At 30.6% G+C, this 72,089-nt stretch overlaps 5 protein-coding genes across 6 annotated transcripts; 3 read left to right on the top strand and 2 right to left on the bottom strand.

Annotated features, from left to right (window-relative positions):
- The first annotated feature begins 21,747 nt into the window (after nt 1–21,747).
- LOC111307345 (sulfate transporter 3.1-like) lies at nt 21,748–26,306 on the top strand. The gene is made up of 12 exons (XM_022905352.2): nt 21,748–22,157; nt 22,254–22,461; nt 22,805–22,976; nt 23,087–23,152; nt 23,571–23,684; nt 24,248–24,364; nt 24,618–24,744; nt 24,866–25,152; nt 25,235–25,425; nt 25,522–25,607; nt 25,806–25,882; nt 25,976–26,306. The coding sequence occupies exons 1-12, from the start codon at nt 21,839–21,841 to the stop codon at nt 26,162–26,164; spliced, it is 1,953 nt and encodes a 650-aa protein (XP_022761087.1). The 5' UTR covers nt 21,748–21,838; the 3' UTR covers nt 26,165–26,306.
- Nucleotides 26,307–26,901: 595 nt separating this feature from the next.
- LOC111307344 (uncharacterized) lies at nt 26,902–31,749 on the bottom strand. Its single transcript, XM_022905351.2, has 8 exons — nt 31,317–31,749; nt 30,169–30,262; nt 29,991–30,041; nt 29,726–29,899; nt 29,227–29,406; nt 28,955–29,074; nt 27,924–28,057; nt 26,902–27,215 (listed from the first exon to the last, which is right to left on the bottom strand). The coding sequence occupies exons 1-8, from the start codon at nt 31,472–31,474 to the stop codon at nt 27,137–27,139; spliced, it is 990 nt and encodes a 329-aa protein (XP_022761086.2). The 5' UTR covers nt 31,475–31,749; the 3' UTR covers nt 26,902–27,136.
- Nucleotides 31,750–49,133: 17,384 nt separating this feature from the next.
- On the top strand, nt 49,134–51,161 carry LOC111307343 (Leucine-rich repeat (LRR) family protein). The gene has a single exon (XM_022905350.2). It carries the CDS (start codon nt 49,612–49,614, stop codon nt 50,908–50,910), a length of 1,299 nt encoding a protein of 432 aa, XP_022761085.2. The 5' UTR covers nt 49,134–49,611; the 3' UTR covers nt 50,911–51,161.
- Nucleotides 51,162–52,230: 1,069 nt separating this feature from the next.
- On the top strand, nt 52,231–54,483 carry LOC111306658 (small ribosomal subunit protein eS1-like). The gene is made up of 7 exons (XM_022904444.2): nt 52,231–52,328; nt 52,433–52,480; nt 52,579–52,684; nt 53,237–53,377; nt 53,477–53,662; nt 53,821–54,021; nt 54,182–54,483. Exons 1-7 carry the CDS (start codon nt 52,318–52,320, stop codon nt 54,275–54,277), a joined length of 789 nt encoding a protein of 262 aa, XP_022760179.1. The 5' UTR covers nt 52,231–52,317; the 3' UTR covers nt 54,278–54,483.
- Nucleotides 54,484–54,895: 412 nt separating this feature from the next.
- Nucleotides 54,896–62,710, bottom strand: LOC111306657 (protein NETWORKED 1A-like). Of its 2 annotated transcripts, none has more exons than XM_022904441.2 (5): nt 62,556–62,710; nt 61,836–61,905; nt 61,425–61,702; nt 56,516–60,777; nt 54,896–56,278 (listed from the first exon to the last, which is right to left on the bottom strand). In XM_022904441.2, exons 3-5 carry the CDS (start codon nt 61,525–61,527, stop codon nt 55,133–55,135), a joined length of 5,511 nt encoding a protein of 1,836 aa, XP_022760176.2. In that variant the 5' UTR covers nt 61,528–61,702; nt 61,836–61,905; nt 62,556–62,710; the 3' UTR covers nt 54,896–55,132. The 2 variants fall into 2 exon arrangements, with proteins under 2 accessions (XP_022760176.2, XP_022760177.2); XM_022904442.2 differs by having other exon boundaries at nt 54,896–56,275.
- Between the last annotated feature and the right edge of the window lie 9,379 nt (nt 62,711–72,089).

The raw sequence follows: 72,089 nt of genomic DNA, 5'->3' as shown, positions 1-72,089 counted from the left end.
TTTGCTTCCAATTGATCTCCCATTTTCGTGATTCTGATTTCCACCAAGACAGACATTTTATTCTAAGACTTAGATAAAAAAATCTAGATTACTACCCTTATTGAATGAATATCACAAAAAGAATGACACACAAAGTATGAATACATGAATACGATGGCTACAGAATGTCATGAAATGCATATATGCCTATGACAATGAATTTTTATATGTACAAATGACTCAAATGAAAATTTTTATCAACCATGAATATGTATGTAAGGAATGTTATGTTACAGGGATAATGGGATATGAAATGTAACGTTTGTTCCATACGACCCTACCATTCATGAATTTATATGCATGAAATGCAATGACATATTTACATGAATGATGAGATGTATTCTTATGACTGATATAGCATACTTGTATGGAATGCATGAACCTACCAAGTGCATGTTATATTTTTACGTGGAATGCAATGCTTGTATTATAACAACCTAGCGAAACTGACACTACCTTTTATAATGTATATGAGATGGGATACATGTATTATTTTTTATGATGTATGAAATGCAAAAGATGAAACAAAATATAAAAAATTTTTAGAAGGAAAAACAAAATGACTAGGACATGAAAATTGATTTTTTGATTGAGCCAACAAACAAAAAATTTAAGAAAATCTTTAATTTTTCTGAAAACCTTTTTGTTTTTTGTTTTTTTTTTTGCTTGTTGGATAATGCTTAAAAAAATCACTTTGTTCTAAAATATTTTATGAAATTGTAAAATTTGATTACCAAATGAATGAACTACATGTAAAGAGAAAATTTATTTTTTTTTTAAAATGCTTTTCTTTTATCATCCATTTCTGGTTATTTCTATAAAAAGATCGACAAGGTTCTACCCTAGGCTAGCTTCATATGGCTCACGATATGTTGGGTTAAGGTTTATGCGTTTAACGGTTCCCAGACTATTCCTCACATTATCGTCCGTTATAGACTAGTAAGGTTCCCCGATCCTCACCCATTATAGGCTACTAACGGAAAGGGTTCAATATGAGTGAAAGTGTTTCGCTAACAAATGCGGAGGTTATCACCTCACGAGAGCGTAGCTATTTCACTTCCTCTTAAAAGGGAAAGAGCTCGGGTCTAGAGCTTATGCATGCGAGTAAATATGCAAAATGTGTGTGAATTAATGTATTAATCAAAACAACATGAATAAATCATAAACACAAAATCAAAATAAAGTAATAGCTAACAAGCAATTTATTTTATTTATTAACTTGTACGTATATATTTTTAAAAAATTAAAATAAAGAGAATTAAATTAAATATAAGATAAAACCAATTAAATTCAACAGCTATTAATAGCACATAACTAAAGTTTGGCCTGACTCTCAAAAGTCCCCAGTGGAGTCACCAAGCTATCGTAACGGTTTTGAGATCGTCGACGTAAATGAGTTTTAAAAATTGAAGTAAACGGGGGAGTGGCCACCAATCTTTGTTAGGGTGTGATTGATGACCCAAAAGTTTATTTTTTTTCAATAAATTTTGGTCTACTAAAATCAAGCTGGGTTCGGGAGTCAGTTATGCGTGGGGAAGGATTAGCACCCCCACAACGCCCATAAATTGGTACTATTTAATTACGCGCTATTTTCGGTGTTGGATAAAAATTGTTTTAATTTGAAATTTAACACTAATTCCCTTCATTTGAAAAAAAATAAAATTTTGCTAAAATATTTATTTAGGACTATTGAGAAAATCTTTAAGTTAAAAATTATCTTAAAATTCTCCATCATCTAGGCAGAATTTAAAATAACTCTTTTTGCTCAAGATTTAACACAATGATCCTTAAAATGAAATAATAATCTTTATAGAAAATAATTGTTAGTAACTCTCCAACATCAAGGCAGAGTACCAATAATTATTTCTTTTGAAATGTTATTTTTATTTTATTTTATAACATCACAAAAAAAAATTTTAAATGTATTATTTTTTTTATTATAAAATATTTTATCATCAAACAGTGAATTAAAAATTAAAGACAGAATAGTGTAAATAATTAACATATGTATGCCAATGAATGTTATGTAAAATGAAATGCTATTTAAAAGCTGGATTCTTAAGTATAATAAAATCACCTCGACTCTCCAACATCTAGGCAGAGCTTAGGTGCGATTGTTTATATTTAAGGTCCTGATTTACTATTATATTTTTTATTTATTAATCTTATTATTAATGTGAATTAAGAACTCGTATAAAAAAACTTAATGAAACGGAGTTTCCTAAATACCCCATCATTTAGGTAGCATTCGGGAACAAACTATTTCATGTGAGATTTTCACACATATCCTTAAAGTTTTGAAAATATTTTGAGTAAGGGCTTAAGTAGAGGTTTTGAAGGTTTGGTTTTAAGGTTTGGAGGGTTTTAAAGCTTGAATTTTAGGATATGGAAGGTTTAGGGTTTTGATTTTAGAGTTTGGAGATTTTAGAGTTTGGGTTTTGTGTTTTGGGGTTTTGATTTAAGAGTTTGGATTTTAGAAATTTTGGATTTTAGGGTTTAGATTTAAGAGTTTTTGATTTTTAGGGGTTTTAGATTTTAGGATTTTGGATTTTAAGATTTTGGATTTTAGAAATTTTGGATTTTAGGGTTTAGATTTAAGAGTTTTTGATTTTTAGGGGTTTTAGATTTTAGGATTTTGGATTTTAAGATTTTGGATTTTAGGATTTAGGATTTTGGGGTTTTAGAAACCTAGGATTTTGAAAATTAAAAATTAGTGTTTAAGGTTTCGTTTTTAAGAAAATACGAACATCTCTAAAAATCTTCAACATCTAGGCAGATTTTCGAAGCAAGTTTGATTTTAATGATTTTTGAAAATTAATTAAAAATTTTTATATATCTCTTTTTATGAAAATTTATTAATAATAATTTTTCAACATCTAGGCGAAATTATTTCTTTAAAAAAAATTTTTTATTCCTTCCAACATCTAGGCAGGAAAAATAATAATTATTGTTCTATTATTATTATTATTATTATTATTATTATTATTATTATTATTATTATTATTATTATTATTATTATCTTAAGCATTTTTAATATATATGTTTAATTATTATCCTATATTGTTTTCATTTTATTATTATTAAAAACAATTAAATATTTATTCTAATAAAATTAAACATATATCATGTATAAATATATAAAAAAATACTTAAAATAACAATATATAAATATATAAAAAAAAATTAGAAAATTCAAGAAAAAAATTTTTTTTACCTGAACCGGACCGGTCAATGATCCAGTCAATGGTGGTTCGGTTGAATCGAAAAAGGGTCGGTTCGACACGCGATTCGATTAAGCCGGTTGAGGAACGGTTCAGACCGGTTTGACCGATTCGCTGGCGGTTCGTCTGAACCGATTGGAGGTTGGCTGAGGCGAGTCGACGGGTTGGTTTGCGCGATCTCGGGTCTGGTTCAGTCCACGCGCGAATCCTTCTTACACTTGAAACGGCGTCGTTTTAGGCCTATGCTCAAAACGACGTCATTTTTGCTTTTATATTTTCTATAAAAGTCAGATGATTTTTTTAAGCTCACTTTTCTATTTTCACACAAAAAAAAAAATTTCAGAGTTCTAGGTTCTTTCCGGCCCCCGCTGGAATTCGGTCGCAAGACTGCCACGCCGGCCACCTCCTGGGTCACCACCGGCGGTCGTCGACGATGGTTGAAAACGCCAAAAACCTTTCAGAAGCTCCTTTCAACTTGATCTTTCCAGATCCGACGTCCGTTTTACCAGAAACAGCCCCGATCGACATAGATCGGGGCTTGAAGCTTGCGGTTTCCTTTCTTTCTTTTTTTTTTTTGAGAAACTGATTTCTTGTTTTTTGGTTTATTTTGTAGGGATGGTTTGGCGCTGATGGTTCCTCACCGTAGGCGAGGACTGTGTTGTTTTTTTTTTATTTTTTATTTTTAGCTTTGCGTAGATCTGTTTGGGTATTTTTTTGGTTGGTATGGGTTCTGTTTGAGGTTGTTAAAAGGAGAGTTTGGCTTGGTGTTTGAGCTCGAAACAAGAGGATGTTAAGGGTAGTATGTCTTGAGGTTTTTCAGAGGGGTTCTGAGAATTTTTCGTTTTCTTCAAAGGAGGGAGAATCGAGTGTTTTATATGGTTGAAACGGTGGTGACGTGTATTGATGGAATGAAAAGACTAGACAATGGGGTGTTATGATGACTGGGGTGGTGGCAGGCGTGGGTGGCCAGCGGTGCCATGCACGGCACCCGCTGGCACCAGCCCTTAATTTGTTTCTTTTTCTATTTGGCTTTTTTGTTTGTCTTTTGTCTTTTTTTCTCTTTTTTTTTAATTTTTTGATTTAAAACTTTAATATTTTTTTAATTAATTAATTAATTTTTTTAGATTATAAAAATATAGACCCTAACAAAATCCGGTGTCTACAGGTGGTGGTTTGGAGATTCTCTTTTCTATGGAAGAATTCAAGTTGTTATTTGGAATGGTGAGGGTCCAAAAGTGCCTGACCTTTTAGCTTCAAATTTTAAAAGAACTTGGGGAGGTTTGAAGGATTATCTGCTAGATTGCTTAATGGAATTTCATAAAAATTGATTTCAGAAGATTTAGCAAAAGCTGGAGTCGATGGTTAACAGTTCTTGTTTGGGAGTATGTTTCTGATCTTGCTTGGTTATGCCCAAACTTTGATTTTTTCTGTGTTTCCTTCTGGATGGTTGAAATCGCTGTTAGGGATTGGTTATGCCCAAGCTTTAATCTTTCTTTTTATTCATTAATAAAGTCCTGACTTAGCAAAGAAAAATCAATATTTTCATTAATTTTTATATAAATTAATTATAATAATTTTTTTTATATAAATTAATAATGATAAAAATGATGTGACATGTTACATGGCTTAAATACCTTAAGTTAGGAAATAAGATTAAAAATCATCCCATTTTAGGAATAAAGATTTTAAAATACTTTGATTTGAGAAAAAACTGAAAAATGCGGAGCTTATTTAAGACAGGTGAACTAGTTTAGGGGCTTTTTAGTATTTTAACCAAAAAAATCACCTGCTTGGAGGGAAATGTGGAAAGTTCTCAGTTAGTAGGAGTATTAATAGTGCTTTATTTTTCAAAAAAGGGAAAAATTTTAATAGTGCTTTGCAAGGTTTGTGGGGTCGAGATATTTATACAAATTTAAAAAATAAAATAAAAGCAACAGATGATAACATTAAATTTAAATATTATGATATTAAAATTGCAAATAATGTATAAAGTTTTTATAATGTGTTAGTCTTGAATTAATCTTTATGTTGAAATGATAAAAATATTAAATTAAATAAACTTGACTAAAATTTTGAAAAAATTTATTTAATACATATTTTTAAAATTTATTATTATTTTTATTAAATAAATAATATTTTTTTCAAAATGATATTTGATTTGAAAATTTTCTTGAAATTTGTTTTAAAAAATTGATCTTTAATGTTTATATCAAAAATATAAATTTCTAAGATTAATAATTTTTTGTAAAATATTTTTTGAAATTTAAATAAACTTTTTTTATGTTTTTGTATTTCTTAAACCAAAATTATCTTTAAAGATTATTTATTTAAGCTTAAATGAAAGCTCAATTATTGTGTTTAAAGTGAATTTTTTTATCTTAGACTTAATATAATTTTGTTAATATTGGTTTTAAGAAATGAATTAACTTGAGAAGGTTACTTTGTAAGAATAAAGTATTTTAATATTAAATTTGTTTTATTTTTATATATTGATTTACAAAGTTTTAATATTTCAATTTTATATGGATGGAAAGTTTTTTTAGTTTACTTTCTAATGAATCAAACAAAATCAAAATCCAAATTTTCTAATAAAAGTTTTAGAACTTTTACTAAAAACTATGTAGGTTGTCTAATAATTGTATAAGGGGTATTTTTGAAAATTTGCTATAATTTTTATACATTAAATTAGATATTGAATTTTATATGTATAAATAGTTATATAAGTTTAGTTTTTAAATTTTCAAACAGATTTTAATTTAAAGTTATATAACTCAAGTTACGATTAAATTAATAAATAAAGTGCAAAAGACAATTTATTTGAAAACAGTTGATGCATTATTCATACAATGTCTCTTAAACAAATTTTATAAAAATGGAATGGATATATCCATTCTGAAAATAGATCAATCCATTTTCCTGCAATGATCAAAATTTGAATAAAATTCAAGAATCAATCGATCCTTTAATGGATCTGGTCTATCCCTTTGTTGCTGACAACTTCTAACGGCTACTTTGAAAGGAAAAAAAACATACATTTTCATTTTCTAATCTTTTTCAATGGTTACAAACTTATTTTCTCTATAAATTGGACACTCTAACACATTTGTGAAGTAATTCAAGAGCATTCTAAATATTAGAGTTTTAATTCTTTCCCTTCTTGTATCCAAATTATATATTTTTTTCATTTATCATTTTTTGTACTTAATTAGGCAAACACCTAACTTTTGTGAGGTTATTTAGTTCACAAAAACACTTTATGTCATTTGAGATTGTGAGTTCAAGGGAAATGAAACCCTTGAATGTATTTGTGAGATTTTGGAAAAAACCATTACTCTTAACCTTAAATAGGCTATTTATAAGAATTAACATATAGTGGATTGTCCTTTGCTAAAATAGTTAAAGGAGAGGGCGTAGGTGTCTTTGGAGAAAGAATGAACCCTTGTAAATTCTTGTGTTTGATTTTTATTTCCCTGCTCATTTTAGTTTCATTGTTGTTCATTAATTGTTGTTTATTGCACCATATTTTCATTAAAAAGTATATTAATTTTAATTTTTTACTCAATGTAATAGAAATTTATTTTTGAGAAAAAATTTGGAAACAATCAAATTCGTTCCCTCTTAAATGGTTATCTATACTTGAGCTAATGTAATGAACAAAAATGTTTCAAATTTCAAATATTATAATTCATGTTTCATATGTAAAATTTTTTTTTTATTTTTTTTTGGAAATAAGGTAAAAGATTTAATAAGATTTCAATGTCAAAAAAAAATAAAATCTAGTCTACTAAATAACTAAAAGAAACATAGGATTATTTCATAAAAACGAAAAGCATAGGAGTACATGCCGAAGATACCTGTAATACCTTTAGAAAAACTAAAATAAGTTAAATTCACAATTTGTATTAGATATTGTAGTGATTTAACTTTCTCTAATTGTTTCTTCCATTATGGGCATAGAATGAAAATATTAACACAATAATTAACGTCAATGAATCCATTTGACCAATTGAAAAGAAAAAGAGAAAAAAAATTAAGTTAATAATAAATGAGGACTATATTAAAAGTGTAAATCCAAGTACACTTCTTACAAAAGGAGGCCAAGTTAAAAAACTTTGGAGGGGCCAAACCATAAATTTATTTCTTATTTTCGAATGAGAATGTAATTCTAACTATCTTTAAAACTTAGGAACCTAAATTTCAGCCAATTAAAAAAAATGATTGAAATTTGACAATTGATTACAACGTATATACTTTTTGGAGTTTTAATCGATTGCTTATAAAAAAATCTTCATATGATTTATAGCTATAAAATTTTCTTCTGCACATTTCAACGGGGTAAATCTAATTTTTATTATTAAATTTATTTCACTTGAAATAAATTTCATAATAATTCTTATGAAATCAAATGCATGTATCATAACTCTTCCTATAAATAAATATTGTTTTAACTTTTCATAATCAATCTTTATCTTTTACTTTTTTATTCAAAGTATTTATTGATTGAATATTGATTATATGATGACGTAAAAAACGTAGAACTTTGAATAAACAAAATTCTCAATTTCTTACATATTTATTGAATTAGTAAAAACGTCAGTAATATTGATTTTGAAAGATGAAAACAACTTCCACTTAAATTCTAGCAATATATATTAATTGAATGGTGGTAGGTATTTATTTTCCTTAAAAAAAATTGACACAGTTTATACGTCATTTCATTAGCAGGAGAAATGATATCCGATCTTTGTATTTCGCACTATAATTAAGATGTCGCATAGCCATAGATGTTCAGCAAAATAATGATATCAGCAGCCGCATTTGTAAAGGGGAGGGGTCTGACTTGAAAAAGAATGAAGCAATAATGCAGAGTATAGGAGAAGACAAGAAGATTAGGTAAGAGAAGAGGTAAGTGGATGGCCGGCCAGTTGACAATGATGAGAAAGAGAAATTTCATCACCATGTGAAAGCCTCCCATGTTTTATTGGTGCAATGTTCTTCATTTTTCTTATGGCTATTCTTTTTTCAGCTGAGATTAATTTCATGCACATGCTGTTCTTCTTGGACCATCTTTTCTGGCCTTTCTCCCCATCAATGTACTCTCTTTCTAGTTGTTTTCATCTGCAAAAAACACAGCCTTTTGTGGAGAGTGCAGGGAATGCTGTAATACATACTTCAATATACCTTTTTCTAAAGTGTCATTATATATGCGGAATTATGAAAGATTCTCCATGAATTCCTGGGGTGCTTTCTTTTGTTATTCCTTGTTAAAAGTGTAATTGGGCCAATTCAAATTAATATATTATCATGTTCGAATTTGGCTTGATTTGAAAATTAAATACTCAAATTCGATTGAATTTTATATTTTATATTTGAGCTTGACTTATAATTTAATGAAATTGTTTGAGTTCAAGCTCGAGCTTGACTTGATAGGTTCGATAAAATTATAAATATTGATATTAAATATTATATTTTTACCATTTACTTATATATTAAAAAATAAAATTTTGATTAAGCTTGTGAATTTTTTGAGCTAGATATTAAATTACTTTAATTTGATTAAACTTATTATTTGATTAACTTGATTTTCAACTCGGTTCGATAATAAATGAGTTGAGTTGAAGGGTTTTTTTGAATTGAGACCGAAGGAGGTAACAACTTTTGGCAAAGTATCCCAAGAAATAGTCATTAAAAAAAAAAGGTGACAAATGCAATGAAAGCAAATATCCATAAACATGGAGAGGTAAGAATAGAAAGAAAATTTCGTTTTGTCTATAGTACATATATTAGTGGCTGCTAACAGCACACACTCAATGGTGAGTGCCAAGTTATCCAAACAAAGATTGTTAGGAATTTATACAATACCTGTTATATGCTCGATTATTCTAAAAACTTGATCAAATAAGGAATTAGGAAAGAAATTCCATATTCGATATGACTACTTAAATAAAAGCGGACGACAATCTTAACACCATAGAATATGACAAAAGTTGGCTAGGTTCATTTTCAAGAATATACAGCAGGCATAATTTCAAGTACAAACTCTTCTATTTTGGGGTGTCAAGAGTCGAGAGATTCAACACCATTATCACTGTAAAGGCAAGAGCATCACCGGCATTTGGAGAAAAGGAGAACAAGTAGGTTTATGAGATGAAACAGAGTTTTGATTACTTGGAGTTCAATAATCAACTTTTATACATACAAATTAAAAAGCAATTTTTTTTCAAAAAAATAATTATCATTAATAAATTCACTCTTTCTCCATCCTTAATTTTTATTTGCCCGTTTCATTCTAATGAAAGTGAGATTTAATCCCACAAATATGACACCATCAAAAAGATTTTATGAAACAGTCAGTTTCCCTAGCTAGCACTTTAAATTTCTATGCGTCTTTTTTGATAATCAAGTTAAGAAAATATCTTTAATTTATGGGAGCTGGCCGTTAGACTAGCAATTCATGAACGATTGTACTTGAGAAACTATTGAATATTGGTTGATTCTTACCTTACCACTCTCTCTCTCTCTCTCTCTCTCTCTCTCTCTCTCTCTCTCTCTCTCTCTTTGTGTGTCTCTCTCTGTGTGTATATATATATATATATATATTACTCAAACTTGAGAATGAATATCGAGAATGAATATGTCAATTCTTTTTAAGTATTTTCATATATTTGAAGGGTCTCTCTCTCTTTGTGTGTCTCTCTCTGTGTGTATATATATATATATTACTCAAACTTGAGAATGAATATCGAGAATGAATATGTCAATTCTTTTTAAGTATTTTCATATATTTGAAGGGTGGTATTTTTATATTCATATCCATTGGATACAAATTGGACACGGTTATTTCAAGAAAATGAAAAATTGAAATGACATAGATTTGTCGTAATATATAGGTTTGGAAATCCGATTGCAGGACAAGAAATTAAAACATCAAGGAGTTGTCATCAATAATTTTTTATAAGTATGATTAATCATCTAAAAAATTTATTTTTTAATAAAATAAAAAATGAGTTTAAGGATTATCAAAAAGATAATTTTGGTTTTTAAAAACAATTGGGATTGAGAATACGATTACCTGCGAGGAAGGATGAGAACCCCACAGCGTCCTTTTTAAAAACAGTATCAATTAATTGCATATTATCTTTAAGTTCTAATAAAAATGGCCTTAGCTTTAATATTTAAAGACAATTCTTTAAATTTCATTTATTTTCACAAAATCTCATTTTTTTTCTTTTGTTTTGAAAGTGCAAATCATTTTTTTTTTGGATTAAAATGAAAACCTTTGGTATAAAAACATTTTCTAAACTCATTTATATTTAGGCAAAATTTTTTAAAAACATCCTTTACTTTGGGGTTTCCATAATAATTCATTAAAATGAAGATAATATTCTTTATAAAGACAATTATTGAGAATCCCTTTATATTTAGGTTAAGTCTCAAACATTACTTTTATTAGGAATATTACCTTATTTATTTCTAAAATATTTCTTTTTTTATTTTAAAACCATGAATGCAACAAAATAAATTATATGAATTATAAAGCAAAATGCAGGAAATATAAAACATAAATCATATGCATGCTAATCATAAAATACCAAATATAAATAAAATGACTTGATAATGTTAATATAAAAGTGATCATGCATATGTAATTATTAAACAAGTAAATTTCAAATGCACAGGAATGTGATTTGAGTTTGAAATTTTGGGTTGGAATTTAGGGTTTGGAAAAGGGTTTGAAATATTTTGGGGTTTAGGTTTGAAGTTTAAGACTAAATTAGGGTTTAAGGTTTGAGTAAGTTTATGGTTTCAATTTTAGGGTTAGGTTTTAGGTTGGGTTTTAGGTTTTAGTTTAAGTTTAGGGTTCAAGGTTTTGTTTAAGTTTTAGTTTTAGGGTTTGGATTTAGGGTTTAGTTTTGGTTTAATTTAAACTTAAGGGTTTGGTTTAGGGTTTACCATTTGGTTTAGTATTAGGGTTTGGTTTAGGTTTAAGGTTTGACCTAAGGTTTGGGGTTTGACCTAGGATGAGGGTTTGACCTAGGGTTTAGGGTTTGACCTAAGGTTTGAGGTTTAACTTAGGGTTTGGTTTATGGTTAGGTTTGGTGTTTCATTAGGGTTAGGGTTTGGTTTAGTGTTTAAAGTTTGATTTAGGGTTTAACCTAGAGTTTGGGTCTGATTAGGGTTTAAGGTTTGACCTATTTTGATTTGACTTAGGGTTTGGGACTTGACTTAAGGTTCAAGGTTTGACCTTAGGTTTGGGGTTTGATCTAAGGTTTAAGGTTTAAGGTTTATATTAGAGTTTTAGGTCTAACCTAGGGTTTAAAAAAAGAGCATCAATGGTAATTTAAACCTCTTCATAGATCTCTAATGTTTATGTAGACTTTTAAAGCAAATTTAATTATCATAATTCTCACTTTTTTCACACACAATTACACTTATTCTCAAGGATTAACATTATGCAAAACGTGAATGATATGTATGCACATAACTTGTATAAACTAATATGATTAACACCAAAACTAAATACTAATCATGGATGAAGTAAATAATGCTACATGCAACAAACTATGCAAATGACCTTAATGAACAAAAAGGCTTAAGCTTTGACACCAAATTTAGATTCAAGTTTCAAAAAACCAATTAATGGTATTTCAACCTCAAGGCTCATTTCCACTCTCATAATCTCATACATCCATCATTAAACCACCATTAAGAACATGATTTATATTAAAACACCATAGCCAAAACAAACACTACTAAAAACATTTTTTATTCTAGACTTCAAAGAAACATAAAGCAAGCAATGTAAGGCCACACATGAGAGGTCTTGGCCACACATGGGAAAGGCTTAGGCCAAAACCTTCATGGCCTCTAAATGTCACTTTTGGTAATTTTTACTAAAAAAATAAAATATAATTACATAAAATCTAAACATTCAATCATCATTTCAAGCACTTAGATTACTAATAAGAAAATGAAGAAAAAGCTATTCCAATCATCCACTATAAACTCACATCCAAGAATATGATATAAAAAAAGTATAAAGTTCTAATCATAAAGAAAAACAAAAAGATACATGAAATAAGAACAAGGAAACCGTAAAAAAAAAAAAAAAAAGGTGTAAGGGAAGGTGTTAATGGTGATTTTTGTTGGTTTTTCACTTGGGAAATTATTCCACCATCAAAACCTTACATCAAATGAAAGAAGCCATTATATTTTTAGCTTTCTCATGAAATAAGAAAAGGATCAAAGGAAGAGGGATCATGAAACCAAGCCATTCAAGTCCCTCCACCTTTTATTGTCTTACTAGAAAAAAACCCATAATGGTACCTCATTTCTTGCAAAACAAAAATTCTGAATATGGCTTATGTTTTTAATTCTTTTGAACACCAATTTGTGCTTTTAAAATCACTAAAAACTTCTTGAACATAAGTTATCTAGTGTAGCACTTGTGTGAAAAAATTTAGCCCTAAATTTTCATCCTAAGTGATTCAAAATTTGGCTTTAAAATTTTCATGAAACATTCTCTAAAACAACCTTAAAATAAAGCAAGTTGTAATCTCCAATTTCTCACTTTCTAGTCATGCATTGATATTAAAGATGTAAATGAATAGAGCTTTCGACGAATCATTCTTGAACATATTCAATTTTTGTTCATTTATACTCATTTGTTAAGCTTAACAAACGATCTTGAACAACATTTTTACATTCTTTTGTTAAATGAATCGAACATGAACAAAAGATTATTTGGTTTAATTATGTTTATGAACAAACTCATTTAAGTTTCATTTATTATTCGTTTATAATAATAACAAAATTATATTTTTATCTATCATAACATATCGATATGAAGGCTTGATTGCTAGATATAAAAATCAAAAGTCACCATTAATATTTTTGGCTAGGTGTGATTGGTTACCATCTTATCTTTTAGTCTACGATTAGGTTTGAGAGTACAATTATGCTTTGAAAAAGTTATAATACCCTCACAGCCCCCATCTGAAGACGGTACCAATTAATTTTGTGCTATCCTAAAATAGTCTTAATTAAACAATCTTTTGTTCTAGATTAAATTTAATTATTTAAACATTAAAAAATTTTGTATGATTTTTCCATCATTCTAGTAAAATCCCTAGAAATTTTTCTCATTTCAAGAGTATTCAAAGAATACATTATTTTCCTTAAAAGGGCTTCTTCATCGAATTAATGAAAACTTTTATAATTTCATTAAAAAAAATTTTCTTTTACATTTTAATCAATTTTTTATTTTTATTAATGCTTCTAAATTTTTTATCATTCTGGAATAATTTAGACAAAACAAAATTTTAAAAAGATTACTCGTTCATAATTTCCTTTAGAACCCCTTATTAATTAATAATTTTTCTTTTATTTCTATGATTTATTAAAATTTTATAAAAATGAAATTTAACTAATTAACATTTATTATTTTTTTCTCTTACTTGGGAATAAATGTAAATCGTTAGTGTTGAAACCTTTTCTCCAAATTTTCTACCAATTTGATAAAATTAGAATAGGTTTTCACATGCAAGAGCCTCTTACAAAAATCACTCTTTTGCAATTTCTTATAATTCCATGATTATAGCGATTTTCATTATTCCCAAGTTTAATTGTTGTTTTTATTCTTTGCTACTCTTTGATTTAATGACCTTTGAAATTAAATTTTATTTTTTTTATATTTTTGAATTTTTCATCATGTTGGCAAAAATTCAAAAAGAAAAAATACTTCTCTAAAAAACTACACTTTCATAATTTGTATAGATCTATCGTTGATTTTATTCTTTTTTATCCTTAAAAATCCTAAAATATTAGGATGTCAATTATTTGATTATCTATTTTTTATTTTTTATTATTTATATTTTAAAATAAATATTATTGAAATTTTTTTAAAATTCACCATCATTTTGATAGAATTTAAAAATTTTGTCTACTAGTCACACATTTGCAATCGTTTAAAATTTTATTATTTGAAATATATTTATTATATCATTTTATTTACTATTTTTATTAATCTTGCTCTTTCTTAAAATGTGTTAAATTTTATAATAAGATTATTATGCAAAAGATTTTAGTTTGACATTTTATTTAATAATTCTATTATTATTATTTCATTATTATTTAAATAAATATCCCATGCTCAAATAACTTCAGATTTTAACATGAATATATTAAATATAAAATATAAATATAAATAAAATAATAAATAAATTATAATAAAATAAAATAAATACCCAAAATGATCGATCAAACCAGTTAACAATTTAATCAATTGGTATAAGTGGTTCAAACGATTTTTTGACGGTCTAATTTGGTTAAGACTAGTTCAGATGCTAAAAGATAGTCGACAGTTAAACATTTCGTCAGTTCAGAAACGATCGATCGATTCAGTTGGATCGATCCAATGCTTGACCATAGCAGTCGACTGGGCCAAGCGCACAGATCCTAGATTTGAATCAGGTTCTCACGTAGACCCTCAAGTAAGTTTTTTTCTTATAAAACAAAAAGTTTTGTTTTTATTTCATTTATCTCTTAACCCTCTAAAAAAAAAAAATCTCCTCTTTCTCCCAAAAAAAAATGCCTCAAAAAAAAAAAAAAAACCTAGATTCTAGCCAAACATCGCTGCTGCTACTACACCTCACCACCGGCTACCACTACCCAACGTTGTTTAGTCTCCAAAACACACCTGAACACTTATTTTCTCATTCTCTTTCTATTTCTCCAATTTGTTTTTCCAAAACCTAGTTCAAACTCCCTAGATCTAAGCCTAAACTCCTAGCCTCAATTTCCAAAAACTCCTCTTCCACTTTTTCTAACGATGTTACTTGCAACTATGTCTCTCTTCTAGTCCTAGGTTTCTTTTTCACAAAAATCCAAGGCCTAAAACACCATATTACCTCTCAAACAAAAAACCTTTTGGCAATTTTTAAGGCTTTTTGGCATTGCTTCTCCCCAAACCAAGGGGATATGTTTGATTTTTTTGTTTGTTTGTTTGTAACTTGGATTTTTTTCAAAATTTTTTGGATTAGGTTAGATTCTTTTTTTTTTAGGGTTTATGTGGTTGGTGGTGGTTCTGATAGGTTTCAATAGGGTGGTTATGGTTCTGGTAAGTGCTAGTGCTGGTTAAGGTATGGCGACAATGAGGGGTGATTTGGGGTTGCTGGTTAGAGTTTGATGAGGTGAGCCTTGATGTTGGCCAAATGGTGGTCATGGGTGTAAGTTTGTCATTGGGTGGTGGGCTATGGAAATACTTGGTGGTTTTATTGTTTATGGTTAAAGCTACGACGATGGTTGTTTGGCAAAGTATTCTCATTCCAAAAAATTGGCCTCTTAAATTTTCCCTAAAAAATCCCCCCTGCTTATATCGTCTAAGAATGATCCTTTTTTAGGGATTCAAACCCTTATTTTGTGTTGCAAAATTGGCTAGGTAGCTCGAACAATAACAAGCATTCAATGCTTGTATTTTTGTCGAAAAAAGATGATTCATGCTAAAGAAAAAAAAATGGCTATTTGTTTTTTACTTTTTTATTATTTTTTTAATTTTATTAATAAAATAATAATAATAATAACAATATATATAATACTTGAAACTATGCAATACATATGATCAAAATGCTTGAATAAGTTTAAATTTCACACATCAAATTAATCTGGATAAAATTATGTATCTACATCATCATTTACCCTAATTCTATTATAAAGTTCATTTAGGTTCATTTGTGTTCGTTTATAATTCGTTTGTTTAAATTTATTTGGTTATAATTTATTTATTATTCATGAATATATTTATTTTTATATATTCTTGAATTTGTTCATTTAATGTTCACGAGCAAGTTCATTTAATTTAATAGAACTCAATACAAACCGAATGCGAACATTTTACCATTTAAACAAACTGAGCTCAAACAAATAAAATAATTTTCTTATTGAACACTAATCAAGCTTGAATGCCTCTAAAAATAAATAAATAAACTATAAAAATATGTTAGTTCATTCATATGCAGTTAGTTTCTAGCCCTAATTAATATTTAATAAATTTCTACTCGTGTAGTTTCATGCATAAACGTTTACATAAAACCTCGTAAAATTTGCACAAGAATTTTTGTAATGCAAGTAGGAAGTATTGAGAAACCAAAAGTTCATAACTTGAATTTTCCAAATTAATTCTTTAAAAATTCTCGAATTAATGTTTTAAACTCAAATCATCATATTCCATACATTTTATCATCAAAATAAAACAATTTCCCTTGAGATGTATTTTTTTTTATTTTCTTAAAATTTTTATACTCCTTAATTTTATTTGCAAGCACCTGTCTAATCCAATCAATTTAGTATTTAAAAAATCGATCCAAACCTTTAACTCTAAACGACAAATTTTATCTAAAACTTATCTGAACAAAATTAGATGTTTAAAAAATTCTTACAGCGGGCATACGAAACATGAACATAAATCTCTGTTCCAATCAGAGTAGAGAAATTGGTCGGTTGTTACCCCATTCTCTGTTCTCTACATGCACCTGGAAACAATTTGATGATTAAAGCAACAGATTCACTGCTCTTAATATATTGCAATTCCGCTGTCGATCAACCACCTCAAGCTTCATTTGGTTCTCTTTCATTTGAACTTCTCCATCAAAAAAACAAACATCATCAACAAAATATTCCCAAAAGGATATCATCTCTTTCCGGAGATTTTAAGTTTCAAATGGTTCATAATGTTAGAGCCCATTACGTGTCATCTTTTTATAATCAAATGGTCGAATGGCTGGAGATGCTGAAAAACAGTGCTTCCCACAAGTAAATGAAGGGTTATTCTCACATGGTCTGTCAGCCCAATTGTGGATATCAATTTGCTTTATCTGTTGACCCTCTTTCTATTATTGAAACCATTTCAACGTCATTTAGGTTTCAAAATAGTCTAGTTGAAATGCTCTGAGAATAACGGACTTCATTATCAAGTTTAGACCAAAGCATTAATTCTAATTAAACAGTTAAAAGAGGAAAATTCGACTGATATTTGGATTGAGGTATCATTATCACTATCATTTTTAGTATTTTCATTTATTAGTATAAAAATAAGATACTTTTCCTAAGAATTGTAGTGGAAGAAGAAAGATTAGAAGAAGAGAAAGAATAGAGCTGAAGACTTCAACTGAGGCAGCTTTACCTTATGTCATCTTTTAGACTCACCATTCACAGATCCATATTGCTCTAGGGGAATTTAATCATTACCAAGATATTATTTTCAACCCTGATTTATTGAAAAATTCAAGAAAGATGAGCTAAACTTCCTTTACGCAACCTAACTTAATTTCAATTGTTTTAAAAAATGTTGTGAGCTTCTTTCTTCAATTGTGTGCTGAAATGCTGGTTTTTATTTAAGAAATAAACCTACTTTTTTAGCATTACAAAGGGTGTCAAGTTCATGAATCTTTTTAATCATAACTATGTCATCTGCATCTTAATTTAACTCCCAAATAAGTTTGTAACAGGCCATTTTACATATAATTGAGGTAGTGATTTCTTTTTGGGCATCATCATTGTTGTTTTCAATAATCAAGATGTAGCAGTACATTAAAATCATCAATTTGCATTGAAGTACATAGCACACTCAACAATTTTTGAGTCTATTTATTTATTTATTTTGGGGGAAGGAGACAAGGGAGGGAGCATTCAAACTACTACATTAATATCAATTTGTTTAGGTAATTCACCTCTATTTGTTGCCATGATGTGTTGAAACAGAAATATCCAGATAATCACTCATTTAATTTGTAGACAAAATTCCCTTCATAAAATTTCCAGCAAGTATCAATATGCCCTTAATTTTAAATTAATTGGATTTTAGAAGGGTGAATCCTTATATCTCGAAAACAAATAATTGGCACTACCATAAATGTGACTTAAGTGAATCTAAATGCTAACCATAAAATTCCTTTTTTGCCATCATCTTTGCCCACATGAAACACACTATTGGGCTTAGCTTCCCTGCTAGCCTTTGACTTAGAGCTTTTCCTGCTAACCATATAACTCTTTTTTGCTTTATTATATAGTTAATTTACTATACTTAATTACTATATATTCACTGATTACCGTTAATCATTTTTGATGGAGGTAAAGTTTTAATTACTCTAAACCAAACCCACTAATATATAAATTTAGTCTCATTTTGAGCCAAACACGTAATCTCTATATATTCCAAGAATGCCTCATAAAATTGTCAACTTTTACAAGGAAATAATTCTTGATAAATTATTTGATTAAAACCTAATGGAGATATAGTATATAACTTTTCCAAATTCAAAGATAAAAATAAAATTCACAATTCTCTTTAATCTTGGCAAGAGCACTTAATTACATAATTAATGATAGAGATCAAGGATATCATAGCAGTATTCACATTCTCGTTTCCTCACTCCTTTTTCTCATTCTCTGTAGAGCTAGATCATAGCAAGTGCTAATTTGAGTTTGCACATGTTTACTTCAAAATTAGTTATGAAAATCTTGAATACATTAATTTTAATAATAAAATATATTCATAAAACAAACTTTAATTAAAAAACTCTTATCTAAATCTGATTTGACCGATATATTTGGACGAATAATTCAGTCTATTGACATGCCTAATTGAATGTTTATATCCTTGGATAATGCCAGCCACTTATGCTTGAAACCAAAACATCTTACCAAAAAAGGTTTTATAAATGATACATAATTCTTAATCTAAATTAGATGATACCAATGAAATAAATTGAAAAGTAATTTATAAAATGACAATTTAATCAATTCCCATACTGCTAATTAATGTATTTTACATGTTGAACTCATATTTCTTGCATTTCATAAATGGGAGTGTGCTCAATCTAAATTATCAACTTTAAAGTTAATAATTAATTAAGTGCGTATTGTTCTAAATTTAGATCTCTTTTCGTTACAATTGTTACTCTAAAGTGGATCTTGTGCTTTACGTTGTCAGCTATGACGAGGTAGTAACTAGGAGCATGTGATTTGAATGGTTAATAACAATGTTTTGTTACCATTAAAGTGAAAAAAATAGACACCACGAAGAAGAGGGTAGGCCCTGGTTTATGTCAGTTTTAGCCATTTTTTGCCGAAACGTGTGACAACTTTAACGTTGTCGGCCAACTTTTCCATTTTAAAGAAAAAAATGTCTGATTTAGACGGTAAGTCAACTGGAGCACTCATCATCTAAACGTCTCTCTTGCAGCTATGTGTATATGTACACTCGACAAATAAAAAATTTATTTTTTATTTATATAATTATTTTTAAAAAATAATATCTAATAATTTTAAATTTTAATATTTATAAAATTTTATATTTAAATTAAAATTTTTAAAATATATATATCTACACGATAATTCCCTTCGTATGTAATAATAATATGAATTAACCTAAATAGAAATCGTAAAATATCAATCAAACCAAGAAAATGCATGTACGTATGAAGAAAGTGCAAGAGTACCGGAACACAAGCTCACTTGTTATCATTTCAAAGTAAGAAAAAGATAAGTAATTATGAAATTACATGGGTTTGATTCAGTCTTATTAGACGCTAAAACGGTTTAAAGACTGAGAGTTTATTAGTTTTAAAATATTCATGTCAAATGATCTTTTTTTTTTGTATTTCCAAGATCTCAGTTTTTCCATGAAATAGCCAACTTATATCTTGGTGTTGACTGTTGCAAAAGCTAAGCAAAATTAAGTAGATTTATTGCTTGAATCTAAAGTTTATTTAACTTGATTAATACAATATTTTTAAGCCATGATATTCAATAATTTTGAGATTCATTTCTCAATAAAAGTTATTTCTTTTCTTATTCTCAAACTAAAAAAAATTATTTTGGCTGCACAGTGGCATAGCTTCAAGTCAATTTTAAAAAAACTACATTTATACATGTAGGAAGTACTAAAGATTTTGTAATTGTTTGCATTAATCTCACTAAAATGTAATAAAAATATAAAATGAAGCATCAAACAAATAAATTTTCATTCATTTTTATAATAATAAGGTTTCAAACAAGATGTTAAAAAATTTATATTAGGCTATAAACATAATCATATGTTAATAAGTATCAATGATTAGAATGTGAAATGAAAGGTATATATTTAAATATAAATGTTCTATATAAAAATAAAATCATACAATTTATAAATATTTATTTTTGTTTCTTATTTATTAAAAAATATTTTTTACTCTATATATCCATAGTAAAATATAAATAACAAAAAAAATAATCAAGTGAATCTCAATTTAAATTATAAAATTAAAGATGATTGCATCATAGATTTAATTATAAGATATAATATCTCACTGTAATATTTTTATTAAATATATATTTTTTAACATTTAAAACTATTGAATTGCAAACAAAAAATTTTCAATAATACAATGTAAAAAAGTATTCATGGTATGTATTTATATAATACAAATTAGTATATAAATATGACCCTACTAAAATTATTTTTTAGCTACGCTTTCGGCTTCGCAGCAGCAACCTGTAGCTCCCACTGACAAAGCTGGGGGCCATCTGGCCGTCCATTTTGAAACACCAGTATTAGTTTTAATTCAAAAAAGTGCTACTGCATGGGTCTCTTTGTCCCATTCCATTACCGAACCACTAGGTGTGGTAGGTGTTAGAAAATTTAAGAAAAGAGAAAAAAAGAAATACGATTTTTAGACGTGAGGAATATTATTTTAAAAGTAATTATATTTATAATATACAATAAAATTTTTAAAAAATTTAAATAAAAAATAATAAAATTGATCAAATAAAAATATTTATTTATAATAAATAAACAGTCATTAATTAAGTTAATTTAAAAAATTATGATATTTTATATAGTTATATTTTTTTGTTTAAATAAAGTTTATTTAAATAGTTTTTTTTAAATATGTTTATTTGGATCATTATAATTTTTTTGTTCAAATATATTTATTCGGATCATTATATTTTTTTATTCAAACATGTTTATTCAAAATTAATAATATTTTAAAATAAAAAAATAAAAAATTTAAAAATTAAATCTATTTATTAAATAAGCTCAAGTGCTCAAATGCTCAAGTATTTATTTTTAATTTTTAAAATTATTTAACCTACTAAAAAAAACACTTAACAAATTCAAATAATTTGATCTACTTTAATACTTAATTTAATTACTTAAATTACATAAATAATTTTTTATAAATTATATATAAATGATCTTTCAATAAATGACACCTGCAATATCCTATCAGAATCAACCACGCGTTGAAGCTGCCAAGATGGCAGTGAAGTTACCCTAAGCAAATCATAAAATGATTCAAGGGTTAGGAAGGCAAAATAAAAAGGTAAATGGTCAAGGGGGGTCAAGAATTTTCGCACCATGCCACGTGTCAGTCTACTTGTGGGTCCCTTAAAGCACTTACATATCCCTCCACCGCCTTATAAAAGGCTGCCCCTCATCAGCTTCATAACAAAAAACCAGAAACTCTAACTAGTCTTAATTATATTAATATCTCCAAAGCAAGCTCTAATTCGCAGCAATACCAACTTAGTTTAACGAAATGGGGACTACCGAAGATTATGAGTGCCCACGTCGGGTGCCGGTTCCTCCTTCGAAACCATTTCTCAAGTCTTTACAAACAAGTCTCAAGGAGACTTTCTTCCCTGATGACCCTTTTAAGCAGTTTAAGAATCAGCCAACTTCCTGGAAGTTTTTGCTTGGATTACAATACTTTGTACCAATCCTGGAATGGGCTCCTCGTTATACTTTCGACTTCTTCAAGGCTGATTTGATTGCTGGTATCACCATTGCCAGTCTTGCTGTTCCCCAAGGGATAAGCTATGCAAGTTTGGCTAGCATACCACCAATTATTGGACTTTGTAAGTTCATTTTTTTCTTCCTTTTTTTTTCTTTGTTAATGAATAACCATGTACTTTATCTAGTAGAAAATGTGAAACCATGAACTTGGAATGCAGATTCAAGCTTTGTTCCGCCGCTGATATATGCCATGTTGGGAAGCTCCAGAGATTTGGCAGTGGGGACTGTAGCTGTGGGGTCACTTCTAATATCTTCAATGCTTGGAAAGGAGGTTAGCCCTACTGAGAACCCCGAGCAATATGTTCGGTTAGTCTTCACTGCTACTTTCTTTGCTGGAGTGTTCCAAGCTTCCTTTGGCATCTTAAGGTAATTAATTAAATGAGTTTAATTACAAATATTTGTCTTGTTGCTTAAATTTTAATGGTCATTAATACTAATAATTGAGGCCTTAATCCAAAGATTAGTTGCAGACAAAGATCGATGAAAAAATTGAATAATAAGCTAAGGTTTTCCAAAACATACTCAATTCTAAACTTGAAGTTTAATTTAATTAGTTTTGCAGCCACCCTTAAAAGATGTAATGGAGCAGATCTAGAATCCAAATCCCTTTACTTATAACTTTATTTTTTTGTAAAAAAAAAAAACACTCAATTCCTTATTAATTGATGTTTAGATATGGAGCTAATTATATTAAAATTTGTTTGGTAAGGCTTGGGTTTATCGTGGATTTTCTGTCACATGCAACCATAGTGGGATTTATGGGTGGAGCAGCCACGATTGTGTGTTTACAGCAACTTAAAGGGATGCTTGGCTTAGTCCATTTCACTCATGAGACTGATGTTGTATCCGTTATGAGTTCAGTTTTCGGCCAAATTCACCAGGTTTCATTTCAACCATTTCCTGATGACATTTATTTTTAACATTAATTGTTCGTGCTCATGTAAATATATATTGAAATCGCACTTAAGATTTGTGGTGGTTGTACTTGCAGTGGAGATGGGAAAGTGCTGTCCTGGGCTGTTGTTTCCTTTTCTTCCTTCTCCTGACAAGATACTTTGTGAGTACATCATTACCCTCTTTTGCTTTCCATTCATTGACAAGTTAATTCATTCTTCTTTTATACGATTAAGAATAAAAACTTAATTATTTGCCTGGTGGTTGGTTTGAAAAAAAGCATACAAAATCAAACCTTCCACCAACACCGAGAAATACAATCATAAATGTTTCAAAAATGATGAGCTTTCTTCAACTGCAAGGCTATGGCATAAAATAAGCAATGAAATGTATATGTTGAATATTCATGTAGTGTCCTTTTTTTAGAATCCGAATTTTTTATCAATAGGCATAAAATATCAAGAATATATAGTATATATTTAACTATGATTGTGTCATTTTTATTAAGTTGTTGTTTTCCTTTTGGAATATTAAAAAAGTTTATTTATATAAAAACGTTGGATTATATCCATTCCATGTAGAGCAAGAGAAAGTCAGTCTTCTTCTGGATAAACGCCATGGCACCGCTCACATCTGTTATTTTGGGAAGCCTTCTCGTTTATCTGACGCATGCTGAAAAGCATGGGGTTCAAGTGGTCAGCCCCTCTCTCTCTTGTTTTTGGTTTCTCTCTCTTTAATATTACTAGATTAATATTCTTTTTGAGAGGAAGTGAACTAGATTAATATTTTTTTTTTAATTTTTGAATTTTCTTTTAATTCTCAACTTTTATTTACACGTTTTAATCTTTTCAAGTCCAAGAATCTGATCAACTTATGTATTGATTCCAAATATCTTATTTATGTTGGATTGGATTATTAAGGTTGTTCTCTAGTAATTTTCTAAAAGGTGCTTAGATGTCCACTTACATCTACAGTACTAGTTAAAAATATTTATGCTTTTGTACCGAAATTAAAAAAAAAAAAAAAAAAAACTCATTTTAATTAGCAAGCTTTTTAATGCATGGTATGGCGACAAGCTAATTGATCTCTCTTGTCATCATCACATCAATACTGAAAAGAGTTTTTCAACTATCTTGTGTGATGCAAAATTTAAAATATCTTGTGTCGGAAAACTATATATTGAGAAAGGAAAATTCTGATAAGACGAGGTTTTATGATAAGCAACATATATGGAATTTTTTATTGGTTTTCTCTCCAGATTGGGCACTTGAAGAAAGGGTTGAATCCCCTATCTACATCAGAGCTGGTGTTTGGGTCCCCCCATTTGATGGCAGCTGTAAAAACAGGAATCATCATTGGCGTGATTGGCCTTGCTGTGAGATTTCCCATCCCAATTCCTACTTTTCTTTTCTTTTTTTTATTTGAGGGTGCAAAAATTAAATTCTAATCACTTTAAGTTAAATTCACAAAATATAATTATTTTTTATTTAAATATTGTGATCTTATACATTGATAACAATTAATTTTGGTAATAATTAAGGGTTACAAAAAGATGATAAATGGTAGGTTAAAAATATTACTTAATTTGCTCCGTAATGTAGAGGCTGATTGTGATAAATATTATACAGGAAGGAATTGCAGTAGGAAGAACTTTTGCCATGTTCAAGAACTATCACATTGATGGGAACAAAGAAATGATAGCCTTTGGGATGATGAACATTGCTGGCTCTTGCACTTCTTGTTACTTGACCGCAGGTACTGGTTCATGCCCTGTTTGAGCTTAGGTTGGGCTAAGCGAGGGCCCTTTAAAATATCCGTAAAAAGGCCGGAAACCCTGAACCCATTTGCGCAAAATTTTGATTGGCTGTGATTGCAGGACCATTTTCTAGAACTGCAGTGAACTACAATGCCGGAAGCAGAAGTGCAGTCTCCAACATTATCATGGCAACAGCAGTGATGTTCACATTGCTATTTCTAACACCATTGTTCCATTACACTCCTCTTGTGGTGCTTTCCTCTATAATTGTATCTGCCATGCTTGGCCTGCTTGACTATGAAGCTGCTATCCACCTTTGGAAAATTGACAAATTCGACTTCTTCATCTGCTTGGGGGCTTATCTTGGTGTTGTCCTTGGCAGTGTTGAGATTGGTCTAGTCATTGCAGTAAGTAGAGTTAAATTAAACCCCAATCAGAAATATTTAAGGTACATAAAATCATTGATACAACTTCTATTTACCGCTGCAGATAACTGTTTCCTTGTTGAGGATTCTTCTATTTGTGGCGAGGCCTAGAACTATTGTTCTAGGCAATATTCCAAACACTGGTATCTATAGAAGTATGGATCAATACCCGATTGCAAAAACTGTACCAGGGATTCTCATACTTCAGATAGATGCGCCTGTTTACTTTGCCAATGCAAGCTATCTAAGAGAAAGGTAGGGAAACACTTTTATCTAAGCTACCTAACGTAGTTTGAAGGTTAATAAAGATGATTATTATATAATTCATCTTGCCACTATCCCTTTTTCCAGGATCTCGAGATGGATTTATGAAGAGGAAGACAGGTTAAAATCTGTAGGAGAAACAAGCTTACACTATGTCATATTAGATTTGAGTGGTAAGTGAAGATGAGTTACAAAATCATAAGCAAAATAAAAAATAAAGTTAACTCAATTAATTCATGCAATCATCCTTAAAAAATAGTATCTAATAAATCTAAAAATTTAAATTTTAATATCTGCAACATTTTTTTTTTATCTTAGATTGAGAACTCATTTACCAAAAAAAAACCACTCAAGGCAAGTTTATTTTATAGCCGTAGGTAGCATTGATACGAGTGGGATCAGTATGTTCGAAGAAGTCGGGAAGAACGTTGATAGAAAAGGTCTAAAGGTATAAACTGTTTTCTGCTGCATTTCATTTTTTCAAGTTCTCCTCACGTCTAAAATGGTTTGCATGAATGACGTGTATTGTCATTGATTTCAGCTTGTATTAGCTAATCCACAAAGTGAGGTGATGAAGAAGCTACACAAGTCCAAACTCATCGACACAATCGGTCAAGAATGGATCCACCTGACCGTAGGAGAGGCTGTTGCAGCATGTAATTTCATGCTATACACATGCAAGCCGGATCCTGTTGTAGTTGACTATAATGCACAAGACAACAATGTCTAATATATAATCAATTAGACGAATGAAATTTCTTGTTGCTAAGAACAGAGCATTGCTGCTGCCATCCACCTTTTTTGCTTATGAATATAAGCTTTGTCATACTATTATACACGAAATATGATAACTAATTCTCACCAAAACTAAAATCCTAGAGGGATCCTTCTCTGCTTAACTAACGTTTACTAGTGGAATCAAAGCAATAACATTTGACACCTAAATACGAGCATGATTTAAATAAATGATATAATTATAGTCCCGAAACGAGTAAATTCTCATCTTGTGCTAGAAAACAATACCATATCATTGTTCCTGTTCTCACTCAACTCCGATGCATCTAACATTTTGGACAAACTATCATTGTCCTAACGTCCATTAAACATACAGATTCCTAGATCATCTTCATTCATAGTTCCAGCCGGTTTACAACCAGGCTTGACAACATAACATACAAGCATAAATTGATTAACATATCTATAATAATAGTTTATAACATTAAAGGTAAGTAGCAAGAGGGAAAGAAGCTAAAAAAATGGATTGCATAAATCAGTAGGAAATGAGTCAAAGCTATAGTAGCCCTTCTTGATCATTTCCTACATATATAAACTAATATGTTCTACACCAACTACCTTTGTTGTTCTTCCAACATATAACAGAAGTATGGAACTAGAAGCAAGCATGAACTCACCCTAGAGCTGAAACCCTTGAAAACCATATGCAAGAAAGCATTTTCAACCATAAAATGCAATGACTGAAAAAGGCCCACAAACTTCTTTAGAAATTTTCAAAATCAAGAACATGATTTCTATGTGACTTAGAAAAGCACATAGTTGCAAATTTTCACATCTAAAAAGAAATTTGTATCCAGCTCAAAATAACAAAGAAGCACAGTACACTGTCGTTTCTTTTATGAACATGTGAACATTTGAGTCAAGTCCACCAGTTTGCCTAGCTATTTCCTTCAGCAGAAGACAAAACTCATGAAGAGTTAGACTGCTTTCCTTTGAATAGGCGTGGAAGCAATTCATGTGCACCTATATCCAGAACCTCCGGATCTCTGGAAATACAAAGGTGTTAGGACTCAAATCATTTACACAAAAGTAAACTTTCAGTAAAGGAGTAATGAATTTTATACAATAATTTTTCACCAAAGCATATTTAATATATTGTTGAAGTAACAAGATCAAATGGAATAGATCAAGCATACAGATTTTCCATTTGAGACTTTTAAAAAGATTTTTCCTTCAAAGCAGCAAAACAAACAAAAAATTAAGACTGATATAAACGGAAACCAAAACAATCTCTCCACCATTTCTTCTGACCAGAAATAAACAGAATTATAATCTGCAGAAAATACATGAGTTTTTAAATTGATCTACCATCATAAAACATCTCTTTCCCAACCCTAGCTTATCTGTTCAATGTAAAAGCTCCATGAGGGAGCAAATTTTCAAATAACATGCTGCCAGAGAAGCAAAATGCATGAAAATTTACAAGCCGGCCAATGTACACAGTCTCTTCCGCCTGCAGTACTTAGAAAGGTAAAGTAAAATTTTCTTTTAACATACACAGAAATTTTAAGAGAATTAAATCTCCAATGCAATTTCAGGGGACCGCATTCATGGAACAAGTAACAAGACATATTTCAACTTTTATGTTAATTTTAACAATTTAAGATACTAAAGTTGCATTTGATTATCTACACCTTTATTATGAATGAGATTGCGAGCAACCATAAAGAGAGAGAGAGAGAGAAGGGAGGGACCTGCACAATGTCTTTCCCATCTCATTTGAACTTGAAATAAACCATAGTTTTCGCAAGAGCAGTGACTCAAATTGAACAAAGAAACCATCATGTTGCCCATGTCTCCACTTCCTTGACCCTTGACCTTTCCAAACCTGCAAACATAACACTGAATCAAAGGTGCTTGTAGCCCTAAGTCTTGTATCATGCATTGAATAATCCATCAAGTAAACTTGATGTAAATATGTGATTAGATCCCGTTCAACTTGTATTAGGTACTGAATCAGAGCAGCACTGTCAAGAGTGTGTAAAATTGAACAAAACTAGCCATCTCCTTTTTCCCCCTAATAAGCAAAGAACATCCACCAAGTTTGAACTTGCTCAAAGACATTGGGCCAAGAGCTGATAATCTAACTCTAATGAAGTGACATTTATATCATTAAGCACTGAAACAAGAATTTTCTTCAAAAAATTTCCAGCATTTGTAATAAAATCAGTTGGTAGATCAAAGGTTTGGATTCATTAACCCATCAATAAACAGTGAATCAGCCCTAAGCTGCCTCACTAAGAAATGACTAAAACTTCTCAAAGTCAAGGAGCACTAATCCACACCACAAAGAACAAATAGAAGACAAACCTAAAGTGAAAAACAAGACATAACTTAGCTAGAACCAGTAGACATAATCTTTAGAGATTATAAACAGCAATGAATAATAATAAGAACTACTGTTCCCTTTATTTTCATTAGATGTATTACTTTATCTAAATTACCATACAAAATCTTTAGAGATTATAAACAGCAATGAATAATAATAAGAACTACTGTTCCTTTTCGTTTTATTAGATGTATTACTTTATCTAAATTACCATACAACCTTCAAAAAAATTATTATACCATAACTACATTCCCTGCACTGGAGAAAATGGAAAAAGGTGCAGAAGGCAGACAGATTTTGCAAATTAAAGTAGCATTTGAGAGTATCCAAAAACATGCGGTGGGTTTCTACAAGCTAAGTCTCTATAGCAATTTAGAACAAATATGAAGAAGTTACCTGCGGATAAGCTATGATACTTTTGGGTGCAACTAAGCAAGCTGCTCCAGCAAAAGAGTCTTCAGCACATTGCCTAAGAAATGAAAAACAACTGCTGTGTGTGTGGGGAGATTCAAATGCCTGGCACAAGAGGAAAAATGCAAATTTTCATTACATATGGTTGGGAACCACTTTTCTTTTAATTTGGTTGTAATATACAATAGATAGCTTTTTAATTCCTATTTCTTGGACTTGGTTGTAAGATACATTAGATAGTTTTGTAAGTGTAATACCTTGTCAATGTTGACAACTGGAGCATATTTATCAGCCTGGGTCTTCTCCTTATCAAGAAGGAAGTAGACTCTAGGATCTACTTTTGAAGTCTCATGCCATGATTTTACAGCTGTTTCCATTGTCTCAACAAGAAAAGAAAAAATGTCTTTCCAACAATCTTCATCTCCATACTTTTCAGACTGCAAAGAGAAAGGCCAATTTTTTTGTCAAGAGGTATACTGAAAAGAATCCTACTAATGACAACAAATTTCTACACCAGTTGTGGGAATTTTACTGGAATAGTCTTAGCTGACAACCATTGGCTAATGAGAAGCAAAAACAGAACCCATAACCAAACCAAAGATCAAATGTTAGAGTAAATTAGTCTAATAGAATATAGGGCAAACAGGGACAAGCAATACATAAACTTACAAATAAAGAAAATAACAAACAAGTAAATACACACAGACACACATATATACTGTGTGGAAATCATAACACTTTGCTCAAGGAACTCACCATTTCAGATTTCAATGTTTCCAAGCTTTTTGCCATATCCACATTGGATCGCAAGTTTTGCACTTCTTGAGCTCGCTTTTTATCTTTTGCAACCTGGGAGAGCCTCTTAATTTTTCTTGATACTTCTGCACTTTGTGGGTTGTATTGCAAAGCTATTTGGAAGGAAGCTAAAGCCTGTAATAAACAAATATTAGAAATCTCAGCAGCGTAAAACAAATCGCATCATCGCTTTATCAAAATTTGGCGGAGGGATCTAGGAACTTACATCATCATATCGTTCCATGGCCTCTAATATGCATCCTTTCCGAAAATATCCCTGGAAATATACCAGAAACACACAAACAATTCAAATTTGATGACTATCTTAATGCAATCCCCCTATGCACTAACAACAACTCCCCCCCACCCAAAAAAAAAACAAAAAGACAATACAATAAATCTACCTTTTCCCATTGAGGATTCAATGTGATTGTTGTCTCAGCATCAATAAGAGCTTTGTTAAGTTTAACCAAATGTAGAAATGCTGCTGCTCGATTGCTGATTCAAGAAAAGAGAAGTACATTGACACTATGCAGCAAAAAAGAAATCAGGAAGAATACAAAGGTACACAAACAGCAGTTGTAGAGAAACAATAATTCAAAAGGAAAAAAATGATTATAGTAAATGAACCCACATTCATCAATAAAGGCATAGAATTAAATGTTAGAATTTTCCGTAAGTGGCTACTATTAATTGGTGATTTTAATAATTTAATAAAACCGGCTGATGAGTTTTGTCCTAATACGAGACAAGCATGAGAGCTCAAATAATTTAATGTGATCACTTATGTATGGGCTTTGCACATTTTATTGGGTTAGTGTGGTTTGTTGGTTGCATAAGCATTTGGCCTAGTAAGCCTTTGATGGGGAGGCTTCTAGGGTTGTTTAATTAATTAGACGAAGGTCCCCTCTTCACTTTTACGAGTTATGGTTACTACCAATTGATTGCCACCAGTGAGAGAAGAGCAAAGAGTAAGACCTAGTCACTCCAAGGATCGTTTTGCTTCCACTTATTCATCATGACGACCCAAACAGGTATGTGGATTCTCCTCATTTATTTATGGTGTTCTAATTATCACACAATGATCTTGGGTTAGTGATTACATTAAATAGCTAAAATCAGCCAACATGTTTGTTTTAGAAGGGACAACTTTCATTTATATGATAGTTCTTATTGAAGATAAACCATTCAGGTATTTGAGTGCGTTTAAAAGATTATCAAATATTTCCATCCTGGGATCAAGCAAACAATTAAACAAAATTTCAAAAAACAACCACCTATACACAAAAAGAATAAAAGTCCAAGCATACTGTTGCCCTGTATCACAGTGAATAGGAAATGCACAAGCAACAAGTGTAGAACACAATGTAAAGCCAGCAACTAGAAGAAAACCAAATTTAGCTAAAAGTTAGAAGCTTTTAACATCAATCCCATATTGCATTTGAGAAGACTCTCAAATAATAAGTGAGCAGTTTTACAATCAACCCAAGATTGCGTTTTGATAACACTCTGAAAACCTCAAGTAATCAAACCAGAAGTCATTAAAATTTACCTATAAAGAGCAGGATTTGAAGGGTCTAGCTTAATGGCCTGAGTGTAAAGAGCAGCAGCTTTGAGGTAGTTCCCAGCCTTGAAAAATTCATTCCCTTTATCCTTCAATGACATATCTTCAGACACTCCTTTACCAGATCCCACCTCTGCTTCTGCCATCCTATTCAACAACACAGAGATTCAAATAAAGGTGTTATTTTTAATCTCTTTTTTTAGTATTTTTATTTGTAGTAGCTGGGGTTAATGGGCGAGAAATGGTTTAGTTTTTGAATAGTTTTGGAGGTTGTTTCACAGAGAGAGAACTGATAGGTTTTTAAAGAAGATGCTGCTAGATGAAGTTTAAAGGTAGAAATATGGGATTGGTTTTTGTTTCGAGCAAGCAATGAGTTTTCGAGTGTATTAATGTTTTAGTTCTAGCAACTGTTCTAGTGACTGTGGTCTAGCAGTCATTCTCGGAATCTATACCTTGATCAGTGACGGTACATTGAACAAATAGAAATGAGCCCAACCAAAAAGGCACCAAAGCCGACGATTTAGGTTGTCAACTCTTATTAAAAGCCCACTAGAAATTGGTTGATTGAAACTACTAACATGCTACCCAGCATAGCCTGGGCTTCAGCCTATCTTTCAATTTTTTTTCTTTTTTATATTTAAAATTATAATTGAATTAACGGTCAAATGTAACTAATTTTTTGTTTTTTTATGAAATCGTCCGTGTATTTTTTCTTAAAGTAAAATCGATTGTTAGATTATGCTCTTTGACATGTAAAATAGAGAATTAGAGTTGGAAAATGTAAACTAAGACACCATTTAAAATGATATTTATAAAAAAATATTTTATAATTAATGAATTGTATTTTTATTTTAATTTTATGAAAATTACTTCTTAAAAAATAATTTAACAACCTTTAATAAATGCCTATAATTTATAAACCTCCATTCACCCCATATTCAAAACTCATAATTGACAAATTGTATGAAAGAATTGAACTTTCCGGTACTTTTTTCTTTACTTAAATCATTTTTACATTATTTTACAATGTTTCAGTCATCCCTAATGGAAAGCAGCATTGAATCTTATAGCTTTAGTACAATTATCAAACAATTAGTTTATGAGTTAAGATAATCGAGATCTTCAAATGTATACATAATTACATACAAATAGTAATGAACATTATGATTATCTTGATACTAATAGTCTTATAAAATATTTTTAGACACAATAAAGAAAATTAAGAAAGAACTATTTCCTATATAAAAATCAATTGACTGTTTAGTGGTGTACTTGAAATACCTATAACCATTCGAAAATTTGAAATTCCTCATCTTATATCCTTTCAAATGATAAGTGTATTGAATCTTAGTTAATTTGTGTATATGCAATCTGTGAGTGCGCGTGAATTTCATTCTCATAATTTATAAAACAAATCAAATTAAAATTTAGTTTTTCATATTCATCTTTTGAAATATAACAACAATATTTTTTATAAATTAATTAATCTGTTATTTTTTTTTGTTACATAGCAGGAGCCTGATCGTAAAGAATTTTTAGGTTTAAAAACTCTGACCTCTTTTCTTGAAATTCAAATCACAAACTTCTATAAAAAGATAAAAAAAAAATAAAAATAAAAAGAGACGAAAGCCAAACCCATCCAAATCAAATTCTTCGCAATAAGTCAAACCCGCAAATTAACATCAAGAAATTCGAGTACGAAACAACCCAAGTATGAGAAAATTCTAATTTCAAATAATCCAATCTAAATGATTGAATTTGAAGTTAATGTAAAAGTGATCATGGATCAAATTAGGTTTGGTTGACTTTTGAAAAATCTTATATAAGGTTTAATGTCGGGTTTTAGAGGTTTAAAAATTTTTTAAAATTAAAATATTAGTATTTTAAAATTTATTTTATAATTAAAATTAAATAAAAAATATTTTTATTAATTTAATAATAATTTGGGTTAAACCCTGGATAGAACTTGTTTATACGAAAATAATTATAGCTCTCATATAATTTAAAATGATAATATGAAAGTAGCTCCAACCTGAAAATATGAAATCTAAAATAACATAACCATGAAATAATTTAAATTCAAAACAATTCAAATTTTAATTTTTTTGAATTTGAATGTCAAATATAGTGAAGCTTTGTTAACAATGCCGATTAGAAGGTGGGGGTAAGTGTGTAATCGATTGAGTTCAAACCGATATAACATTAAACTCAAATTTCAACTCAACTTTAAATTTGATGTTCTTTGACTTGAATTCAACTGAGTTTTTTTTTTTTTTAATTCAAATTCGACTTGAAATAAAAATCGAGTTATTCAAACTCACTCGATTAAACTCGAATAATATATAAAAATAAACTTGATTCTTATATTCAACAAAAGCTTCATTATTGTGTTTGAGTCGGTTATAAGAATACTCAAATTTAACTCAATCAATAAGTCAAACTATTCAAACTCGATTTGATAATAATCGAATCAAATTTGAGTTTTATTTTAATCAAATTTAAGTATTTTATAAATACTAATATATCATTTACATCTTTAGATGAGAGGATATATGTGGACGGATCACAACTGATAGATGTGATGGCAGTGGAGGCCAATGGTCTTGACCCATATGACCTACCATCAACTTCCCAACATTAGAAAGCCTTTGCACTCATGAGGCTTATGACCACAACTTAACAGTAAAGCAAGAATTACAGCTACTTTGACAACATGGGAGAAAGGTAATTTCATGCAATAAAAAGGAAATTGGTTACCTTTATTATTTTCTATTATCCCAAAGGGAAAAAAAACAAGGAAGCTACTCATGAATTTACAAACACAATTAAGAAATTAATATGAAAAGAAATTAAATTAATCCGCAAAGATCAAGGAATAATGGAGAAGTAACCACCAACTTGAAAGGAAGTTGCCAATTAATATCCAACAACTTGTGGCATTTTGATAGGATTTAAATTCTAATAATTTTAAGTATTAAAAAGTTACAGCTTAATAGCTTAACATTGAAAATGGTAACAATTTTGATTATCTTATCAATTTAAATTTCATAGTTATTTCCATTGTTTCATTTTTAGTAATATATAACCTTTCTATACTTTGGCCTCTTAAAAAGCACACAGGTCGAAATATAGTCTTACACAAATAAGTGGTGATGTTCTTTTTGTTTAATATGGAGATTCAGAATTCATGATATTCTTTTTGTTGTTTAATGCTAATACATATAAAACATGTTCTATGAATATATCACATTAATTTAAATGTACTTTGTCTATACATATATTATTCTGCAATTCATTTCAATTACTATAACAATCCTTTTGATAGCATCAGAATGGCTATCTAATTAAACATATGATCAGAAATCAAAAACAAAACTTAATGGTTTTTCTTTTTTAAAAGGAATAATGTCTTAAATAGCCCCTAAACTATAATGATTTGTTGGATTTGTCACCTAAACTAAAAAAGCTACTAAATAAGTACTAGAACTATAAAATTGTGTATCAATTTGGTCTAAAGGTTAACTCAATTAGTCTTGATGCTAACGTGGATATTTTAGCTAATAACAATACGCCATATGGCCACAAAATGACATGTAAGCATGCTTATATGGCTTATATGGTCAGAAAACCTAAAAAAAATAATTAATAAAAAAAATTAACATTAAACAATTCAAAGATTGTTTAAAGTCAATAAAAAAAATTTTCTTAAACCCTAAAAAAATCACCAAAACCTTAAACCCCAAATTCAAAGAACTTGAAAGAAATTGAAGCAAAATCAAAGCTTGTGAAGGGTCTGATAGAAAACGTGTGAAATCAAAGCTGCAACCTTCATGAAATCAATGGCAAACGAAGAAAGCAAGATGAGTGAAAGAAGATATGGAGGTTTCGGTGAAGAGTCATAGAAGAGAAGTGGACATTCTAGGCAGTCATAATCAAGTTGTAACTCGAGAACAAGAAATCATTTGACTTCAATAAGTTGTTATTGTGTAATAATGGCTCAAATTCGTAGGTCGACAACATTGAAAAATCCAAGAAGAAAATTTTTTATGAGTGTAGAAGGTTCAAAGAGGTATTCTTTCATTTGTTGATTTATGCAGAGTTGGTCTTATGTTGATGAATAAAATTGAATTTGTTTCTGTTAACGTTTTGCCAATTATGAATTGTGATTTTTTTTTCAATGGGTTAAAGATGAGCATTGTAGACACCATTTTATTATTTTTATTTATTTATTTTTTTCTTTTTCTTTTTTTTTCTTTTTTTTCTCTTTTCCTTTTCTTTTTCTTTCTTTTTCTAGCAGCAACTGTGACAGTCGTTTGCAACTTACCAGCAACCCTGATAGCCACCAGCAGTTGTTCTGACAGTGGGTGGTCACCCTAATCGTAGGTAATCAAAATCTCATATTTTTTGAGATTTTGATATTCTTTTTGCTCTATAAATAAAGCTACAAAAACACCATCAAAAGAGACCCCAAATACCCTACAAAAAAAAATTCTTCTAAAGAAAAAATCAGAAACACAATCCCCTGGAATGAGGAACCTATTGCTAAAAACACTTGCAAAAAAAATCAAAGTCAATAAAAAAAAGTCAAAATAAAAAAAGAGAGAGGGTTTGGTCGAAGCTTTGAAAGTCGATCTAGGCCGTTTAAGACATTTTCAAGTAAAACCAAGCTCAAATCTATGCTTAAGGGGCAAAAGGGAATTTTTTAGAAATTTTTGGGATTGTTTCAGCAATCGACGATGGCGCTGACGATTGACAATCGATGGTTAACAATCGATGGTTGACACGACGGCTGGTGATTGCTCAACCAATCTAGAGAAAAAAGCTTTCTGAGAAGGAGAGGGGGAAGAGAAAATGAGAGAAAAAAAATTTTGGCTTTTATAAAAAGCTAAAAGCAAAAACGACATTGTTTCATTAAAGGCCTAAAACGATGTCGTTTTGACCCCAAGAGGATCTGCGGGTTAGCCTTGACCCGACCCAGGATCTGCACACTCGATCCATGAACCGCCTCTATGCCAGACACAGATCGATCTAACTGAACTGATCTAGACCGAGCTAGACCGGCCCCGAACCGCTAAACCGACCCAAACCGTCAAACTACTTAGACCGACGTTGATTGGACCATTGATCGATCTGGTTCAAGTAATTTTTTTTAAAATATTATTTTTGTTATTTTAAATTTTATTATTAATATTTATGCATATTAAAATGTTTAAATTTGCTAAAATAAATTTTTGATGTTTTATAATAATGATTAATAAAAATAAATAATGAAATATATAGTAAAAATTTATGATTTTTGTTGTTTTTTTAAAATAAACTTTCTAATAATACAAAATTAATAAAAAATATATAAGAAAAGAAAATTTTTATCCGACAATGAGATTCAAAAGAACTTCGAGTAGTGATACTTATGAGATCTTTAGGTGAGAAGATTTTTTTAAATATTACCAGTGTATTGTAGTCTTTATTAAAAAAATTTTAATATAATAAAAATTTTCTTCGTTATAAAATAGTAAATAGCAATTAACTAATAAATTAAAAATAAGGTGATAAAAAAATGAGAAAAAATTTTTTTATCCAATGACGAGATTCTAAGAGTATTCTGAGTAAAGATGTTTTAAAAAATCCTTAGGTGAGAAGATTTTTTAAATATTACTAATGTATTAGAATATTTATAGAAAATCTTAAATAAAAATTTCTCTTTTCTTCAAAAATTTAAATAAATAATAATAAAATATTAAAAATCAAAAATAAAATGTGTGCATTAACATATTAGTATTTTTGCATTGCATACATAACATAATTTTTACAAAAAATAAATTCGAATATCTGAGGATGAGATTCTAAGATATTCCGAGAAGCGATGCCTAAGAAATATCTATGTGAGAAAAGGTTTTTCTAATGTTACCAACGTACTGAAATATTTTAAGAATTATTTTGATAAAAAGGTTCTAATTTATTTTTCTCGAATAAAATTTGAACACTAAATAAGAAAAAATAAAAATTTCAATAAACAAAGGAAATCAAGGAAATCATTTTTCAAACACCGAAAATAAGATTATTTTTATCAAAATCAACGGATAACACGTAATTAATTGGTACCGTTTTAAACGAACGTTGTGGGGGTGCTAATCCTTCCCCACACGTAATCGACTCTCGAACTTAAACTGTTGCGCAGACCCTAAAATTATCTTTTTAATAAATTTTAATTAATTTTAAGATTTCCTTAAAAGGATAAATTTTAATAGGTGGTCAATCGCACCTAGTCAAAAAAGATTGGTGATGACTCCGTTATTTTTATTTTGTATCCAAATTCGTTGGATAGACATAAAACAGTTACAACAGCTTGACGACTCCACTGAGGATGCCATTTGTTTTCGAGAGTCAGGCAAAAATTAACTACGTGTTATCCTCAAATTTTGATTTAAACAGTCTTAATTAGTATTTAGTTTTTGATTCATAGATTCTTTTCACTTTCAATAAAAAAAAAAAAAGCCAAACAAATAAAAAACAAACCAAAAAAAAGAAAAGGAAAAATTTCATATGCATTTCTTTTATTTATTTTTTTCCTATATATTATTCTCAATAAATTAGGAAACATGTGCACACACAATGACACGATACATCTCATACACGAGCTCTATACCCGAGCTCCGTCCCTAATAGGGGGAAGTAAAGCACCTATGCCCTCGTGAGGTGATAATCTCCACAATGGCAAGCGAAATACTTTCACTCAAATTGAATCCTTTTCATTCGTAGCCTGTAATAGGTGAGGATCAGAATATCTTACTAGTCCAGCGTGGACGACAGTAAAGAACAAGTTAAGAACCTTTAGATACATGTTAGCTCGAACTAAGCATGAAATAAATCGTAGGAAGCTAACCTTAGGTAGAACCTTGCCCACCCTCTTGTAGAAAATACCTAAGTTCAAATGTAGGAATAAAAGTTGTGTGTAATACGAAAACAAAACAAAATAAAAAATCTTAAAATTTTTTTATCTCAAACCATGTCCTTGCAATAACTTAATTTTGTTTGTTTTCTTTTTCTTTTTACATTAATCATATCATATAGTTCTGCATGAAGGTATTTGCTCTAAGACATCTTTCTCTCTAGAAGTTTTCATGGATCCCATAGAACTATACATTTGCTCAAATCTCATGTAACAAAAGTTGTATGGAATTAATGAGAATTTCTAATGCTGAAATTTGTCTACGAGCAAATATCTTCCACTTGTATTCAGGCATCATGTGCACTATTTTTATTTTTTTTTAAATGCAAAATAAAATTTTCAACACATGGTATTTGGTTTTTTTCTTTAAAAATTTTTTTTTTTTGTAATAATAAAGGTTCAAGAATAGCTCACCCACCAAAAATTTTGACTCAACCTACTCGCCATTCATACAATCCCAAGACTCAAACAAGAATTATGGAACAAGAATAGGTCAGTCGATTCGAGAGAATCGAGAAAGCTCAAGAACTAAGAGGAGATCTTAGTATAATAATGGATATGCTCAAAAAACTTGACAAAGAAAAAGTGGTGAAAAAAAATCCTAGCCTCCAAGAGCAATCGCCAGATATGACGAATCTTATATACCCTCCAGGATTTGAGTCGCGACCAACCCAACCTTCTCAAGGAACCTGAGTGCAAATTCTTACTCCCGATGGATATTCCAATCCTTATCCAAGAATGACATCAGCACATATTCCAAGACAGTTCCAAAATTTTTCTAATCCTATTATGATGGAAAAACCACCTGAATCGATCTTAGCTCCTGATTTGGATGATCCTTATGAGAGAGAAAAGTTAGGGATAAAGACATTCGAGAAAGTAGAAGATACTAGTGCCCAGTAAAAGATAAAATTATTGGAAGAAAGGCTTAGGATCGTAGAAGGAATAATTTTTTATGGCTTCACAGGTGCAACTAAGCTTTATTTGGTCCCTGACGTGGTCATTTCACCTAAATTTAAGGTCTCTGAATTTAAAAAATATGATGACACAAAATGCCCAATGACTCATGTTATCATGTATTATCGTAAGATGACAGCGCATGCTCGTGATGAGAAGTTGTTAATACACATATTTTAGGATAACCTTACGAGATCTGCAGCTAGATGGTATGTTCAACTAAACAGAACTCGTATTCATTCTTGGCAAGAGCTCACTAGGGTATTCCTTACACAATATCAACATGTTGTGGATCTTGCTCCAGATCATCTATCTTTACAAAGTATGGAAAAGAAAGCAATTGAGAGCTTTAAAAAGTACACACAGAGATGAAAAGATATGATCATACAAGTTTAACCTCCTCTCACTAAGAAAGAGACAACAGTCTTATTTGTGAACATCATGAAAATATCGTACTATGAGAAATTGATAGGCAATGAAACTAAAAATTTTATATATATGATAATATCTGATAAAATTATTAAAAATACCATAAAAAATGGCAAGCTCAATGCAGGAGAGACAAGTGAAGCAAAGAAAGACGAAGCCTCCAAAAAGAAAAAGAATGAAACCCAAGCAGTGAACTATGTGGGGTAACAGTTCAATGATTTCACTCCATACCCCACACCAGTGTACCAAACCCATTACCCCTCCATAAATAATATTACATCCATCCTTCATCATTGTCAACCGTATCAACCACTACAATAATCAGCTTATCCACCCCATTTTTAGTCATTTTTTTTGATACCTAACTATTCATACAACTATTTTGCTGTACCTACTAGATCATAACAAAGATCTAATCTAAGTAGTGGTTCGAAAGCCCCAAGAATACCAAGAAAAGAACCACTTTTGATCATATTCTCATATCTTACATAGAATTATTACCCCAACTCATCCAGAATTAGCTTTTAGAACCTGTGTGTCTTGAACCCCTCTAACCCCCTTACCCAAAATGGTATGATCCTAATGCAAAATGTGATTACCATAATGAAAATCAGGGTCACTCAATAGAAAATTGTCATGCACTAAAATACAAGGTTAGAGATATCATTAAAGCTGGAAAAATAAAATTTAAAACTAATAGTGATCATCATATCGCTGAAAATTATTTACCTTGATATATTGGAAAAAAAGGTGAACTAAAGGTGTCAAAAGCATTGATAAGAATAATTTGGGTGCAATGGATAAATGAGAAATTGGAGAATGGTTTTATGGCTTTTCTAGGAAATGATGGTTCGTTTGATATTGTAAAGAGCTAGATTGATTCGAAATAAAAGTGTGACCTTTTTGTTTCCTTTTTCACTTCTGTATTAGACATACATATTAACTTCATGACTTGTATAAAAGTTGAATCTGAATGCTAATTGAGAATGTGTTTTTTTTTTTTTAAGTTTTTTGTAAAATAATGAAAATTTTTCTTTTCTTTTCATAATAAAAAGTCTCAAAAATTTTGGTGGTCATTATTATGGACCTACCCGAATAAAATATTCTCATGTCCTTTTCATGTCCTAAAATCACTTGAAAAAAAAACCTTAATGCTCTACAGGATACAAGTTTGAACTTTGTGATGCCTCTCTCAAGGCAATAAACATTAAAATTATCAATCTAAAAAAAAAAAAACTTCTAAGTTCATTGAAAATTAGGCAAATATGATGTTTTTTTATCTAGATGTTGGTGAGTTGATAGGCGTCAAGATTATGCTTCAAACAAAAAGTCATAGCCATGAATACACAAATGCACATTTTTCTCTAGAGGCATATTGACAAAAGAGAATGATTTTCAGTTGCCCCAAAATTACCTAGTTCATGCCACTATCCAATTTGGTGATGATGTGATAATCAGGGCCTAAATAAGCCCTTTGAACATGATTCTCATTATCACATAAACCTTGTTGACTTATCAAGATAGAACAAAGATTGGTTGTTATATGAGTTATGAAAACAAGAAAAGAAAAAAAGCAACAGCAAAAATATTGATAAGTACATTATGCATTTTAGATAATCAAACGATCTCAAAAAGAGAAAGTGAAAAAAAGTAAAAAAGTAAAAAAAAGATAAAAAAAAAAATGAGAGGTGAGAAAATTTTTTTTTGATTTTTTAAGGAATCACTCTTCACACAAGTGACCAGGCTTGATATGACAAATGACCATCTTTCTTCATCCTTTCACAAATAAAAAATTATCCATTTGCTACCCCTTTGAGCTTAGTGAATTCTTTCTAAATGAACCTTAATCAAGGATCACTTTCTGCATTAGGGGAAAAATACAAAAACAAAAAAAAATTATTTGGTGAAGTCATGCTTCGACAATAAAAAAAGAATGCCTTCAGTTGTAGGGGCAAATGTCTAATAAATTGAGTTTTAGAAGTTTTGAAAATGTTGAAATATACAAAAAAGAGCAAAAGTGAAAAAAAAAAAAAGGGAAGAATGAAACGATTATGATTGAAAAAATAAAAAGGGATGAATGCCCTTTAAAAAAAGAGTCATTCACATGATGTAAAATGATCATTGGTCTGATCACCTTCAAACACATGTTTTGAGCCTATTTATCCATTCCTTCAAAACTTTAAACCCTGGCCTATGTTACATACATTGAAAAGTCCATTTCGATCAAACATGGATACTTGAACTGAAAAGTTTGTTCCTTGTAGAATCCTTATGACCAATTTCGCTTTTGTCTATTTTCTTTGCAAAATTTTCTCTTTCACACTAGTACTTGAGTGTACGATGAAATCATAAAAGAAAAAAACAAAAAAAGCAAAAAATGGAAAAATGAAGCTCTATGGTGAAAACCCAAAAATGGGCAGTCTAAAGTAAGAATGAGATTGCAACATGAAAACTCATTGCAACCAATGATTGAAATGAGAAAATCTTGGCATTTCCCAAATATGATATTGAATTTAGCATAGCTGGTCTTGACATCTATTAAAATACCACATTATGATACTAAAAATAGTGTCAAATCTGATTTAACCATAAAAGAACCTTCCAAAAGAATTTGTTGTTGAGCCTCGATAAAAATTCAATTTTCTATATCAAGTTGTGAAGTCCTTATGACAATTGATCATCCAAGCCATTTGAAAAGATGAAACTACCATTTTGTTTAGATATTTGCATAATAATGATCACCATTTTTTAGAGACTTAAGAGTCACATTGTTTCATAAAAGTTGACTAAGGCAGTTTTCTTGTGAGAATTTTGCCATTAAAATAAAATATTTTTGAGAAAAAAAACTTTGAGAAAAATAAAAATCATTATGGGAAACACTTTTTAATACAAAAGTACATTTAATCAGTTGAGTTTCACCACAGTTCGATGGCTTATTTTCTTCAATTCACTTTTACTAGGTTCAAGTTGATCATATGCATGTTTGATTTGAAGATGAAAAATATAAAGAGAAGTTGAGAAATCTAAATTGTGAAGAAAGAAAGCAAAATTGATGAAAAATGATTAGCAAAAAAAGGATTTGGAATTGAGATTAAAGATTCGAGATTGAAAGAAAAATAACTTTGAAGAAAAAAAGATTTTGGGTAGTTGCATATCTCGACCTTTATTAAAAAAAATTGAGTATTTGAACCTTTTGACATTGCATTTGCATCATTAGCATGTCCTTCATTGATAAAGCAAGTGTGTATTAGTATTTTTGAAAAAGACATTTGCATTTAATGTACATCTTTTTAAGAAAAGATATTTGCATCTCATGAGCATCATTTTAAAAAAAAAAATTTACATTTCATTTGCCTCATAATGGTGTTCACCAATTTTGGAAACATTAAAGAAGAAAAAAGAAAAAAAAAATAGGACAAAAACATATTCAAAAGATAAAAAATTTTTAAGAATTTCAATAAAATGGCATAAGATGAGAGCTTTAAGACCAATCTAGCTAACAAAAAAGTTGTTAACTCAATGAAATTGGTAACATTCAAGAAAAATATTGTCATAAATTATTTTCAAAGTTCTCGATGGTGATATCCGAGTATTAAAGTATGAATTTCATTTTCTTGGTGGTGATATTCGAGTGTCAATGTTTGAATTGCATCTTCTCGATTGTGATATCTGAATGTCAAAGTTTGAATTACCTTTTCTTGGTGATGATATCCGAGTGTCCAAGTTTGAATTACATTTTCTTTGTGGTGATATCCGAAATCATTTACATATTCTCAGTGGTGATATCCGCTGTCAAGGTTTGAATTACATTTTTTCGGTGGTGATATTTGAAGTCATTTGTATATTCTCAGTGGTGATATCCGAGTGTCTAAGTTTGAATTGCATTTTCTCGGTGATAATATCCGAAGTCATTTGCATATTCTCGGTGGTGATATCTGAGTGTCAAAGTTTGAATTGCATTTTCTCGATGGCAATATTCGAAGTCTTTTACATATTCTCAGTGGTGATATCTGAGTATCCAAGTTTGAATTGCATTTTTTCGGTAGCGATATTCAAAGTCATTTGCATATTCTTGGTGGTGATATCTGAATGTCAAAGTCATTTGCATATTTTCGATCATGATATCCGAGTGTAAAAGTTTAAATTATATTTTCTCAGTGGCGATATACAAAGTCATTTGCATATTCTAGGTGGTGATATCCGAGTGTCAAGGTTTGAATTGCATTTTCTCGGTGGCGATATCCGAAGTCATTTGCATATTCTCGGTGGTGATATCCGAGTGTTAAAGCTTGAATTACATTTTCTCAATGATGATATCTGAGTTTCTTTCAGTGACAGTATCCAAAGTTATTCACATCTTCTCGGTGGTGATATCCGAGTGTTAAAAAATCATTTGCATTTTCTTCGGTGGTGATATCTGAAGTCATTAACATCTTCTTAGTGGTGATATTTGAGATTAAATCCCCTTTTATGGTAATATTCGAAGTTATTTTTCAATAGTTTAATTTTAAAGTTATTGAGCCTCTGCTTAGAAAAACTTTTTCAAGATGAGAATTTTAAAGTTGTTGAGCCTCTGCTTAAAGGAACTTTTTCAAGATGAAATTTTAAAGTTGTTAAGCCTCTACTTGGAGGAGCTTTTCCAAGATGATGAATTTTAAAGTTGTTGAGTCTCTACTTAAATGAGCTTTTTCAAGATGAATTTTAAAGTTGTTAAGCCTCTGCTTAGAGGAGCTTTTTCAAGATGATGAATTTTAAAGTTATTGAGCCTCTACTTAGAGAAGCTTTCGCAAGATGATGAATTTTAAAGTTGTTGAGCCTTTAATTAGATGAGCTTTTTAAACTTTAAAAAAAAAATTATGCTCAATGTTTTTTCTTTCCAAATAAAATGATTGTCTGTTTGTCTTTGCCTTATTCTTGATTCTCAAAAATAGGCAAAGAGGGGCAACTGTAGACACCATTTTATAATTTTTATTTTTATTTTTTTTCTTTTTTTTTCTTTTTTTCTTTTTTTTTCTTTGCTTTTTTGTTTCTTCTTTTAATCTATTGCAAAAGACCCTCAAAATCTATTTCTGTTGGGATCTCATTACTCTTCACTACCTTATTTTTCTTTTTTCTCTAAACTTAGTGTAACATGTTCTAATATTCTGTATTTTTTCATCATCAATATCCGAGCCCCACTCATATTCTCAAAGGGTTATTTCTCACTGTATGAATTTTTACCCTCATTTGCATCCTCATGTGAACCTTCAAGTGCACCTGCATCCAACATAGTCACATGTACAAATGCATATACAAAATTACTATCATTTTCAACTCACCCACCTACATTATTATCATCTACCTTACTAATGTTTGTAGCCTCTTCACTATTAATATCTCCATTACTTTCATTTTCCATATTGCATGCATCCTCTTTGTTATCCTTCCTAACCTCCTCATTATGCTCCTAACTTGACAATAATGGTATATCATTTACAAACTCAGGTATATCAATCCTATGTTCCACATATACATGTATCTCTCTCATTCCCCTCATATGATCTATTAGCATACCAAATGATGCATTATCATAGTATAATATTAATCCATTCTCAACACTAGACCCTTGTGGCAAGTAATAAAACATAGTAGTAGTACCATACCCAGCCTCTTTAACCATATTGCACAACATAGTAAATGAAATCATATCAAGATCTACTTTAAAGGAAACATCATAAAAACCATTATTTTAGTTGCATCAAAAGCAACAAAAATATAATAAACAAAGCTTTTAATAGTATAATGAATAAAATCATGCAAATAAACTGGGACCAGATCGCAAAATCCAAACATACAATCCAACATGCATGCAAAAATTTGATCAAAAGAAAGTGTTATGCCCAAATAAAAAGGTATATAAAAATTAAATGCTATGCCCACATAAACTCCTATTGAATAAAAAAGCATTTGAAATAAAAAAAGTCACATTTCCAACACTTATTGTAACCTTAAACTAGAGAAAAAAAAATTAGTAAACTTTACAAAGTTTTGTAACCCCTAATTGATTTTCACTTTGCTCTACAAAATCAAATTCAAATACTCTAGAAATCTCCCTGTGCCAATCAATTCCCCGACTCATCTTGTTCTAGTGAAGAAATCCAGTACTTCGATCAGATAGTGTAATCAAATCAAACCTAAAACTTTTCACTTTAACGTCTTTTCCATCACTTTCTTGTTTAATTCTTAGAAGAACGATTCAAATTTTCATACGAATAGAATAACGATTTGGGGGTTTGAATTGGGGTTTTTTATAGTTTAAACTTTTGGTTTTTTTTTTACTGGTTTAGGGTATTTTATTTGGGTTTAGGGTTAAACATTTTTTGGTCACATAAGTCACATAAGCATGCTTATATATCATTTTGTGTCTACATGATGTATCAATTTTGTAATTCAGGTATCTATTTAGTAACTTTTTTAGTTTAAGTACCAAATCAAACAAACCACTATAATTCAAGAGCTATTTAGTACATTATCTCTTTTTAAAATGGAAAACCAAATGAACGATACCCTTTTATTTATGTTAACTCGGAGGAGTGCTGTAGTATTCTTTTGACATAAGATGATCAGCATTTTCTATGTTATGCCCTCCATCCATTGTTTTCTTCTATGCTTGCAAAACCACCGGCGCTTTCAACATTTGATAAATTAAGCTGCAATTTTCTTTTTTTTTTTTTCATTTATTCTTGAGGCTGCCAATCATTAATTAGTAAAATTAAGAGTTCAATACTCAATCAAATTGTACAAGTGTTGGCTTTCATTTTCTATTTGTCAACATGAGAACAATATTGCCAATTTGCATAAATTCAACTGAAGACCCTAATGATTAAATTTTCTCTTTTTGCAATATGCTGAGACAAAAAAAAAAAAAAAAGAAAGAAAAGAAAAGAAAAGAAAGAAAGAAAAACCTTAAAGTTAAAAGCTAAAAATATTGTAGTAGCTAGGACTTTTGATGACTTTTGCAGCGGTAACCAACTAACCATCGATTTCAATCTTCATCACAAGAATGCTCTGCGCTTTCTGTATACCCATTAATTTTTTCTAATTGTTTTGAAACGTTTTGTTTTAGGTAAAAAGAGAAAAGGTTATTTCATTAGGCAAACCAAGCTATTGGTAGCCGACATTGTTGAAGATAATTTGATCAGACCATTTACTCTTAACATAATTAATGACTTTGGTTTCTTGACTTCCTGCAGGGGATCAAAGGAAATCTTGATTCTAGAACCGTGCTAATCATCATCCTTTGTCGAAAACTGGTAATCATGCTCATTCCTGATTAAAAAAATTTATCATGGACTTTTTTCCCACAAGTATCAAATTAAATTTGTAAACATATTTAATTATTTATATTGATTATTGAAGAGACAAATTCCAAAACCTTCAACTTGCTAGGAAAGCTTAATAATAGTGAATAGACCAAGTCAAATGAATTAAGTTTGTTCACTTGCATGGAATATCATCATCATTGGACCTAGTTTCATTTTATTATCTTCTTTAAACCTTAAAAATAAAGTAATAAAGGAACAGACAACAGTCCTCATTGATGTATCTCATTCACTGCATAAAGGCTAAATTTGACCAACATATATATATATATATGTATGAATGTATGTATGTATGTATGTATGTATGTATATGAAGGTATATATCTTTTTTTTAACGAAAAATCTAAAGTAAATAAGTTACTTAATTTTTCATATCAAGGTAAAATGTACTGTGTTCGACAATTGAATGCAGATTATACATTTAAAATGATCTCAACAAGCGATCACCAACAGATTCGAACCTAAGATTTTTTCGTCGAGGATGAAAAACCTTAACCAATTAAGCCAATCACTTATTAATACATTAAGGTATATATCATCCATATATATAACAAGACAATGAATAGAAACAAGCACAACCAAACCTCAGCATACCAGACAATAAATAAAACTGTTAATTAAAATTAAAATTTTCGTCCTCAGCTAATCGTCTTTTTGGTATCTGTTTCTACATATCTTATTGCTCCAATGCACTGAAAAGTTCCTCCTGGTTTTGTTTTCTATTTGTTCACATATATTAAAGGATTGTTCAAGATTGCTGAATGCTATAACTGCTCTAATTTCACTGACTTGGTCAGATGAGTTTGGTGGTGTGTATATATATATATATATTGTCACATGGACCCAAGGGGCGGACATGACATTTTTTAATGTTTAGTTTGTTTCTATAATTTTTTGGTTTTAATTAACTTCAATGCTCTTCATTTTCTTTGTCACCAGATACCAAATATAACTGCAGATATTCACATATTTTCTGATAACTAAGTACTTAACTTCCTCCTGATCATATAGATTTTGGCTCTATTGGGACATTTCTGGGATCTCTTGCCAAGTTGTAGTGCTTGAACTTAACCTACTCTTTCCTTCCTATAAAATAAATTGTCTTGATTTTATTGCTTCATTACGTTTTATTTTCTATTTTGGTGATTCAAGCATGTTTCCCTCAAAACCAATACTTTATATTGGCCGACTTTGGTTCTAACTCTCTCTCTCAAACGCAGCTTCACATATGAGAAAAACACCAACATCCGCCCCAAAAAAACAGAGTTCTTGATTCAAGCATATGCTTGAATTCATGGTGCAACTTAATTAGTTATTGCCAATAAATTGATGAATTGGATCTGTTTAAAGCTTGCTTACCTTACACATTCTTTTCTAAATTTTGGTTAAGTAGGGTTTAAATAGAAAATTTATATTACCCTGTAAAATGTAATTAAATCATTGGTGTTTTAAAATATTGGGTTTAAGGTGATCTTAAACAAGGGAGAAGGCAAAGTGATTCAATCTCACATTGGATAGAAAAGAGAAAGTTACTGGTAATAAGCCTGAGTGTTACACATCCAATTTTGTGGGAAAAAGGATAATTGCCAAGAGGCAATGACTTCTTTCTGTTTAAAACTTATCTTCTTCATTACCACTAGGACAAGAAAATTCGGAGGGTCCCCATGGAAGCTTACTTATTAGCTTCTCATGAACAACAAACATTTGCTTTGTCAACTCAGGCAACATGTTATTAAATATTACATGCACAACTGACAGCTTTTATGTGTTATGGACTGATCTTAACTTTCCAACCACCAAGATTTAATGATAGACGGAGGTGAGAAACGTTGTGGATAACCAACCACAATCTGAAACAGATTCCCTCTTATAAATAAAATTTCTCAAAACTACCCTGGATGTATACTTAAAACCTATAATAAGAAAAAATGTAGCTTTCTTAGTTCCTCAGATTCCTATTTCCTGTCTTCACACTGTTCCCATAGAAATCAGCAGTTTCATCACTATCTTGATTGACCTTCATTTTCTAGCAGCCAGCACATTTTTGTCAAAATATGCTTGCTTAATTTGCATATAACTTTTGATTTAATTAATTAAAGCCACAAAACATATTTTGTTAAAATAATCACCCTGGATTGCTATAAGAACTTAAAGTCTAGTCTTTATCTAAAATTTAAACCTATGGTGGCTCAAAGGCGAAAAGCGTGTTTTGGGTAACATCATTTATCAGTTTCTGTTGAACCATTCACCAGAAACTTTACTCTATCTTCAGGATGCCAGTACATTCCCATAAACAGTATGTAAAAGCGTTTTCAAGGATCATGTTGCTTCTCTTCTTGATCAAAGTCAAATTTTTAAATTAAAATCCAGTCTGTATTCCACTATATGTAGTCTCAATTTTCCAAAGAAATATCCAATAAAAAATGAAGATGAGATGCAGTCATGCTTTTCATCCTTTTAACTCACATTTTTTTAATGCTGTTAGCAAATTATTGATTAGTTAGTACAACATTCAACCTTCTCAAAAGAGTCGTCAATATAGCTTATATAGTTCCTAATTCTCATTCATGACATATCCTTCTCCAAAATGAAGAAAATACCACATCTTGGGGTGATCCTAGCTATCATATTTATCTTCTCTAAATCCTCTCATGGCCTAATAGATGTCAATATTACTCCACCATTCATCCCAAACCCTCGACTTCTGAAGGCCTATATAGCCCTCCAAGCTTGGAAACATGCCATGACCTCTGACCCCAATGGCTTTGCCTCAAATTGGTATGGCCCAAAGGTTTGCAACTACACCGGTGTCTTTTGCGCACCAGCCCCGGATGACCCTCACATTACTACAGTGGCTGGAATAGACTTAAACCATGCCAACATATCTGGTTCTTTACCTGAAGACCTTGGCCTCCTTACTGACCTTGCTCTTTTCCACATAAACTCCAATCGCTTTTCTGGCAAGATACCTGAAAGCTTTCGAAAACTTAACCTTCTTTATGAGCTTGATATTAGTAATAACCAATTTAGTGGAGAGTTCCCTTACGTTGTTCTTTATTTACCTTCACTCAAATTTCTTGACTTCAGATTCAATCAATTCAGTGGTGCAATCCCCTCACAGTTGTTTGATCTGAAACTAGATGCCTTGTTCTTTAACAACAACAAGTTTCAATCATCCTTACCAAAAAACCTTGGTAACTCTCCTGTATCAGTTATTGTCATGGCCAATAATGGCCTCACAGGTTGCTTTCCTTCATCAAGTTTGGTACAGATGGCAGGAACTCTCCGGCAAATCATTTTCATGAACAATGGATTCACAGGGTGTTTGAAACCAGAACTTGGTGCGTTAAAGGGAGTGACAGTGTTTGATGTTAGCTCTAACAAGCTTGTTGGCCCTTTGCCAGATGCTATTGGGGAAATGAAGAGCTTGGAGCAGCTTAATGTGGCAAACAATCAACTATCTGGTTATATTCCAGAAAGCATATGTTCATTGCCTAAGCTGAAGAATTTCACCTACTCCAACAATTTCTTCATTTATGAACCTTTAAAATGCCTCAAGTTGCGGGCCAAAGATGATAGAAAGAATTGTATCCCCTATAGGCCATTGCAGAGATCACCAATGGAATGCAAGTCTTTCTATGCACATCCAATTGATTGTAGTATCTCTGGCTGCTCGCCTAGAAGTCCACCGCCACCTTCTCCACCTCCACCTTCACCACCACCACCTTCTCCACCTCCACCTTCACCACCACCACCTTCTCCACCTCCCCCTTCACCACCACCACCTTCTCCACCTCCACCTTCTCCACCTCCACCTTCACCACCACCTCCACCTTCACCACCACCACCACCTTCACCACCACCACCAGTGCATCTTTGGCCATGACCAAATCAAGTTAAAACACAGTTGGGTTTTTTCTTTTCTATTTCTCTTTTGAGAAGCAACATACAATTTCTATTTGATGTACATTTTCTGGATTGGTGAGAATAATTATGTTGCTGATCAGGTTTCCATCTCTTTCTTTGCATTGCTATATATTTCATAGCCAAATGCTTCCATATAAGCTAATTATGTGTTCAAAAACTATGGTATTGTCTTATGTCAAAAAAATAAAAATAAAAACCTATGGTATTGTCTCCTCATTACTCTGATTCTTCAATAAACAAAAGTTTTGGCCAAAGGTAAAAAGAGGAAAAAAAAAAGAAAAAAAGGAAAATCAGAGCAAGATACGACCTTCAATAAAATACATATCTAAAGCAGGTTGAGATGAACTATCTTTTAATCATTTATCTTATGGTCAACCAGAGAGGTGAGGTGACGAGGTAAGAAAAAATAATTTGTACCTAAATTCTGATTAATTTATTTTAACTAAAAAAAGTAGAAAGGCTTAAAAAATCAATAATAACTTTCGATTAAAAAACTTAGATGAATCTAAATATGCTAATTAGTACAAATTGAAATCTTTGGTCGTGATGGTTCATGCAATTCTTTTAAAGGTTGACTTCCAGTAAATTTGGATTAAAATTTTCGTACGCTTTAATGGCGGCAATACTTAGGGTATAAATAGGCTTAAAAAAAATTGATCTAACCCCAGCATCCAATTTCATATGATATGAGTACTTATTTTACTGTGTATTACAAAAACAATACCAAAAGGTTTCCTACTAAAGTAAGCTATTATTAGCATTTGTGAAAAAAAAAAAAGAACATGATATCAAAATTGACTGAAAAACGTATGCATGCATTGTATGATTTACTAAGAAAGGTAGAAATTTATGAGGATAAATTAAATATTTTGAGTTTGAGATTTAATTTAGTTAGTTTATGAAATTATTTTTAAAAAGTAGTATTTAATAAATTTTTAATTTAAATTTTAATCTCTATAATTTTTTTATTTTCAAATCATAATTTTTTTGAAAAAAATTAAACATATTTTCTTTTTCAAAACAAATAGGAAAATTATACAAAAAAAAAAAAAACTTGGGCTTATGTCTGACAGCCTGAGAAGGATTAGTGGGCTCAATTATTGAATTTAGGTTCAAAACTCTAACAACAAAATGCTAAAACTAAACAAATATTAGTTGCTCAAAACCCAAATCTGAGTCACCAAAAAAGGCCCAAAACCCTCGAGCACAACCCTAAAGACTCCGAAAACGATCTATCAAAGAGCTATATATATAAACCCAACAACAAAAATAGGGTTTTGAAGTCTCTCACATACTAAAACCAAAGGGTTTAGCTCTCTTGCAGCCGTCCGTCTGCTCTTTGTAGCTAACCAGCAAAGCTTCAAACATGGCCGTTGGGTACTCATTTCTTTCTCATAGTCCCTCTCATTCTTCAAATCGGTTTAGCTTCATTTCTTCATTCTGATCTGTTTTGTTGGTTCTCTCTATGTGTTGTAACATAGGAAGAACAAGAGGATTTCCAAGGGAAAGAAGGGAGGAAAGAAGAAGGCGTGAGTATTTTTTTAATTGATTTTATCCTTAATCATGCTCTGGGTATTTTTGAAAGAGATCTGTTAGTTAAATTTTGTTTGTGTTTGGTTTTATTTAGAGTTGATCCATTTGCTAAGAAGGATTGGTATGATATCAAGGCTCCTTCAGTTTTTACTACCAGAAATGTTGGGAAGACTCTTGTTACCCGTACTCAGGGTACCAAGGTTTGTTTTCTTTTGAAAATGCTTGCTTTTTGTTGTATGTAAGTTTTTTGGATATTTTGAAACTGAGGAGAAACTGGGTTTCATTCAGATTCTTTGTACATTGTTTCACAATTGAGTGAGAAAATCTTGTGTTCGGTATCAAATTTTAAATTCATGTTGACCTGGCACTACATGGCAATTTCCTGGAGGAGGATGCAACAATTTGATTTTACTAGCAACTCTAGAAAGAGTCTGAATGCCATGAGATCAATTTCCTTTCTTCAATTATCTTTCTAGGAATTCATTGTTGAGAAACTTTAAATGTATTTTTTCTCTATTCTTTTTAGTCTTGCGTAGTCAGCTGCAGTTATTTAGCGAATTAACTGACTTCATGAGTTGGTTCTATCTATAATATGCTATGTAGATGTGGGAAAATCTTTGTAACATTTAAATTTGCATTGTAGGTACAGAACAATGAAGTTAGACCTGCTTAATACATTTAGTTATAAGCATTTACAATTTGATCTCTAGGTATATAGATAAATAGTTTGAACTTGGTTGTTTCATTGATAGATTGCTTCAGAAGGACTCAAGCACCGTGTGTTTGAGATTTCACTGGCTGATCTTCAAGGTGGTGATGAGGATCATGCGTACAGAAAGATTCGATTGAGAGCTGAAGATGTTCAAGGAAAAAATGTTTTGACCAACTTCTGGGTATGATAATAATAAATATCTTTATTTACTCCATTGTTTCAGTGTTGTTTGTAGTAATAAACTAAAAAAATTTGCTTTGTTTTCCTTTCAAATTTCCAGGGAATGGATTTTACAACTGACAAACTGAGGTCTTTAGTGCGTAAATGGCAAACTCTGATTGAAGCTCATGTGGATGTGAAGACAACTGACAATTACACTTTGAGAATTTTCTGCATTGGATTCACTAAGAGACGCCCAAACCAGGTTAAAAGGACTTGTTATGCACAATCCAGCCAGATTAGACAGGTAAAACAATTTGCTTGACTTACATGATATTGAGAACTTGTAAAAAAATTTGCTTGTCTTACATACCTTGAGAGATATTGAGACGTTCAGACTGTATGTGACTTTCATCAAATTGGTCTATTCCATGATGACTGAGTGAAGTTGCTTTTGTTTTCCAGATACGGCGAAAGATGAGGGAGATAATGACTGCCCAAGCATCATCATGCAATTTGAAGGAATTAGTTCAAAAGTTCATTCCCGAGATGATTGGAAAAGAAATTGAAAAGGCAACGTCTAGCATCTATCCTTTGCAGAATGTGTTCATTCGTAAAGTCAAAATTTTGAAGGCTCCCAAGTTTGATCTTGGAAAGTTGATGGAGGCATGTTTCTAATATCCATTCTTTGCTTTTAGTATTTCTCTGCATTCTATCAAGCCTTTCAATGAAAACATTAAATATGCCATGACGACTAGGCATCTTTAGCTGAATGTGATATCAAATTATTTCTGCATTGTGCCTGATTATTTTTTTATTCATTTAGGTTCATGGTGATTACACAGAAGATGTTGGTTTGAAAGTGGAGAGGCCGGCTGATGAGACAACGGCTGAGGTTACCCCAGAGGTTGTTGGAGCTTAAATGAAGAGTCGTTGAATATCTTGTTTTTTCTGCTTCTGAGAGTTTTGTTGATCATTTTCTTTTTGTTGGAAACTCGATTAGAGAATATCTGCATGTTTTGATTACAAGGATAAACGAAATATTCAGTAGACAACATGTTACTCCTTGGACATGTCTGTTTTGGTATCGATCATCTATACAATTAATGTTATCCCATTGATCTGAAATACCCCTAGGTCACTGTGCATTGTACAGCTTGCTGGTTTTGCTAATGCTACCATATGAACACCCACCCATTTGGAATGAGTATTTTAATGATGGGGTTTTGTTTCTGGTCTCTGAAATGAAAGTGGTTCCATTTTCTTTAGAACTTCTACATTGGGATATGGAGATGGCGTTTTGATAAATATCACGTGAAGTTCGGCCGGCAGCTGCGACAGCTGCTAAATCATTTTTTATGACAATGGCCTTGAAAGTATTCGGAGACCAGCACAGCTTAAGTAACATCAAATGATTTGTAGTTCTATTGCCAGGGTCAATAACATCAAATAGCCAACTCCTTGTAAAATCTAAAACCAAAATGGAGATAGAAGTATGCGACTTGAGCTGTCGAGCTGCATGTTTCAAGTTTAAATTCCATTGACCAGAGTAAATGTAATTGGATATAAAAGAAAGTTCTAATTCTTTGACATTGTTACCAGAAATTGCATGATAAAATGCTGGAGGCAGCTTATTGATTGATTAGATGAGGCCTAATTCTTACAATGCTCTAAAAGCTAGTAGTAACAGTTTGCTCTCGATAGATATTAAGAATAATACCCCCAATGGAAATTTGTGGCTAACAAGAAACAACAGGCTTTCTTCTGTCTGCTAGCCTCAGTCATTAGTAGGTCTTGCACACCCACAAAAACAAGCCTTCTTCTGCCTTCCAATTCGTCTCCCACCACTGTTGATGAAGTTCCTTAAGAGGACACCCTTTCTGTTTTTTCCTTTGCTCTTCCTTTCATCTTCCAGTTTAAGCAAAATATACTCCACGCTCTGCACCTCAAACTGTAATCTTCCAATCTTTTCAGACCGTTTTTCTGCCCGCTCTTGCACATTTTTCCTGTCACTATTTCCAGATTCTTCCAGCTCAGCTGAGTTTGTCCCATCTAAAGATAGACTCCCTTCAACATCCTTAGTTAATGGACTGTTGACATTCACCAACTCTATGATGGCATCCTCCACCTCCTGCAATTGCTCTTTAACTTGGCCATATTCTAGATCGTATGCCTTCTTCCTCTTTTTGGTTTCCATTCTCTTTTTCAGCTCTTTGACAGTAGTTTGAAGACTCGTCAATTTATGAGCATCAGAAGCAAGTCTCTCTAAGACCTTTCTGCCTTTTGCTCCTTTCTTTGGCTCTCTAATGCTAGTAGATATCTCAGGCTTATCGATACTCAGCTCCTTCTCAATCTGTGTTCCCAAAGAAAGATCATCATTTTTCTGCTCTACCCCATCGAACTGATGACAAGAAATGATCTCCCCTGCTAAAATTGCCCCTTTATGCATGCCATTCATTGTTGAATCAACAACACATTCATGCTTAGCAGACTCCCATAGCTCAAGCATTTGATCATCAGCTGCTCTATTCTCTCTCTTGCTCCTTCCATATAACGAACAATCTGAGACCTGATCCAGGGGAATATCTTTCAACAATATCCCATTCCTCAATTCAGAAATTTCAGGTTTCATCTTCTTTGACTGGAGGTTTTGAGCAAGCTCATCACCAACTTGCATATCTTTCTTCTCTTCATGATATGGGGGCACAATGCCATTAGCAGAAGCTTCAATTTGGCTGCTGTTCCTATTACTTTCTTGCTTTACAAGCCTGTCCATCTCTTCCATCACTGCCTTTTCAACTGCTTTAAGCCTAGTGTGCAACTCCTGCAAGTCTGAAATTCCAGCTGTCAAAAAAGAAATTTGTCCTTCTTTGAGTTTCTCAGACCTCATTTCGTGAAGTTCATCAGCCATTTCTACATCCTGCTGAAAACAAATAATTATTAGTAGTAAAATCTGATAATACAATTAGAAAAGGCAGAATATATGCATGCATGTAAAAATGCATATATCTTGGATTGGGCGCAAAAATCTCCTATTCTGACCAAGGAACTTGCTTACATTGTGTTAGACCAATAAGGGGGGAATCAGAAACCTCTTCAAAGTTCAAACTTGGATTTGAGACTAAGTTGTTTCAATCATAAATATGAATAGAAAATTTACCTCGTCTTTTTCACTACTTGGAACACAAAGCTTTCGCTGAAGATGGGCATTGTGCTCAAGGGAAGTTATACTGTCTCTCAGTGAAGATATGACAGGAATATATGCAGACATCCAGACCTTCAAACCTCCAATTTCACTTTCCAAGAACTCAACCTTTTCCTTCATCTGTCCTATTTGTGCACTCTTTTGAGCACTTTCTTCTTCAAGAGTCTCACAAACTTCAGTAAGCTCATGTACCTTATTTTCAAGTAGAACTTCACGGATGGCAGAAACTTGGAAATCAAAGTAAAATGTTGCAGCCTCCGCCTCCCAGAGTTCAAACTCATTGCTTCTCTCTTGCAGCTCTAGACTCAGGTTTTCTTCACGCATCTTTTGTTCTTCGATTTCCTTATGCAATGTAACAACTTCAGAGCCCAAATTTTCATTTACTTCAAGAAGGTGTTCAATTTCCATTTTCTGCTCTTTGCCATCTTTGGATAGTTTGAGAATCTGCTTCTCTAAACTTTCTCTAATCTGTTTAGATTCCTCACATTCCCTTGTCAGTTCCTCCAGAGACCTGGACAGCTCTGCATTCAAGTTATGTGCAGCCTGAAGCTTTTGATCTGCTTCTGAAAGCTCAATGGTCTTTTGTTTTAGAAAATCATTACCAATAATAATTTGATAGTTTAATTGGTCATTCAAATCTTTGACAGCATATAGCTCCTTGTGTAACTTTTCAACAGTTTCATTCAGACGTAAATTTTCAGCTTCTTTCTTGTCCAACTTCTCCTCCAATTTCCCAACCTTCTCCTTCAGATCGATGTTAATCACTTGGAGACCACTTACATCTTCAGCAAGTGCTTTAACTTCAATAGCTTTCTCAGCACTGAAGGTCTCTAAAACGAGAGAGAGACTACCAAGGGCTACTGCTTCTTGTAGGGCAATGTTGTTTTCATCTTCAAGAGTACACATATCCTCTTTGAGGTCCAAAAATTTCTTGAACAAACTTCTGTTTTCTTCAAGCTGCTTGGAATTTTCCTCCTGCAATTGCAGGCAAGCTCCCTGCATGCTCTTCAACTTTACATGTTGAGTCTCCAGTTCAGCATTTAATATTTCTTTCTCCAGCTTTCCATCATAAACTTCCAACATCAACTGCTGGTTCATCTCTAGAAGCTCCTGCTTCTCTTTCTGTAGCATAGCACTCTGCTTTTCCATGATCTCAAACTCATACTCAAGGGCCTGACTCTCGGACTCAAGTTCAATGCCCTCTAATTTAAGTTGCCCGATCAAAGTCAAGAGCACTGAGTTCTCAACTAGCAGCCGCTGCTTCTCCTCCTTGTTCCTTGATAGTGAACTCTTTAGGTCTTCAACATTATCCAGAATACATGAAAGAGGAATTTGAGCCGATTCAATAGCATCTTGATGCCCGTTAACAGGATCAAACTGAAGAGCCCTGAAAACCTGAAAAATTCCAGACCTCAGTTTTTCAATTTCATCCAACAGGAATTCACCCTCTATCTGCTGCTCAAGATTTTCACTCTCCAACTCCCTAATTAGTTTATCTGACAATTTGGATGCCTCAATATGTTTCTGACATTCAATCAACAGAGACAAGTTTTTTTCCTCTAGGTCTCTTATAAATTTTTGCAAGATGAAGATCTCAACCTGAGCCTTGACAGCTTTATCCATCTCTTCTTCAAACTCTTTCTTCCTCAACCCACTTTCTTCTTGCAGTAGATGGACATGGTTTTCTATATCTGCTAATCGAGATTCACTTGATTGCACATAACAGGCACGCTCTAGTTGTTCCACACCAAGGGAATCCCGTAGTTCCTCTACTTGAGAGAGTGTTGACTCTTTCTCCTTCTCCAGGTCAGTATACTTTTCCTCCAGTTTATTAAATCTGAATTCCAGGATGCATAGCCTCTTTTCAACATTTTCTAGCTTAGAAATCAGGCTCTCTTTTTCATTTACGAGATTGGATTTCTCATTTTTGAGATACTGGCAAAATTCTTCTAAGGTCTTTGACTTTGATCTCAAGCCTTCAAGCTCAATATTGGCACCAGAAAGAGAACTTTCCAGCAATGTGTTTTTCTCCAAGAGCTTCTGCATATTCTCAGTCATTATCTGTAACTGAGAAAGAACAGTGGCTTTCTCAGCAACAAGAGAAGATTTTTCTCCCTGAAGAAATTCACGGGACTTTTGCAATTCCCCAACCAGCTCCCTTGACCCTTCCAATTTGCCATTAAATTCTGACAGTGAACTTCTCAAAACAGCATTCTTCTCCAAAAGATCATCCATGTCCCTCAATTTCTCATAAAGAATTTCAGTCTCACCTCTATGCTTGCTGCATTCTTCTTTCAGCTTTGAGTTTTCATCTCGCAATTCCTTCACTGACGGCTCTACACATTCTGGATTTAAACCCACAGACAGTAGCTGCTGAATTAAAGCCTGGTATGCTCTACTCAACACCTCAATTTCCTCCTTCAATTTGTAAACCTCTTGCTGGAGGACATTACTTCGGACAATTTGTAGTGCAACATCACTTTCAAGTTTATCTTTCAGTTCCTTCAAGCTGAAAATTTCATCTTGCAGATTCTTAATAGAAATGGAAGAAGAACTGTTTAATTCATTGAGACTCTGATTTTCTCCCTGCACCTGCTGAATGTCTTCCTCCAATTGATGGTTGCTGATCTCCAACTCCTTCAACATTTGAAGCCTATTCTGAATCTCCAATGTCAAAGCTCTCTGCTCTTCTTGAGATTGTGAATGTAACTTTTGCAAAGTTTGTAGGGTGGCTTCGACTTGCACAAACCGTAAATGTTCTTCCTGCAGTGATGTCTGAAGTTTCTCTAACTCCTTTTGCTTCTCAGAAAGTTCTTGATCCTTAATTGCTATTTTCTGCACCAGATTATCTGCCTCTACCTGTAGAGATTGATTCGATCTCTCCAGCAAAACACGCTGTTCTTCCACAGTCCTCAATTTTTCAGCATTGAGGAGAATCTCACTGTTTAATCGTTTTGAATCCTCTTGGGCACACAAAATTTCACTCTCCATCTCGGCTATTGTTTCCAAGCATTGCTCATACCGGAAAGCTGCAATATCTTTCTCTTCTTTCAGCTTAGCAAGAGCTTCTTTTAGTGCTTTAACTTCACTTTCAGCTCTTTCAGTTTGCATGTTAAGCATTTCCACATTTTCCTCAGCAAGTGAGATTTTATTTTCTAATGCAGATATCATATCAAGACATTGCTTGTATCGTAGAAGACCAGCTTCCTTTTCAGCCTCTAAACTAAAAAGCTCTATCTTAAGATTTCGAGCACCAATTTCTGCTTTAAAAGCCCTCTCATTAAGCCCCTTTGTATCCTCTTGGGATTGGGAAATAGTATTCTCCAGGCTGGATATTCTTTCCAAACACTGATTGTACTGATGAAGACCAGCATCTCTCTCAGCTTCCAATTTACTTAATGCTCCCTTCAATATTTTGATTTCAATTTCAGCTTTGCTGGCTCGTTCGTCAAGATTCCCAGCATCCTTTTGCGCTTCATTTAGTTCTCTCTCCAGGCTAGATAACTTCTTTAAACTCTGTTGGTACTGCAGAAGGACAGCTTCCTTTTCAGCTTGAATCTCAGCAATAGTTTTCTTCAAAAATTGTAATTCAGTTTCAGCTTTACCAGCACACTCAGACTCGGAAAGAACCCGGGTCTTCAGATTTTGATTCTCAATAGATAACTGAGAAAACCCACCTAGCTCACCATCCTCTGCTTCACCACCATTCCACTTCTTCATCCTTCCTTCAGCAATGTTGGAACTTGGAGGCACTATTCCTGACCCGAAGATCTCATTCAACTGCTTTAAACCCCTTTTGCTTATCCCAGACTCTGATTCTTCTGAATTTCCAGAACTCTTTTTTATAGCATGAAAAGTTGAAGACAGTCCCATTGCATCCTTTTGCAAGTCAGCTGGATCAAAGAATGCACGAATTGGGTGTGGCATTTCTGGTGTGTGAGGCTCAACCTCAGGGCCTGAAGAGCCTGAGGGTGATTCATCAGCCAGTACAAAAGGTACCTGGTTGGGAAGGACTTCTGCCATGGTTCGATGGGCCTGGCGAAGCTCCACAGTTGCATGATCATACCTCTCTGCTAATGCACGGTAAGCTCTATAGAACTCCTCAACCAATTTTATGAGTTCTGGCCGTTTTTCATAGTACATTTCTGCTCTTCTTGCAAAAGAATCTGCATCTTCTTCAATCAGTTTGATCATTGCTTTAACTTTAGTATCCATATCTGTTGAAACAGAATAGTTCAAGTTGAGGAGATGGACCAACATACAACAGAAAATTCTCAAGGCAAAAAGAAAATGACACGTAGGAAAGCACAGTAATCTATCATCTTTAACAATCAGTAGAAATAAGATTTAAGAGCTAAGGAGAACACAAGGCAGATCACACACAAAACAATTATGATATTAATTGGATTATCCATTTTTATTTTTGTTCAGATGCAGATAGGTACTGATTGGCTGGTTATGCAGAGAAAGAAAGCCAGTGACGCCCCCCAATTTCTGAAAATCTATTACTAATTTGGTTTTAACATACATATAGACTGCAAAACAGTAATTCAAACAGGAAAAGCTTTTTTGTTTATTAACAAAAACCAGTTCTAATATTCCATCTGAATGAGCAATTAGGGATGCAAGTAACTTTTAAACATTTCACTCAGTAAGCTTTCAACTATTCGGCAACTTTCCATTGCCATACATAATTTATTACCTAAGTTCACACTAAACTTTTGACATAAAAAAGTATGAAAATTTTGAATATCCTACTTATCAAAAAATTTATCATATCTTTTATACCATACAACATATTTTTGCAGTGAAAAAATTTCTAGAACACTAGTGGAGCGCTGTATTTATAAAGAAAACTTTATACCTGTAAGATTTTCCTGAAGCCATTTCGAATTCTTAGGGCTAATGTGGCTGTCCCACCACCATGAATACAAGCGTCTGGACTCAGAATGTAACAAAGTTGCCATGATTCCAGCAAAGAATAATAGTGCAACCGGTTTGGACTTTGCCAAAGCCTGGTCCTTATACCAGTGATAAAAACCCAAGTAATGGATCCAGGCCAGAATAACAATTTACTCTATTTCACTACTCTATATCTTTCCAAAACGAGCCTTAGAGATTTTTATGCCGGACTCCTTGCACCTGTATGGTCAGATAATCAAGTTAAGCAACTTTAAGCATATTCAAAAGAATCAAAACTATAAAATCTGCACTACCTTCTTTAAAATATTGAAAATAAGGCTCCATAATACATCATGCACATAGTGCAAATTACCTGCTCAATCAAGATCACTCCAATGATTTGCAATAGTGATTCTATTCCAGCCTTCAAAAGCTAACAAGCACTAATCCATTGAAAAGAAAAGGACGCTGTCAGATCTTCACCATAACATACGACATTTGTACTTGCAGTGAAAGTAATTCAACAAGAAAGAAACCATATTAGATTGAAAAAAGTTACTTGTACCCAGTGGTCCAATTACAAAAGGAATTCATCTTGAAAATATACTATCCAAAGACGCACATGATCCTGATTTTTTTTTTTTTTTTTGGAAAGAAGGATCATAATCTTTAGGCAAACTGATCTCAAAAGAGAAGAAAAATCGAACCATAAGAACTCGACTACACGAAACTGGAAAACAATTAAAGTCTTTAAAAAAAGCCACATCAAGGACTTACGAAAGGAACAAAATCTGATAATTAACTGTGATCACCAAGAAAAAGCTAGCATTCAAACATCAACTTTTGAGCAAATAGGCATCAACAAAAACAGCAAAAAAGGAAGAAAAAACTACCTTTACAACAGAAACATTAAAAAAAAAATCTTTACAACAAAAACATTAACTTTTAGCAAATGGGTACTCAACAAAAACAGCAAAACTGAAGAAAAACAGTAGTATGTTTATAGCAAGAAGTGAACTTTAAGCAAATGGGTAATAAAAAAAACCTGCAAAAAAACAAGTGCTTATAAAAAAATTTTGGATCAAAAACATACCCAAAACACCAAAACAAATCTGGGAATGGGACTTTGATGATCAGCAGCTGTGATAGTAAACCTCCAGCCGCATCTTTGCCAAAGTTACCCCATTGTTCTCTTTGTTTCTTGCAAAGTCTCTCGACATTTCTTTTTCTCTCTCAAATGAGTTCCTTGCATTATATTCTTAGATTTGGCAGAGAAAATAGGGTAAAATGGATGAGCAAAGTCAGCAAGGTAAGATATTTATGAAATTTGTAAAATTTCTTGATTTTTTCGCCCTTTCTGCAAATAAGCAAAGAAGAGAGTGAAAAGGACTTTGCTTGTACTTGTTAATTGGGAGTTTAATGAAATTATCAAATTCTTTTTTTATGTCTTTTTCTATTTTTCTGTTAATTTTACTGTGTTTTTCATAAACTGCAGTTGAAATGGAAATGGAAACTAAATGACTACTCTACCCTTCGTAAGATTTCAAAACCGATGAGAATAAAAAATGAGAAATCCAAAAATTGATTTGAAATTATAATATTTGATTTGATTTGATTAAATTTTTTTATTTGATTTAAATTAAATTTATTATTAAATGTATATATTAGGTTCGATTTAAATTTTAAATCAAAAAATTAAAAATTAAAAAAAATTAAATCAAATTGAATTATTTTTTTTTAAATTTTTATATATTTTTTTAATTTTTATAAAATAAAAATAATAATTTTATATCAAGATCTATTTAAATATATTAAAATAATATATAAAAATTAAAAATTAATAAACCAAAGTGATAAAATTTAATTCGATTTAATTTAATTTTGATTAAATAAAAGTTTGATTCATATTAAATTTTAAAATTTTATAATATTATGTAATATTAAAAAAAAATAAACCGAACCAAATCGTTATCACCTTTAATCTTAATAATGTTCTTTCTCGAGTTCCTAAAAAAAAAAATTTGGTTGTGAATTTGTGGTTTTTGAAGAATGAAGACCTTTTTTCTAAGGTTTGGAGTCCACAAATTATGCTTTAAATTCTCCTCTATTTTTCACTAACCCTAACAAAATCTAAACTAAAAAGAGATGAGCTAAGAATTTTTTAATTTTAATTTTATATTTTTTAATCAAGTCCATAAAGAGAAAGTATTTTTATATTTCTATTTGAAAAAATTTATGTTAAGATAAATTCCAAAAATATTTCTAAATCTTATTAAAAAAAATAATAAGATGAGATAAATAAGAGTGTACAATGTGATAACTTAAAATAAAATCAATCTTTATCACAAGCTAAATTTTAGAGTTTTTTTACATGAAAAATCTTAATTACGATTTAATTGTAACATTTTGACATGTATTTATATAATTATGCGTGAGTTTTTCATGATCTAAGGTTCAATGTTATCCACAATTTTTATCATTTTTTTAATTTTTTAATAAAAATTATGACTTGGCAATATCTATTGACATATTAAAATTTTATTGATTGATGATTACTATAGCATTTTTTGTTAATAGTGCTAAAGGATGAGGTTATTTAATAATGGATTCAAAGTTTTAAGTACTTCAATTAAACTTTTGAGAAATTATCAAAGAATTATGATATGTGTCAATCTCTTAATCATGTTAATAAATTTAAAAAATTTCATGTATCAAATAAATTTTTAATATATATTTTTAGTATAGATACCACATTTAATATTTTTCGATACTTAATGAATTATAGAAATCGTTAGGTCAAAATATGCGATTAATCTCTATACTTATATTGAATTTGAACTTTAGTTTCTATACAATAATCTGAAAAAATTAAAATTTTAAACTAGTTTAATTTAACAATATTGGCTCAATTGGTAATAATGTTAATTGATCTCCATTAAGTTAGTTGACATGATCATTGACTATGCTAACGTGACATTTACTCTAAAATGAGGCAGTGACTTCAATAGTGTGGCATTGACTTACTGATGTAATAATTAAGATTAATAATACTAATTATTAAATTATGCAAATTGTTTCTGTACTCATACGAAATTTAAAATTTAATCCTTATATTCGCACAAAATTTAAAAGTTAGTCTCTTTAATACAAAAAATATTTTGCATTTTTAGAAATTTTATAGTTTTTCAAAACATTAAATTTTAAAAATTGCTATAATATTCTCATATAATATTAAAAAAATCTATCACAATATTTAGTCATAACATTCATATATTATCACTAAATCTATCACAATTTTTTGTCACTCATGTGAAATGCTATTACTAGTTTTATTACTATTTCTTGTTATATTTTGTCATAAAATATGAACTTATTATTAATTTTGTTACACTTTTTTATCACAATTGTAATATATTGTGACCATATGAAAAAAATTTTAAACCAATTTATTAAAAATCTATTACAAATTTATAATATATTATACAAATCTATCATAATCAAATTTTAATAAAACTATCATTTTTAAATATTCATGGAGATGATCCAGAAATCAATGCCATGTTTAATGCTGTTAAAAAGAGGAAGAATATTGAGAAAAGTCCTAAAGAAGTCACATTCATTGTTGATAAAGTAATGGCTGAACTTGAGATCGCTGCTGTAGATGATGCACAACTCAATAGAATAGGCCAACCAGCCATCAACAAACTCCAAAAATTGCCTTTTCTTATCGATGTTTTGTCTAAAAAGACTTTTCAACAACGAATCTTGGATCATGGGGTTTTGATGATCATGAAGAATTGGCTCGAACTCCTCCCTGATGGAAGCTTACCAAATGCAAATATCTGTGACATGGTTTTGAACGTCTTGATAGATTTTCCACTGGATTTAGAGCAACAAGATTGATGAGAACAGTTCATGAAAAGTGGTATCGAAGAGGTGATTATGTTTTTGTCAAAATCTAAGGAGGAAATAAGTTCTAACAAGAAACTTGCTAAAGATTTGGTTGATAAATGGAGCCAAATCATATTTAACAAGAGTAAGATGTTCTTTGATTTAAGAAACATCAATGATGTTCATGTTCCCATGACGAAAAAGTCTGTAAACAAACCCATATGATTAGCGGCTACATCAGCTAACTTAAATGGAGATCAATTAACATTGTTATCAATTAGATCAATATTATTAAATTAAATTAACGTAAGGATATGATTTCTTCATATTATTATATAGAAATTAAAGTTCAAATTCAATATAAATATATAGATTAATCGCATAATTTAACCAAATTGTTATCCCTTTGTCATAACATAATAATACTTGTTTAATATCATTATTCTCAATGATTTCTTATAATCCAATAAAAATATAAATTAAAATTTTTCATTCAATTTATTGAATCTTAATAAGTTATTAGCTTTAATTTTGCCATAACTTTTTATACCAAAAACTTTTACGACAATTTTTCATATGAAATATGACTACAACAAAAATTTGCATTATATGTTATAAAAAGTTAGTATTTGATTATATATAATATTGTTTCTTTTAATTTTACATATATATATTTATGTGTTTACTCACATATTTATATATATTCACATATATGTAATTTAGTTTCTTTTAAGTAAAATTCATAACCCCAACATTAAAAATGAGTAAATGATCATTTAAATATCTACATATAAATATATATATATATATATTTGCATTTGTAAAATAAAAAAAATATGTATTTTAATATCCAAAAATAAAAGAAATTATCAAATAGGGTGTGATTGAACATAGATTCTTGCTTTTCTTTCTTCTTTTTGTTTTTTTCATAATTTGTCTTCTTTGTTTTATTCAAAACAAATAATTGCAATAAAAAATGCATGACAATAATTTCGGTACAGCCGATAACCTTTCACATAAATCACATCTTCAACAAACCTAACTGAGGACGTGATCTCCAAAATAAGCTCACGTTTTGAAAATTTAAAAAAAAAAAACTAAAAAAATAAAAGCAAGTCAGTGGTTGTATCTATTCCTCTCTCTCTCTCTGTCTCTCATGAAATTAATTTGTTTAGACCATCTCTAGACTTTTGTGAAAACTCAACATGCAATTAAGAGGAACACATCATTAATTAAAATGCAACTAATTAATTAAAAAATAATGGATTAGGATATTAAAGGTTAAAGATTTTTAATAAGACATTCAATGGTTAATATTTTAGAATTCCATCTTAAAGATTGAAAGAAAGATGATTATTATTTTAGGAAATACTAGAAAATTCTTCAAGATTATTGATCCATCATTGGTTGAAAGTCAAATTAAAAAATAATAATAATAGCTCTAAATTATGAAGTTTTGATCATTTTAGAGGAAGACAAAGGAAAGGATTATAATGTGTTCATCAATCATGGCTGTTGATATTCTTTCAACTAAAATGTATTTTTTTTATTCCAAAATCATAAGTTTTTTTTGGTTTATTAGTAGTTAAATAAAGTTCTTATTGGTACAATTGGAACATTAATTATATTAATAACCAAAAAAATGGTACAATTTGAACATTAATTTATAGCAAACCAATTGCCATTTTCTTCAAAAATGACACATGATCTGCATTTGGATCTTGGGTTCCGTTTGTTTCTTTATTAAGGTAGATTGTTCCTTTTCAAAGGTGGGCCTCTAGGATTGGTGCCACTTTTGTCATATTATAAGAAATACACAACCAACTCTCCTTTATAGAAATTCATTTTTTTTTAAATTATTTGTTGGAACCTCCAGCTGGTTCATAATTTCATAACTATACTCATAAAAGAATTGTTCAAAAAATTGACTACAAAATAAGAGTAGAGTTTCTCATTAACCCTTGACCAAATGTCAAGAGCAAATTCAATGAATTACTATTCAAATTTAGAATCATTATTTTTTACTTGGGTTTTTTTTTTTTATAATACTACAGTCACGAATATTTTCAAAATTTATTTAGAATTGGTTTCATTTTTGTATAATCTAAACTATAATAATACTAGCATCAATTTGAACTATCAAGGTAAATATTCAATTTGAAGTTTTTTTTTATTAAAAGATGTCCTAATCTGAAGGTGGACAAATATGCTATAAGTAATAAAATTTAAATCAATTGAGTTAAATTCTAAATTAATATTCAATTTAAAATTATTATTATATTAATTAATTAAGCCTCTGATTATTTTTATGGACAATCACATTAAACTGACAAAACTGCCCTTAACAAAGTGGTAGCTCATCCATTAATATTGGCCAAACTTTTACCTTCTGATGAGAAATATTAAAAATAGTATAGTTAACTACTATGTATTAGTCACATGCTTCATTTACTTCTTTTTTTCTTCTTTAAAAAGGTAGGAAGGCAAAGTAACAACTGGTTAATATACAAAAAGAAGAAAAGGTAACATATCATTTCATTAAAAACAAAAAGAAAAAAATGTGTTAAGATGATAGAAAGATGATTACCAACAGGGAAAATTAAACATAATAATGATTTAACCATTTGAAGTTTTGGATATAATAGTTTGGGCTTTATATATGATGGGAAGCAAAGTTAAAAATAAGGTGGTTAACCATTGTCTCTTCTTTCTTTTTTTTTATTTTTTTTATAATTTTTGTTTTTTTCTAGTTTAGGAACAGCTGTTTGCAATGAAAATCTTTGAATGGTCTAAGCAACTATGCCGTAGAACGGCTGTTTTCAATGACATGGGATGATGACTAAAGTGGCTCTTGACTCTGACACTACATCTGAATCATGGAAAATTCGGGGTCCACTGCCCACATGGGTAGAAAACGTTTATTTAGATTATTATTTTTTTTGGTTTACAAGTAAGAAAAATAAAAGAGATTTAATTTAAAAATAAATTTTTTTGTTTTTTTAAATGTTTTTAATTATTAAATTAAAGATTTAAGGATGATTAATTTATTTTTAGTATAAGCTGCCAAAGCCATATGAGTCCTGTGCTGATCTCTGCACTCTTATAAAACGAATGATTTCAAAGGTTAAAAGTGTTATTTTAAAGAAAGAAAAGGAAAAAAAAAAAAAAAGAAAAGAAAAAGCTCGTTTTCATTTCTACCTCAATATTAGATGAGGTGAAAATTTTTGAGTTTTGCATAAAATGTTTGGTTTTACTGACCAAACGCAAAAGTTTCACGTATTTACTGTTGAAAAGTAGGTAAAATTATTTTTTATTATTATAGTTTTAATTTTTTATTATTTTATAAACATTTTTTTAAATATTTTAATACACTAACAATACTTTTTCACATAATTTTTTTACTGCAATAGTGAATACTTAAAATTTTTAAACTATATTTTTTCAACCACACTTTTAAACACATCTTTTATATCAAAATTTTTAAACCATAAACAATATTAAACTAAGTCTTAATCTTAAATTTTTAACCATTGGAATTTGATAATTTAAATTTGAACTTACAATGAACGAAGGCAACGAATTAATTGGAATTTGATATTTTAATTTAAACTTGAATAAACAAGACGAAATTTTATAATTACATTCTGAACTGGAGATAAGATTCATGGTGATCCAAATCAACAGTAAGTGAAGCACATTCATCATTTGAGTTGGTGGATTTCATTCGAATAAAGTTTTAACTAAAAAATTTTGAGTCCACACATCTATCTAAACATATTTATTTCCGTGAATTCGATTTTTTCTTTTTTTTTTTAAATAACCTAATACTCAGTCTCATATAACAATACAGATAATATAGTTATTTTATATAATTTTGTCTTCAACTTAAAAGGTATGTTGTAATCACAAAACACACCCAATATTTTTTCCCACCTCACCTATTTTATTTGAATATTATGATTTACATTATTTTTTTTATCTGAGTATCGTTTTGAATAATTGATCCCGAATATAAAAAATAACTACTTTTTGATAATACCTTATCATCTAACTTAATCACCTTAGCATTTACTTTCTTATGACTACTAAACTTACATTAAATTTATTCAGTTTTAGATCTATTTAATTTAAAACCTCGAGACTCTAACGTATACCTCTATAATTCTAATTTCACTTTAAGATCATCACTAGTTTTAGCAACTAAAAGTATATCATCGGTAAATAACATACATCATGACACCTTTTCTTAGATATGTTTAGTAAGCTCATCCATAAATAATGCAAAAAAAAAAAAAAAAAAAGACTTAGTATTGAGCCTTGATGCAATCATGAGGTAATGGGAAAGCTATTAGTCAAGCCCCCATATGTCTTCATATTCAATACAACTTCTTTCCAGATATCTTTAGCTATGCAAATGTATTTTAAAGGAACTTCTTTCTTTATTAAGACCCACTGTAATAACATCTAAATCCGAAGATTTATCGCTAGATATTGACTTAAGGAGTCGCCACTAATCTTTTTTTATCTAAGGGCGATTGACTACCTAAGGAATCTATCCTTTTAAGTAACATCTAAGCTTAAGGGTCCCTAAAAGAATAGGTTTAGCTCTACTAACCAGAATAGGGTTCGGGAGTTCGATTACGTGTGAGGAAGATTATAGCACCCTCACAACGCCCATCGAAAGATGGTACCAGCTTAATTTTGTGCTATTCAATGAGTCTTAAAAATTTACCAAGTAATTAATTATTGAAAATTATTCTCAATTGACTCTAATACTTTTAGCAAAAAGTTGAAAAGATTCTCTTACCTCAAGATTTTGCAAGAAGACTATTGTTTCACTTGTAGAGGCTCTATCGTTGTATTATTTAACATTAAAAAAAATTCAAGAAAATAAAAAAGAAAAGAAATAAAACAAAAAAAAAATGATTCAGCTTTAGGTATAAATCTTTTTCTCTTCAAAAAAAACTTATTGCTTTCATACAAAAAAAATTGATACTTTTAATTTTTTCTCAAAAATATTTTTTAGAAAAACTTATTTTTAAGAAAAATTGATATTTTTTAACTTTTTCTTAAAAATATATTTTTTTGAAGACTTATTTTCAAGAAAAATTGATATTTTCAACTTTTCTTTAAAAATATATTTTTTTGAAATTTTATTTAAAGAAAATAAAAAAATAAAATAAAAATAAAAATAAAAATAAAGATAAAAATAAAATAAAATAAAATAAGAAATACTAAATAATTCTAATCTAATAAATAATAATAAATAAATAAATAAATAAATAAAATAAAAATAAATGAAAAAAAAACCTTGGAACGGCTCGGTTCGGTTTGAGGAAGAAAACGGCTCGAAGGAGCGGTTCGGGAGTACGCGGCTCGGCTCGGCTCGACTTTGGCTCAGCTCGAACCCAGGTGGAGAAACGGGTCACTGGATCAGGTGCGTTACAGGTCGGGTCGCCCGAATGGGAACGCGCGGATCTTGGGGTTTTCTTAAAAGTAAAATGACGTCGTTTCAACAGGGTATAAAAGGCTCCAACCTTTGTTGTTCAATAGACCGCTCATTCCTTCTCTCTCTCTTCCCTTCCTTTCCTCCTCCCTCTCTCTAAACAAACTTAGATTTCGGTTGAATTTTTACTGAAATATAGAAAAAATCGTAAGAATCTTCAAATTTGACCGAAAAACTCGTCGAAAAATTCAAAGTTCGCCGAAAAATTTCACCGGATTTTGGAAATTTCCAAAAATTTTCCAAAAAAAAAGCCAAAAAATTCAAAAAAAAACTTCCCACCGATTCCTAGAACTGTTTTAACGCACCTAAACCCTTTTTTAGTTTTTGTTTCCTCTCTGTGTGTGTTTTTTGTGTGTTTGTTCCAGCACTCATTTATAGGGATTGATCAGAAGAGTTTCTGATCAATCCCAATTCCCTCTTGGATTGAGATTCAATCTTTGAATCTAATCTGAACTCTGATTGAATCCCAAATTCACGGTAGAACTCTAGTTTTTATCCTAATCCCAATTTCAATCGAGTAAACAGAAAAAAAAAAAGAAGAAAAGAAAAAAAATAAAGATAATATATTAATTAATAGATAAATACTAATAATAATAGATAAATAATAATAAAGTATATATATTAACAGATAAATAATAATAATAATATATATTAATAAATAGTAATAATAAATAAATAAATAATAAATACAAAAAATAAAATAGAAAATAAAAAATAAAAAATAAAAAATAAAATAAAATAAAATAAAATTGGCTTACCCATTTGGACCAGACCTAATTGATCCGGGCCTGGATCAAATTGGGTGTCTACACCCACCAAAGCACCTTTTGGGGAACATTATCTTTTACTTTTTTCAAGTAGATAAATACTATATATAGATCTTTCTTTCTCGTTCGAAAACCTTTTAACAAAAGTCTTAATAAGTGATTGTCTCTATTATAAAGTGCCCTGGCATAAACCCATATTAGTTTTCGAAAATAATGACCTCATGTCATAATCTATATTCAATTACTCTTTCTTAAAATTTTATAGTATGACTCATAAACTTTATTATTTGATAATTCAAATAATTTTGTATATCACCTTTATTCTTATATAAAAGCACTAGAGTACCTTTTCTCTATTCTTCTGGCATCTTTTGAGTACATTAAATTTTGTTGAAAAGATTCGTCGACTATCTTATCCCTATTTCACCCAAGAATTTTCAAACTTCAATCGAGATTTTATTTG

Source organism: Durio zibethinus, chromosome 22 (assembly GCF_047325235.1).
Source record: "Durio zibethinus cultivar Kanyao isolate XHJ-2024 chromosome 22, ASM4732523v1, whole genome shotgun sequence".
Taxonomy (NCBI): Eukaryota; Viridiplantae; Streptophyta; class Magnoliopsida; order Malvales; family Malvaceae; genus Durio; species Durio zibethinus.
The sequence above is the reverse complement of the archived record's forward strand: the minus strand, read 5'-3'. Positions and strand labels throughout refer to the sequence as shown.

Bases quoted from the DNA above. Each gene is read 5' to 3' on its own strand.
- LOC111306657 (XM_022904441.2), bottom strand. From the start codon at position 61,527: ATGGCAACTTTGTTACATTCTGAGTCCAGACGCTTGTATTCATGGTGG. The intron at 60,778-61,424 runs GTATAAAGTTTT...CTGTTTCAACAG, and splicing joins GCTTCAGGAAAATCTTACAG to ATATGGATACTAAAGTTAAA. The intron at 56,279-56,515 runs GTAAATTTTCTA...ATTTGTTTTCAG, and splicing joins CAAGTAGTGAAAAAGACGAG to CAGGATGTAGAAATGGCTGA.
- LOC111307343 (XM_022905350.2), top strand. From the start codon at position 49,612: ATGAAGAAAATACCACATCTTGGGGTGATCCTAGCTATCATATTTATC.
- LOC111306658 (XM_022904444.2), top strand. The intron at 52,685-53,236 runs GTTTGTTTTCTT...TTTCATTGATAG, and splicing joins CCCGTACTCAGGGTACCAAG to ATTGCTTCAGAAGGACTCAA. The intron at 54,022-54,181 runs GCATGTTTCTAA...TTATTCATTTAG, and splicing joins ATCTTGGAAAGTTGATGGAG to GTTCATGGTGATTACACAGA.
- LOC111307344 (XM_022905351.2), bottom strand. From the start codon at position 31,474: ATGGCAGAAGCAGAGGTGGGATCTGGTAAAGGAGTGTCTGAAGATATG. The intron at 28,058-28,954 runs GTAACTTCTTCA...TTATGTTTGCAG, and splicing joins GTATCATAGCTTATCCGCAG to GTTTGGAAAGGTCAAGGGTC. The intron at 27,216-27,923 runs GTCCCTCCCTTC...TTGTATTTCCAG, and splicing joins ATGGGAAAGACATTGTGCAG to AGATCCGGAGGTTCTGGATA.
- LOC111307345 (XM_022905352.2), top strand. From the start codon at position 21,839: ATGGGGACTACCGAAGATTATGAGTGCCCACGTCGGGTGCCGGTTCCT. The intron at 24,365-24,617 runs GTGAGATTTCCC...AATATTATACAG, and splicing joins TTGGCGTGATTGGCCTTGCT to GAAGGAATTGCAGTAGGAAG. The intron at 25,883-25,975 runs GTATAAACTGTT...CATTGATTTCAG, and splicing joins TTGATAGAAAAGGTCTAAAG to CTTGTATTAGCTAATCCACA.